Source organism: Octopus sinensis, linkage group LG5 (assembly GCF_006345805.1).
Source record: "Octopus sinensis linkage group LG5, ASM634580v1, whole genome shotgun sequence".
In the NCBI taxonomy this organism is placed as follows: Eukaryota; Metazoa; Mollusca; class Cephalopoda; order Octopoda; family Octopodidae; genus Octopus; species Octopus sinensis.
Window position 1 is genome coordinate 30,218,162 of NC_043001.1, and position 72,089 is coordinate 30,290,250.

At 37.2% G+C, this 72,089-nt stretch overlaps 1 protein-coding gene across 3 annotated transcripts; it reads left to right on the forward strand.

Moving 5' to 3' along the window:
* The first annotated feature begins 7,137 nt into the window (after window positions 1-7,137).
* LOC115212407 (protein TBATA-like) lies at window positions 7,138-46,511 on the forward strand. Of its 3 annotated transcripts, none has more exons than XM_029781301.2 (8): window positions 7,138-7,299; window positions 21,980-22,161; window positions 24,902-25,075; window positions 29,698-29,969; window positions 36,750-36,831; window positions 41,266-41,467; window positions 45,431-45,561; window positions 46,263-46,511. In XM_029781301.2, the coding sequence occupies exons 2-8, from the start codon at window positions 21,981-21,983 to the stop codon at window positions 46,340-46,342; spliced, it is 1,122 nt and encodes a 373-aa protein (XP_029637161.1). In that variant the 5' UTR covers window positions 7,138-7,299; window position 21,980; the 3' UTR covers window positions 46,343-46,511. The 3 variants fall into 3 exon arrangements, with proteins under 3 accessions (XP_029637161.1, XP_036359182.1, XP_036359181.1); XM_036503289.1 differs by lacking the exon at window positions 7,138-7,299 and adding an exon at window positions 8,430-8,515; XM_036503288.1 differs by lacking the exon at window positions 7,138-7,299 and adding an exon at window positions 11,969-12,076.
* Window positions 46,512-72,089: the final 25,578 nt, after the last annotated feature.

Consider the following 72,089-nt stretch of genomic DNA (forward strand, 5'->3'; position numbering starts at 1 on the left):
CATTTCATGGAAAAACTTTGAAAGCCAAGGGTTTTGTGTTGAAAAATACAACAAATTTATTTGGAACAGACTGGATGGAACTATTTAACTTATGGGACCTACCCGTAAATATTTTTTGTAAGAATGTGAATGGTTCTTCTGCCAGTACAAATAAGACGTCAGGGGATTTTTTAAATAATTTTTTCCTTGAGTTTTTTTTGAGGAGTTGGGTCTTTGCACTAAAACAGAGGCAAAGTTTCAAGCGACAGAAAATGCTATCAGTGTTTAAACCAAAAAGAATGGTATCTATCACAGATCACAGCATTGAAACAATCTTTCTGTGGGTGTGTTTGTTTGTGGAGTTGTTAGTTAACTTCTCCTACATCATTTTATCGATTTTGATGAAACTTGACACGTGAGTAGAACTCATGTCTGGAAACCTCATGGCTTACTCAGATTGTTGAAAAAATTGATAATTAAAAATCAGCAGCTAATTGAAAAAATCACTAGAAATTTTGAATGGTAATTTCCATAAGGAAGATATTTTTTTGCAATAACTTTTGCATTTCTCAACTGATTTGCTACGAGGATGACTATTGAGGAAAAATTTTCACTTGGGCTTTAAGGGGAGGACAAAAAGCTGCATAAAAACGATTTTTTCAATTTGATTGCAATTTTTTATTCACTCAATAACTTTTGCATTTAACATCCAATTCACTTCAAATTTGATTTGCAGTACTAATGAGTGTATGAGATGAAAAGTTTTTTCCGCAACCATTTCATCACCTCTGTTCTCCTTCAACCATTTCGTCACTATGTATGTGTGTGTCTGTGTGTACTCCCACCATCGCTTGAAAACCGATGTTGCTGTGTTTACATCCCCATTTGGAAAAACAGACCAATAGAATAAGTACTAGGCTTACAAAGAATAAATCCTGGGGTTGATTTTTTTCAACTAAAATAAGTGCTCCAGCATGACTGCAATCACATAACCAAAACAATTAAAACAATGAAAACCTATGCCATTTTAACCTCGAGCAGCACCAGGCATCTCAGCTAGTACTGAATATGCACGATTTAAGAACACCTCTGAATAACTTGTTAAAAATAAAGTCAATTTTCAACAAGCTTCTACCAGTAGGAAAAACAAACAGGAAAAACACTAAAAATACTACAAAGCATTTTAACATCGGTGACAAAGTGTTTTTCAAAATATGTAGCAATGGAAGACAAGGTTGGGAAGATGGAGTAGTAACAAAAAGAATAGGCAAAATGACATATGACGAGGGGTGAAAAATGGGAACACAAAAATCATTTAGATCAGCGAAACAATAGATATACGGAAAAAAGAAAAGTGATACCCACAGAAATGTTCTATGACACCTTTGATGTCCCAACACTACAAGAAATCGAACCTAGTCATAGCAGCACAAGGAAGAGGAAACAAATAGAATGGTTGGAAGTAGTACCTAAACAGAACAAATATTAAACTTCCTAAATTTCAAAAAGGGAGATGCGATGAAAGAAAGATAAATAAATAAAAATGATAATATTAACTTCCAACAGAAGTCAATTTCAAAGAGAGTGATGTTGTGGCAAGAGTCATTGTCACTCCTGGCAGATTGATAGAATAGACTAAGGAAACTCTTATAAAGGGTAGTGGTCAGTAATAGCTGGAAAGAGCGTTTTGATAGTCTCATGAAGTACATTGTGTGAACACATTGATTAAATCTCCTCTGGTTAATTTATCTATACCAACCTGTAGCAGGATATAAAAAAATGCGTTGTAGTAACAGGTTTTCAGTTCATGGCTTGCAGTAGATAGGAGTGTGGTAGATGGACTGAATAGTAGGGAAAAACAGTAAATTTGGGGGAATGCTGTTGGGCTCAGGAGAGGGACCTAGTTTTCTGAATGAGGAAATGAAAGACAAATGGTAGTTCTAGACTTGACAAGGACACTGAAAGAGTCAGTTGCATGCATAGTGTGCATACACAAGTTTCCACAATCTTAGTTATGTGCAAACACATTGTTTTCAGGATTCCACATATGCCAATATTAGCATAATTTGGTGGGTCTTCTCAAGCACTGTATATTATCAATCAGCTAGAGTATTTTGCTATCTCTCTCTCTCTCTAAAGCTCAACATCCAGAGATCAGCCTTTGCTGCCTCATTCCAACCCCTTGGTCTCCCTTTTCTTCATTTTTTTTTGTCTACTATAAGCAGTTGACACTTCTTGTCTACTATAAGCAGTTGACACTTCTTTATACAACTCTCCTCGTGTGTATGCTTCAATACAATCTTCTCCCTTGCTCATCATATCTAATTCCTCTTATGCCCAGTTTTTCTCTTTAAACTGTATTTTGTTGTTCATCTACACAAGCATTGCACATCTAGAAACATATGGTTGCTTCATTTCTGTTTAGTTCTCACAAGTCCTCTACATTCAGGGCTCACATTTCACTACCATCTAGCATTGCAGTTAAAGCACAGGCATCAGACAGTCTGCCTTTTACTTTGGGGGAGAAACATTTTGTCACCAACAGAGGTTTTAGTTTCTCAAACTTTCTGCAACCTTCTTTTTTTTACTCTAGCTACTAAACTTTCAGAACATTGCCCACCATTACTCATTATGTCATCTAAGGAAAAGCAACTTTTCACTATTTCTATGGATCCTCCTGTGCAAGTGAAAGCATCTATTCCCTGGACATTCTGAATGAATATTACTCCGGCACATCTACCGCATACGAAATCTGCTTTCTCTGTTCACCTGGCAATGATTCTATATTGAATATACCATATGGAATCTCTACCTATTTATCAGTTAAATTTTGTCATTCTTTTATCAAGTTAACTTATCAATGGCAGTTTAAATAAAACCTTAATAATTCTCCCTCTATCTGCCTAAGGGCATAGCATAGTGGATAAAGGTGTTGGTTAATGCAATGCAGTCACCTAGACGTTCTGAGTTCAATCCTGGGCAAAGCACTAAGGTGAACCACAACACTCCTAAAGACAGTTGCAGTATATAACAGCCAGAATGTAATGTAAACAATAATCAAGAAATAAAAACACCAACCGAAGACCCGGCAAGACTAGTCAGGCCATAACCCGTGGCCCCTACTTGGGACGTAGTCAGTCCACCTGTGCATACCTTCCTTCCTTCTTGTGACACTTGTGAAGACCTGTGAAGACCTGTTGAGGCAAGTGAAAATCAAATCAAATCAGATCAAAATAGATAAACATCAATGGAATTTGTATCTTTGTGGTACCAGTGCCGGTGGCACACAAGAAAACCATCCGAACGTGGCCGTAGCCAGTACCGCGTCGACTGGCCTCCGTGCTGTGGGCACGCAACAAACACCATCCGATCGTGGCCGTTCGCCAGCCTCATCTGGCACCTGTGTCGGTGGCACATAAAAACACCATCGAAGACCCGGCAAGACTAGTCAGGCCATAACCCGTGGCCCCTACCTGGGACGTAGTCAGTCCACCTGTGCATACCTTCCTTCTTGTGACACTTGTGAAGACCTGTTGAGGCAAGTGAAAATCAAATCAAATCAAAACAAATCAAAATAGATGAACATCAATGGAATTTGTATCTTTGTGGTACCAGTGCCGGTGGTACCAGTGCCGGTGGCACACAAGAAAATCATCCGAACGTGGCCGTAGCCAGTACCGCATAGACTGGCCTCCGTACTTTGGGGACGTAACAAACACCATCTGATCGTGGCCGTCCGCCAGCCTCATCTGGCACCTGTGTCGGTGGCACATAAAAACACCATCCGAGCGTGGCCGTCTGCCAGCCTCGTCTGGCACCTGTGTCGGTGGCACATAAAAACACCATCCGAGCGTGGCCGTTCGCCAGCCTCGTCTGGCACCTGTGTCGGTGGCACATAAAATCACCCACTACACTCTCGGAGTGGTTGGCGTTAGGAAGGGCATCCAGCTGTAGAAACACTGCCAGATCTGACTGGCCTGGTGCAGCCTTCGGGCTCCCCAGACCCCAGTTGAACCGTCCAACCCATGCTAGCATGGAAAACGGACGCTAAATGATGATGATGATGATGAAGGAAACCAGTCTGGTTAATGTAAACAGTAAGCATAACTTTTTCTTTATCTCAATGAGTGCTATATGATCTGAGGTATGAATGTATAGTGGCAGTTAATTTGATTTTGATATCCCAGGTTATACAAATTGGGATATATTCTAGATATTTTAAACTCATTTATTCTCAATATGGTTTTAAATACCTACCTTACTTGGTAACAGCAAACTAATCAAATACAAATTGTTGGTATGTTTCCTTCTTAGCTTCTTTAATCCTTGAAACACTGGTGAAAAATTATTTCCATGAATGTTATTAATTGACAAGCAGGCGGAAGCATTTCTCAGCCAATGTTTTGTGGGAACACCACGCAGTGACTGAGTTAGCATATAAATTTAGAACTTGTATTCCTAAGCATTTTACTCACATTTTTTAATTAATTTGTGAGAGTAGATGGGACAGGCCCTTCCAGACTGTGATATCAATATCACTGATGTTCAGTTTGAACATGAATGGGTTGATGAACGTAGCAAGTGAGAAATAGTAGCTAAATTTCCCTTGACTCATGTTATGTAGAAATAGCAAAGATACATTGATTAATGTGTCTTGCTAATGTGTCTGAGACATATCCCTAAAAAGACTGGATGGCCACAACTGGAATAACATTGGTGATAGTTTTGCTAGATCAGGGTTGAGCTGGAGCTAAACAACAACATAAATAGAGAAAGAATTCCAAAGAACTACAACAGTGAGCATGAAGGATTAGCTAAAAAGTTTATGGCAAGGTCTGAGAAGGTGAGACACAATAGAAATATAAAGAGGTTGGAAAGATGGATGCATTGAGCTGACTTGGTTGAAGAAGCTTCCTAATAATACGAGTAGTTGTAATAGAAAAATCAGAAAGGAATGGCATGCCAGTGAGATACGTGTTCACCCTATTAGATAATAAGCCATTGCCAATTAACTGGCTGACCTTTTGGTGGGGCCATAATCAGAGATATGGATAAAGAAATAGATTTCTAGACAGTTCAGGATGGCCAATGGTTCAACCACTGTGTCAATAATAATTGCATTCAAGAAGAGTGAGAAACAAGGAGAGTTATTCACATTGAAATATTATGATAATAATTAGGTGTAGGAAGTTAGTGAATTTATATGCAGAAGTTTATATACAGCAAATGCAGTGAAACGCATACAAACATAATACTACTATACAGAAGTATGTAAAATATACAGATATTTTAGGTAAATTTGAGGTAAATGGACTGCAAAAGTGAGGTAGACTAAGGAAAATCTGGAGGAGATTGGGGGGGAGGGTGAGAAGGGAGGACGCCCAAAACCAGGCAAATTGGTGAGATGGTGTGAGGGTGGTTGCTATGGTATTGAGGTAGATCTGGTCACCCCCATTAACTAACCTTCTCCACTGGCCCCTTTACCACAGCAACTTCCACCCTCTGATCCCATTCATTCTCCTCATTCAAAATTCCCTCCATATGCTCCTTCCAAACTCCTCCACTGTCCTTTTCACTAAAATTCAACCTTCCATCACTCCCCCTCGTGCATCTTCGTCCCTCAACATCTCTTCCATCTTTTTTCATTGATTTAATAAACCTAAACACTCTATCTGGGTTCTCATCCATCCCGCTCAACCTCTCCTCAGCCCCCTTCCTCATAGATCTCGCAACTACCCTCTTTGCATGATTCTTCATGTTCTTATACCTGGCTTTCATTTGCTGAGTCCTATTATTACATAAAGCTTTGTGCACCTCCTTCTTCCTCGCTATCACATCCCTCACCTCCTCATTCTACCACAACATAATGTGTGAAAAACATAATAGAAATTTTGAAAAAAGTTTCTATAAAACTAGTTTTTAGACATCGAGTAGCTATGGGGATCCACCAGAATAAAATAGTAATCATTGGGGTCCATAAATAAAAAATGGTCAGGAACCCCTGATCTACATTCATTCCAGGAACCCCAAAGATCCTGAATTACCTTAACTACAAAAGGCAAGTGCCTTTTCCCAGCTGTGTTTTCTGGCTTGTAAGTATGTACTCAGAGTAGGTCCATCCATCTACCCAGACCACACCATCACTCTTGTTCACCATTCAGTAAACCCCACTTCCACCCTCACTTTACTCTCAAAATGATATTACAAGGACTTGATAAGGTCTTGGCTGAAAAGAAAAGTGTTTGTTCTTAGTCCTGTTGATCTTATCATAATAATGATTTCTAACTTCTTTAGAAATCCATAAATTGGTAAGAGAGAGGAATTGCTGGCTGAATCCCTTCCAGTATATAAGGGGCCTTTGTTTTTATCAAACCCAGTGTGATAAAATAAAATTGACCCTGTGAAGGGGCTGGAGTTCAGAACACAACTAAATATTACTTAATCTAGTATTCTACTGTTTTAAATACTTAACTACCTCTTGTAATGTATTAATATTAACGATAGCTTAGATAAGGGACTATAAGTGGATAATGTGTTAAACTATCAGCTTACAAATCATTATTGGAAGTGTACTGCTCCCTTGGTCAATATACTTGATCTCTTGATAACATAATCAACCTAGCTGTGAATTAGATAACAAAAGAATTTAGTAATACAGATCTTCTGTTGTTTTTCATTAACATTAATAATGATTTCATTAACTCTTTCATATTTTACTGAGGCTAATTAAACCCCTGAGATAACCTTAAACTATTCTCTTTAAGTTTTATTCTGTATTTGTGATATCTTCTATTTTTTCTAAAGTTTCATCATGCTATTCAAAGTTTTACTGTCTATTATGAGAAGGAAGATTTACTTAGTTTACACACATTTTATTATTATTAAATTGTCACCTCAATGATAACGAATCTTTCAGGTTTGCATGGTCCCACATTCCTGTTGATTTCCCCTTTTAATCCTTCTATAATTATAACTAAAGTAGCTGAAAGAAGTAAGATCAGATTTTCATTTCAGAATAGGAATAAAACTATAATACATAGTATAACACATAACAAGTATATATCCTTAGCAACAAAAACTTCCAACAACTAGTTTGCTACACATGTTCCATTCTGTTTTTCATATCAACTGAAGCTTTTATCTCCCTCGGAGCTCAATTCTAACAACACAACTTATCTTAAATTCTGACAGTGCATGTGAATACATAAGTAACTTCAGTAACCTTGTGTTTGTTTATTCTCTGCTTGCCATTTCCTACCTGGCATAGCCCTAAATTGTTTGTCATCAGTAAGGGAATATTTAATGCTGTATAAGATAAAGGTAAATGACTTCAAAATAATTTCTTTTTTTTTCTATGTTATAATTTTAAATTTGTCCATTATTTTCATATTTTTCAAATTCAGATTTTTGCTTATCATGAATTCATTTATCTCATATTGTTTTATATTTCACCATTATCTATATTATTGTTTTATGTCTACAATCAGCATGCCTTGAGTATTGGTGGTGCAAATATAGTTGCTTGAACAAAATAACTGATTGGCATTTTTAAAGATGATCACCTGGATTTTAATGTAGGCATGCTGTTCTGAAATTTATAATTTAAGATATATGGTTCCCATTTTCAATGTTATTGGGTATTATTGAAGAAATTTTGATTGGACAGTTCAACTACATAGAACTGTTTGAAACACATAGAAGTAATTGGTTGAACATCTGTTGTCTTTTGTGTAGTTTCACCATCCTTCTTTCAGAGAATAAATCTTCATTTTCATTAAATCTATTCCAGATGTTCATATTTGTGAAACATTTTTCATTCCCATGACACTCTTGCTACTTACAGTGATGAATTACCATTACATTCAGGTTCTGAGTAGAGAAGATTGAAGTTGCTTTGTTCTCCATTTGAATGGTATTCATTAACTGCTCCATGATGATCATTCTCAACCCAACACATCTACAGTCAAAGATGGTGACACTCAAAACTATTTATTGGAGTTTATATTTTCATAGGGTTTCTCTTCTTTAACATTACCAAATATAAGTTGGGTGATCGGGTCAAAACATCCCTCTTGAAGTCTTCAAAACATATATCCTTCTGCCTTGAGAAGATAGTCAGCTTATACAAGAGAAGTTGGTTTTGTTGTTCATGTTGTCGGGGAAACTGGAATTAGTATGAGTGTCATAGAGTGGTAATAATAATAATAATAATAATAATATAATAATAATGAAATTATTGTATACAGTGCTCCGGTGCACCACAACTTGTCAAAGGTGCGTATAAAGCATATGCAGTAATGTACAAATGTCTGGAAAGTGAACAGTGTATGAGTCAGATACATGCTTGCATGTGTATGGAGGGGAGAAATCTCCCAACAAGTTGAGTCTGCAATGCAGGTTCAATTTTCAGTATCATTTCACATGCCTCTTGTATCTGTGATTTCCAGCTGTATTCTCTGCTTGCCATTTCCTACCTGGCATAGCCCTAAATTGTTTGTCATCAGTAAGGGAATATTTAATGCTGTATAAAGTAAAGGTAAATGACTTCAAAATAATTTCTCTTTTTTTTTCTGTTATAATTTTAAATTTGTCCATTCTTTTCATATTTTTCAAATTCAGATTTTTGCTTATCATAAATTCATTTATCTCACTGGCATTTTTAAAGTTGATCACCTGGATTTTAATGTAGGCATGCTGTTCTGAAATGTATAATTTAATGCTAGAGAAGTATAGACTTGACCATACTGACTTGCCTTTAATCATGTTAAGCAAAAACAATGTAATTAAAGGTGACTGAAACATTTTCATTTCAATAATTCTTGTTAAATTCTTTGATATTAACAAATGTTATTGATCTATAAACGCTATACATCACCTTTTCCAGCATACAACTAGAACTTGTTTTATTGGCCTCGGATAGAGAAAATTATCAGTTAGCTATGGTTAAATTTGAAACTAGGTCTGCATGCTGTTCTGAAAACTCTTACAAGCTGCTTGTTTCATTGTCCCAGTTTGCTTTATATTGATGAGGTAAATATATTTTGAATGAAATCTTGATATATTTTTCATTTTCCAAACTTTATAGAGATGTCGTCGTCGTTTAACATCCGCTTTCAATGCTAGCATGGGTTGGACGGTTTGACTGTGGGCTGGTGAACCAGATGGCTGCACCAGGCCCCAGTCTTGATCTGGAAGAGTTTCTACAGCTGGATGCCCTTCCTAAAGCCAACCACTTCGAGAGTGTAGTGAGTGCTTTTACATGCCACCGGCACGGGGGCCAGTCAGGTGGTACTGGCAACAACCTCGCTCGAATTTTTTTTTTTTTCACACATGCCAACGGCACAGGTGCCAGTAAGGCGATGCTGGTAATGATCCCACTCGAATGGTGCCTCCTACATGCCACAGGCACGGAAGCCAGTTAGCCACTCTGGCAATGATCTTAGCCGCTCTGGCAATGATCATATACCTAATAATATTTGTACACATGATTTCTATCATGGAAAACAGCTGAACAAAAGTCTTAAAATAGTAGTAATTTGTTTAAGAAAAAATGCTGTAACTAACATATTAAAATGAAGAGAACTGAATTCTCTGACAAAATATTTTCCCATAGTAGTACATTTGCTTTCTTTGGCCCTGTATCACACTGTTGATAATTTCTATGATTCTTTACTTTCTCTATAGTAAAATTCCTTAATCTATTATTACAATGAAGATGATGATTACTTTCTCTTTTATCAAGAGAAACAGTCCTTATTGCAAAGGTACAATTTAGTTCATTACATACAAATAAACAAAATACAAATCATAAGTTATGACACATATGCATGTGTATTGGTGGAAGTGTATATATAATATACTTTAATATATAATATAATGTAATATAATATTATATTACATTGTGTGTGTGTGTGTGTGTGTACTGACACATGTGGGTGTGTAGTAAGAAGTTTGTTTCCTAGCCAAATGGTTTCAGATTCAGTCCCACTGTATGGCACCTTGGGCAAGTGTCTTCTACTATAACCCTCGGCTATCCAGAGACTTGTGAGTGGATTTGGTTGACAGAAACTGAAAGAAGCCTATTGTATATATATATGTGTGTGTGTGTGTATATATATATATATATATATATATATATGCATATTATATGTATATGAAAATTGAACTGTTAATCCCTACAAATTCTTTTCTCCGTTTTTGTTTCTTTTTCTCTCTCTCCATTTTTTCCTTTCAAAGCTTTCTGTCAAAGATCAAACACTTTTCCATTCTATCCAAATGTCAAACTAATACACCTGCTTGTTGTTCCCTCACCTGCCTTCATCTTTGTTTTTGATGTCTGTTGTCCATGCTGGCATGGAGTGGACACTTTGACCAGAGCTGGCAAGCTGGGGAGCTGCACCAGACTTCAGTTGGATTTGGCATGGTTTCTACAGCTCAATACCTTTCCTAATGCCAACCACTTTACAAAGTGTGCTGGATGTTTTTACACAACACTTCATGGGTGCTTTTGTGTGGCACTATCATGCATGTTTTACACTATACATATATATATGGCTGAAGATTAGCACCATGCTTGAAACTTCTTAGTACTCTGAGTTTCAAGCATGGCACTAATCTTCAGCCATTGGAGTTTGAATGAGAGGATGGTTGAAGAGAGTCAATGTATATTACAAACGTTAGCCTGAAATTGGTCGAGAAAGGTCATGCAATGTCACAGTTTGATGTTGGTATTTCAGCAACAACAATTACCTGGAAATTACTGCATGGTGAACAGGAAATCAACCCTTGTAATTAGAAACCTGATTTCAGGCATTAGCAAATGGGAATCTAAACTCTCTTCCAATAGGGAAATCTTTAATGGAGCTGCCCTCCCCCCCTACAAGGATGCTTTGGTTAAGAGCAGATTTTCTGAGAAGCTCACATATGTGGACGATCCACAAACCCCCTCTCCTCACCCCAAGAGAATTAGGAAAAGGAAAATTATCTGGTCTAACCTCCCATTTAACCTAGAAGTTTCTACCAACATAGCCAGGGGCTTCCTATCGTTAACTAAGAAACATTTCCTCAAACTCTTCAATCCCCATAATGTTAAGGTGAGCTACTCCTGCTTAGACAACATTGCACACATCAACAGGCATAAAAATGCTCCACACAACCCTCAATCCCAACTTGCAACAGCTGAAATCCCATCACCTGTCCTCTAGAAGGATCCTGCCTCTCAAGGGCTGTAGTATACAGTGCCACCCTTGCACCATCCGATGGCATCATAGGCATTATATGGGTATGACAGCCAATGACTTCAAGGGATGGTACTCCCAGCACATACACTCTTTCAGATCCAGGGATAGAGAGAACTCCACTTCTCTGTCGTGCTTTCTCTGGAAACTCTATGACCTCCAAGATGAAACACCCAGCATCGAGTGGACTATTGTCAACAGGACATCACCATATTCATCTGGTGCCCCTAATTGTCAGCTCTGCCTCCATGAAAAACTGCATATCATCTACCAACCCACAGTATCCATCTACAAGAAATACGATCTATCCTGTTGCTGCCACCAAAGGTATACTCTTCTGGTAAATTTCAAGCCACTGGCCACCAACAACCTGGATATGCCTCCTTAGTACCAGCTTCCCCCGCCTGCACCAAGATCACTGTCACCAACTAACCCCCATGAACAGTACCACAAATCAACAATCTCCAACACTTCTTCATGCTTGTCTATGCACATACTCTCACCCCTTGTACATAACCACACAAGTATACGCGTGCACATGAGTGTGCATGCATGTGCATATACATCTGCACACTGTATGTGTGCATGTGTGGATATATGCACCATGCAGTCGATTTCCTTTTAACCGTGCAGTATTTTCAAAGTAATTGTTGTCACTGAAATACCAGCATCAAACTACAATACCATATGACCTTTCTCAACCAATCGCAGGCTAACATCCATAATAAGCATTGACTCTCTTCAACCATCCTCTCATTCAAACTCCAATGGCCAACGATCAGCACCGTGTTTGAAACTCAGAATACTAAAGAGTTTGAATCAAACTGTTTTGATCCATACAGGTAACTCCCAGTAAAGGTGTTGAGTACCCTTCTTTCATTTGTCTACTCACTCCTGACCCATGATGACCTAAAGTGGTGTCATTCTTTTCATGTTGCCTTCAATCATAGTGGACAGGATTTTCTGAGATTCTCGCTCTACCCTCCTGTCTAGTCCTTTAGGTCAGTTTTCATTTCTTCTTTGTGTTATCCATTTTTGTTTTGTCTTGCAGCCCCAAGGTTTTACATTTATGTATTATCATTGTTAATTGTTGTCTTTGTGAAACCTTAAGCCTTTATTCTGTTTATTGTTTTGTCCCCTATCCATCCACTAATTGTCTTGTCTCAAGCCCATTTCATTTTGCTATGTTTAGGTCCGATTCCTGGCAAATTTCTTGTAGGTGCCTTCAGAGTGGAAGAAATATTATCAATAATGGCTGAAATTGCATTTGACTATGTTTTCTATCTGCCTGTGTATTTAGAATGTGTTCATTTATTTACCATACGTTTTTTAATCATATATATATAGGTAGGTCATATTTTCCATTTGTTGTCTTTTTATTTAATCCTGAAAATATTATTTATGTAATGAATGCACTCCTTAATTTTTTTGCCTAATATATATATATATATATATATATATATAAAACTGAGAATGTATGTATGTCTGTCTGTATGCATCATTAAAACTCAAGAACTACCCAACTGATTTCATTCAAATCTTACACATGCCTTACTTAAAGTCCATGAAGTGTCATGGGCCAAAAACATTTTCAACTTCTTGCCTAATGCAAGCCTGGAACAATCTTTTATCTCTTACACTATTTCAGTATTATGTGTCAAGAGTGAAACAATATCATCTCTATTGTAATGTGAGATAATACTTTCAGTTTTAATACTGTAGACATAGTTACTCCAGTCAGTGGGAGAGAGAGAAAGAGACAGACAGAGAGAGAGAGAGAGAGAGAGAGAAATGGCAAGCAAGAGAGTGAGGGAGAGAAACAGAGCAAAGGAGATGGTAGTGATATGCCAGGGCATGCTCTCAAGATACAAGGAGATGAATGTAGATGGAATGACTGAGGATTGCCCAGAGTGTTTGTGCAAGGAGTTCACAAAAGGACAAAAGAGAAAGAGGAGATGGAAAGGGAAGAATGCAGTGGGTGGCTAACCACAGGTGTGTAGGGGGAGGCAACAGGATAGCAATTATACAGTTGGCAGGGAAAGGAGAAGAAAGAGGGATAACCAAGTGATGTTGGGTTGCAGGTTTTGGGTGGGGAAACCAGCATAATGCATGAAGAAAAGATGTAGTTTGGTTTATTGGTATGAGATGTGTGAATTATTGCTACTTGTTGGTAGAATATACATCACTTCCAGAACTCAGTTTCCTTGAGGGGAGCAGGTCTCATATTGCTAGACATCTCAATCCATTGTCATCACCTCTGGGAGGCTCAGCATCTTGAGATCAGCTGTCACTACTTCATCTCATGTCTTCCTGGGTCTTCCTCTTCCACAAGTGCCATCCACTTTAAGCAATCAGCACTTCTTTATACAGTTCTCATCATTCAAATACTTCAGGTGACCAAACTATCATGGTCATCTCTCTTGCATGCTATACCTGGTTACCCTAATGCCCAACTTCTCTCCACACATTTGTACTTGTCATACATGCACTCTGACACACTAGCTTCATTCCTCTACAGTCTGTGCATGCCATCTGCATTCAGGGCCCACATCTCATTACCATGAAGCATAGTCATTTATACACAAGCATCATACAATCTGCCTTTTGCCAACAAAGGTAATATCTCTCTGAACTTTCTCCATCCTATTCTTATTCTAGCAACAATACTTTCAGAGCATCCTCCCCCACTGCTAATTTGGTCACTTAGGTAACAGAAATTATTTACAACCTCAAGGAAACCATCTGGGCATTTGAGCAAATCTAATTCTTATGTTTATTGTTCATGCACGTCTGCCATATGCAAAGGCTTTCTCAGTTAACCTTCCTGTGATTCCACTGCACCTCTTATGTGTCCATACCTTGTACTGGATACACCAAATTGAATTTCTACCAACATCATTTCTACATATCAAACAGGACTTTAATCTCGAAGTAATTTGTCTACTTTCCTGCTCACTAGTACTTTGGTCTTTGCTAAATTAATTCTATGGCCCTTAGATTCTGGTCCCTGCTTCCACAACTGAAATTTCTTGTCTAATTCTAGTAGAGATTCATCTATAAGAATAAAGTTGTCAACACAGAGTAGCTTGACTAGAGGCTTAGGATAAGCAACAGAGGTCTGAGAACCAATCCTTGGTAAACTCCTACTTCCTCACAGTTCTTTGTTATATTCTTTGCTAATTTTCACCCTACTGACAGCATCCTTGTAAATGGCTTGCACAGATCTCACCAACCACTTATCAACTCCTAGACAAAAACATGTGTGTTACCGCAAAGAAAATACACGGTTGCCCAACCTGGGGTAAGTGCAAGAGAAGGAGAGTGAGAGAGAATGGAAGACTGCAGGATGGAGATAGTGGCAAAACGCCAGGCATACTCACAAGAAACGGGGATTAGAGTATAAATGAGATGGTTGAGTAAAGGAAGAGAGAGCTATAGATACTGGCAAGTACCAGGGCATACACTTGAGGTTCAAATGCCATGATATATGTGGCAGGATATTGTGATGAGAATGTGATTAATGAGTGCAAGTAAGTGGCAAAAGACTTGGGTATATATATATATAGAGTTGGAGGGGCTACCAGATAGTAATGATACAGAGGAACAGGAGTGTGAGGACAGAATTGGGGAATGTGAGCTAGGCAAGGAGAGCTAGGCATAGTGAATGAACGAGGAAATGCAAGAAAGAGAAGAGATGTAGTTTGGTTCGTTGTGGTGGAGTGAGGGAAAAGTTTTCTTGTTACATGTGGATGGAACACCCAGGTCAGGGGCTAGTAGATGGCAATAATAGAGTGAGACAAGGTATGTGGGTAGAATGCACAGATTGGGGGCAAACAGAGAGCAATGATACAGTGGCACAAGGCCAAGAGGACAATATTGGGTAGCGGGAGGCAATCATAGTACATGAAGTGGAAATGTGAGGAAGAGAAGGGATGTAGAGACATAGTTTGATTCGTTGTGATAGAGTGTGTGAGAAGTTTTCTTGTTAAGTGTGGGTGGGACACACAGCACTTCTAGAACTCAGTTTTGCTAATTTGGGCAGGTCATCTCACAAACTTCATATCACCAGACATCTTGGTCCATGGTCATTTCCTCCATGAGATTCAACTTCCTGAGAAGTATATATAAGACATGGGATGAGGTGGTCAAGCATGACCTTCGAACATTGGGCTTCACAGAGGCAATGACGAAAGACTGAGACATCTGGAGATATGCTGTGACTGCGAAGACCCGGTAAATAACGTGAGATCATGGCTGTTTCCTGCACCAGCTTCACATAGCAGCCCCAGCCCATCAAAAGTACCTTGGATTGCAGAACGGCCTGCTGGGCTTACCTTGGATTGTAGGGCGACCTGCTGCGCTTGAGGAAACCTACTGAGTCAAGTACATCAACATCAAAATAAAAATCAAATGGAAATTGTAGTTGTGATACCCGTGCTGGTGGCACATAAAAAGCACCATCCGAACGTGGCCGATGCCAGTGCCGCCTTGACTGGCTTCCATGCTGATGGCATATAAAAAGCACCAACTGATCGTGGCTGTTGCCAGGCTCCCCTGGCACCTATGCTGGTGGCACGTAAAAAGCACCCACTACATTCACGAAGTGGTTGGCGTTAGGAAGGGCATCCAGCTGTAGAAACACTGCCAGATCAGACTGGAGCCTGGTGCAGCCTCCTGGCTTCCCAGACCCCAGTCAAACCGTCCAAAACATGCTAGCATGGAAAACGGATGTTAAACGATGATGATGATGATGATATACATATATAACAAAAGAGAGGGGTGTATTTCCATGCAGGAAAAAATATAGGCAACTTTGTTGTTGAAAATGCACCGAAATTTGAAATTGTTTTTAAATAAATTTATTTACATATATACCAAACTAGTTTCAACAATATTTTTTGTTTATCAATAGTAAAAATCTAGAATTATGAATTAGAAATATATTTTTAAAAGTTTCAATGTTGACAAGTTTAAATGTTCATAACAGTCAATAATATAAATACTGTGGAATATATATATATATATATATATATATATATATATATATATATATATACATATTCTTTTACTCTTTTACTTGTTTCAGTCATTTGACTGCGGCCATGCTGGAGCACCGCCTTTAGTCGAGCAAATCGACCCTGGGACTTAGTCTTTGTAAGCCCAGTACTTATTCTATCGGTCTCTTTTGCCGAACCGCTAAGTAACGGGGACGTAAACACACCAGCATCGGTTGTCAAGCAATGCTTGGGGGACAAACACAGACACACAAACACATACACACACACTGATATATATATATATACATATATACGACAGGCTTCTTTCAGTTTCCATCTACCAAATCCACTCACAAGGCATTGGTCGGCCTGGGGCTATAGCAGAAGACACTTGCCCAAGATGTCATGCAGTGGGACTGAACCCGGAACCATGTGGTTGGTTAGCAAGCTACTTACCACACAGCCACTCCTGTGCCTATATATATACAGGGTGTGATGAATATATTGTCTAAATTACACGAAAATAAAAATAACACTGACATCTCATTTTAACAGGTATATTTACCAAAATTACATAAAAATATCTTGAAATACTAAAGAGTAAATATATTCAATAAAATTGCCATTGGCTTCAACCATGGCCTCCAGATGACTTTGGAATCTCCTGCAACTCTTCAGGGCAGTTTCCTTATTTAAATTGGTGAATGCTGCCATAATTTTTGCCTTCAGTTCATCTTTGGTGTTACAAGAAGTTTGGTTGGTCTCTCGCTCAACTGTGCCCCACACATAATAATCAATGGGGTTGCAGTCTAGGGAGTTAGGTGACCAGATATTATGGGTGATGGAGTTGCAGAAATTGTTTGACAGCCATGACTGGTTTTCCTGCTTATGTGGTATGATGCTGGGTCCTGTGTGGCATGGTGCAGAGACATAGGTTCTTCCAGCACTCACCCTCTTGACCCAGGGTAGCTCTACCTACTCCAGGCCTCTGTGTTAAGTCTGAGGCCGCATGGGAAGATGAACGGAGGCATAACGTCACCATCACTAGTGATCACTCTAAACACCATGATATTGACTAGATGTTAGATTTTTAATCACTCTCGGTACACCCAACACACTGAAATGTTCATATTGGAGCTTCCAGCACAAATGTCAAACAGTACAGCATGTCGTTTCCAAATTTCTGGGTGAGTGAATTGCATCATGGTGCTGTTTTTGTCACAGATGGTCCCCAACTAAACCTACTATACTGTATAGTCAACAAAATCAAGACCAAACAATGTGCATGGGTGAAATAAAAAATATAAAATGATGACAATTTACCCATCGCACCTTGTGTGTGTATATATATATATATATATACTCTTTATCTTTTATTAAACTTTTAATACTTTTGATATTTAAAAAAAAAAAAATTAATTAATTAATAAATAAAATAATATATAAATATAAAAATATTATACATACATATATATATATATTTGTATATATATATATAAAATTTATAAGTTTAAATTATTTAAATATTTTTTTATTTTTAACTTTTATATTTTTAAATTAATTTTATGTATTGGCTTATGTTTTTCACTGTTTGATTTGCCTAATAGTGGTTTTATCTCTAATATGATATAATATAATATAATATATTTATACTATAAAATTGGATTTAATCCTAAATCTAATTTTTCCCTGTAAGTTTGGATTTATTCCCTAATATTATTATATATATATATTTATTCCCTAATATTATTATATATATATATATGGCGGTGCCCCAGCATGGCCACAGCTCGTGAGCTGAAACTGGATAAAATATAAATATATAAAAATATATATATATATATATAGAATCAAAATAACCAACAAGGATATCCAAGGTAGTGTAGTACAATTGTTTCATGCTACTTCATTTTAAACACTGTAAGTATTACATCAGTTTTAAAATGCTGAGCAATCTTCAGCTTTGGCAAATGAAATAAGTATAAGAATGTGCATTGTCCATTTAATTAAAAAAATTCTATATGTGGCTGAAGATTGCTCAACATTTTAAAACTGATGTAATACTTACAGTGTTTAATAAAATGAAGTAGCATGAAACAATTGTACTACACTACCTTGGATATCCTTGTTGCTTATTTTGATTATAATCACCCCATTTGATTTATATGGATAATATGATACAAAATTCTGGTGCCTTTAACTTAAGTACCATTCATCTGAATATATATATATATAAAACAGGCTTCTCCTGATATATGCTGTAGATTTGGCCTCCGTTCATTTTAATTGATAAACTACATTCCTTATGGTTTATCAATTAATTAATTGGGCTATATGAATAAATATTGTAAATGCAAAATATAGATTAAAACTTTATTTGGTGGAATTCATGTAAAACATAGGAATTTAATCTTTAAATCTTCTCTTTAGCGAAAAAAAAGTGATATTTTTTCTTTATTTTTTCCCCTTACTGCATAAAATACAAAATTTGACTTATTTCATTTTAAAACTATCTCTATTAACAACTCCAGAAATAGAGAGAGAGAGAGAGAAAGAGTATGTGTGTGTGTGAGTATGTAGTGAGAGAGAGAGAGAGGGGGAGAGGGTGGGGACTGTAATAAAGAGAGAAACAGACATACATACAAACAGAATGTGAGAGAGTGTATGTAATTATCTCTTTTATTATGTGTTCAATTTACCATTAAGCTTAAAAACAGGTTTTCATGGCTTCTGAAAGATTGGCAGCATTACCCAGGCTTAGTCTACCGACAGCTGTTGACTTTTAGAAAACAACAACTCATAAAACTGAAGTACTATGGCAACTGACAACTTGTGTGAGGAATTATTTTAGTTTGTTTTGCTCAGAGTATTTTCTATACCAAATATTTAAGAGATTTAGAGGCAAGACAGTTAAGTGAACAGCAGTCTACTAGCTCTTGAGATCAAAAGTCCAAAACTGAAGCATAAATTTCATTTCTCCTTTGTGTGATAAGGAATGACAGCAGTATCTTTATGTTTTAAAGTTCCTTGGAGATGGGGGTTAAGATAACAAAGTAATGAGTCTTGCCAACAGGTATAGACTTTTATGGATCTCTCTACCTTTCTGTCCTATACACAACGTAGCACATTTAGGGATTAGTCTTTCGGAAGCCTGTTGGTAAAGCCATCAATTATCTTCTCCTTCTGTCTTTCTCAACTTCTTCATTTTTCAAATTCCTGTTGTTGTGAAGTACTCAAGGCTTTTTCTTCTCCTATGGTATCCAGTGATCTAAGTCTTCTTAAGTTGTCAGGAAACAATCCTTCGAACAGCTGGTCAGCAGCGACGCCTGCTGGGTTTGGCTACTCTGCATTGATAAAGGGCAAATACCCTGAAACATGTCTGCAGATGCCTGACAAGCAAGGGGAAGCAGCTGACCTCCCCTGTTCGAAGGTTATAATGGACACAGGTTCATGTGTCATATAGCTACCTAGAAGCGATGGCCCCTTGGAGCTAATCAACAGCAACTTACATCCTATATTTATGGACTGCCATATTAGCATGGCAATAACTGTTAATATCCAGTACCGCTGCTGTAGTCTCCTTTAGAGAGACTTATAATTTTTATATTTCTATTTCTAATGATCCTTGTACATCTAACAAATTCAACATTTGTCACTTTATCTCTAGTAATGTTATTATGATGAAATGATATTTTTTTTTCTTTAAGGAGAGATCATGTCTGAAACGACAATTTTTTCTTCTCCTGCTACAAAAAGTGTTACAGATTTATTCTATTTTTTAAATTTTAATAAAGTTAATAATATTCAGTTTGAATTTTAGTAAATTGGTGATAATGATTTTGTACAGAAAAAAGATCTTTTAAGTAAACTGTTTAAACAAAGCAGCTGGTAGCAACATAGTGAGAAAGAATTTGGAGAAGAGAACTAGATGCATCAAGTTAACAACTTATTTACTAACAAAGTCTGACATTATGCTCAGGTACTCTCAATTTGTTGATTACACTCAATTTGGTGGTCACTCTCTTGTGCACATGCACAGCATCTTTGGTTACTATAGAAACAGAGTTCTTCACAATCATCTATCGAACATGTGGTGTTTCTTTGCTTAATATGCTAACAGAACTTTATGGTGATGTGTTAAATATTTGCTTCTTTTTGACTAAAATACCAAAATTTTGCAAATTTTAAAGGCCTAATAACTTTTTAATTATGAATTTATAGGAAAAATAAATTTCAGCGCAGGAGTGGCCGTGTGGTAAGTAGCTTGCTTACCAACCATATGGTTCCAGGTTCATTCCCACTGTGTGGCACCTTGGGCAAGTGTCTTCTACAATAGCCTCAGGCCGACCAAAGCCTTGTGAGTGGATTTGGTTGATGGAAACTGAAAGGAGCCCGTCGTATATATGTGTGTGTGTGTGTGTGTGTGTGTGTGTGTGTGTGTGTGTGTGTGTGTGTGTGTATGTGTGTGTGTGTGTGTGTGTGTATGTTTGTGTGTCTGTGACAACCGATGCTGGTGTGTTTACGTCCCTGTAACTTAGCGGTTTGGCAAAAGAGACCGATAGAATAAGTACTAGGCTTCCAAAGAATAATCCTGGGGTTGATTTGCTCGACTAAAGGTGGTGCTCCAGCATGGCTGCAGTTAAATGACTGAAACAAGTAAAAGAGAGTAAAAGAGAGCAAATAATTTAATCCATACACCGAATTTGAAAACAGTTGGAACAAAATTGTAGACCGTGACAATAACCACAAAGATCTGATAACAGACTACAACAGGTCAGGCATATTTGAACAGATCAGGCGGAGTGTGAGGGAAACATGAACTCAGATAAATATGTGTCCTTATTGCAGAAAGGACTCCTTCCAATCTTCTCAAGTGGTGAAATGATTAAAGAAGACACTTTATTTATGAAAGATGAGGCTCCTTGTCTAAAATGACCCAAGATTTGTTGGATGAAAATGGCATTACAAAGCTTCCATGGCCAAACCAGTCACCAGATATGAACCCTATTGAAGGGACATAATGGACAGGACACTTCATAAAAAGAACAAGAAAGCATCTTCAAAGTCAGATCTCTTGAGATTGCTGCATGAACCTTGGCAAGAAATTCCACAGAGAATATTCGTCATCTGATCAGTAACATGCCTAATAGGGTCCTTGCATTGAAAAATATAAAGGGCATGTCTACTAAATATTAAATATTCTCATTATGACAATTAATAAATAATTTGAATGTATAATTTCAGATTTTTAAAAATTTTAATGATTATAAAGGTGTCTACTTCTGTCATGTCTGTTTACAGACAAAAGACCATTTCAGAGTTTTATTTTCCAAATAATATCTGTTAAACCTGTTGCCACCTTATCCTGTTGTTTTCTACTTATCCATTTTGTTAATCATGGACAAATAATACGCACAAAGGATAAAAATCAGACCAAAGAAACTTCAACAATGAATGCAGTTAGGACGGGTAGACTTTGGTAAATTGAATCATACCATGAGCAGTTAATTTGCTCGTGTGTCTAAAAAGAAATGTTTTCAACCAGTGTGTGCTGCTTATGATTATGCATCTGAAAAATAGACTACCAACAAGAGCATTGAAGATAAATTAAAAGCAACACAAAGAGTCATGGAAAGGAAAATGCTGAAGATTAACAAAAGTATTAATAATAAACTTAAATTGATGAAAAACACTTTTTTATAAACTTTACATTTTGCAGTACATTGTGTGATATAAAAAGATATTTATTTGCTTTAAATTTTTCAGAATGAATCCTTTTGTAGAGTTAAGTCTGCCAAATGTTTCTTCACCTCGTGGACTGCTACTTAACTATGATTCTTCAAGCAGACCGCCAGAATCCCGGGGAGGTTATCGCTTTGGACAGCTTAGCAAGAATTCGTTTTTTACCCGACACAACCCACATCCACAAAGAGTTAAACATATAAAAGGTAAAACTGCAATCTTTCCCTTTTCTATACAACGTAAATAAAAATAATTATTTCTTACCCACAAATATTTGAGTATGATACAGAGTTAATTATTAGACTTTTAATAAGGAATCTTCAATTAATTGATCAGCTTAAATTTAATGTGTGCATGGAATGTGAGAAGACAACTGTAGCAGGGATGCCAATTCTGGGTGTCTTTGCAACATAAAGCAGTGAAATTGTTACAAGGAATCAAAACAAGCTTATAAACTTAATTTACCATCACTCTCACTGCCTTATATAGTTTATGTCAACCCATCTCCCTTTTGTCTGTTTTGTTGTCATGGATTGATAGATTCTCTTCTTTCAAGTTGTTAGTTCTGATTCTGCTGTACTGCTCAATGCCAAAAGTACCCTCATTGAGAAGGAAGGATGCATGGGTACATGAATTTCAACCTCCGAGTATAGCCAAATCAACAGACCTCCTATAATCACCAGGAGGTGACAACCAAAATAACTGGCATTTACAGATGAGAAAAAAAATTATATTTAAAACCCTGAATAAACTGACCAACAAACTCATCCCAGACTAGTTGCACTGGAATTTTGTCAGTGACCAATTTGCAGATGGTACAATGGAAATTTTGACTCCAAATGATAATTAAGTTAACAGTTTTTGTGTGTTTTAAGTGGCTAATACATGTCTTCAATGCTGTAATTGCTTCAGTTTCAACACATAGACTCAGTTCAAATCACTTGCTAGACAGGAAGATCTCTAGTCTTCTAATTTTATATTACTCACCTTCTCTGTATAGTTGCTTAAACAAATTAAATTAACAATATAAATTACAGCATAAAAGAAGTAAATGTCAGCAAAGGTTGTACTGAAATTTTATCACTGCCATACTTGTCACATAAAGTGTAACCAAAGTCCACCCACACTACCATCACTACCTCTTATAAAAATCCTGATCACGTTTTTGGAAAGGCTATTTCAAACTAAGCTGCTGAGTGACTCTTTCGAGAGGCCATAAAATTCTTTTGTAATTGCAATGCCATTCTCTCTCCACTCCTCCTTGCCACCCATATTCTCTCTCTCTTTCTCAAATAATCTATTTACTTGTCAGCTGCATAAATCCCTGTTAAGCTTGCACATATGCTGGCTGTCATAAGTACCTCCTACTCCTCCTCTGATATTAACTATATGTTACCTGACCAATTTGCTAATTCTTTTATTTAAAAAAAACATATGATCTAAGAGGTTTTCACTCCTGGTTTCTTTTCCTGTCTATCAAATCCTTCCTCCTCAAAATGTCAAACCTTTGGAATCCTGCTTCCCTACCCATCACCCACTATCTCTTTCCCTGCAATTGTCATCTTACAGGTATTCAAACTTAGCATTATTCCTACCAATCTCAACAGTCTTAAAGGACTTGTATAGCACATGGGCACAGCTCCTTTTTGCTAATGAAACCTTTGAAAAAGGAGTGAAAATGACACAATGGTGTTCATTATCATCATTATCATAATTATTTGATATGGCCATTATTATTTGTTTATTTACTTATTAAATAGTTTTATATCTAGAGGGCACACAGCCTACTGGTTAGAATGTTGCATGCATGATCACAAGATCATGGTTTCAATTCTTGAAACAGGTGGTGTACAAAAGACTCATCCCATGTTGTTCTTTGATCACTTCAAGAGCAAACATGTGGTACACCATACACCTGCTTAAGAAACATCGATTTGATGGAGAGGGTGAATTAATGTACAGCACATACATTTAACCACTGTAGTGTGATGGCGGAAAAAGACAACAGAAAAGAAGCAAATGGGAGAAAGAAATACAGAGACCTTACCTGTTGACCTAGGCAGTATGAGCAATCACTCTCAAGAAGTAAACACGTCCTTGCATGCTGCCATCTCTCATCAAACTGCCCGCACGTGCTTCCGGCCCACGCATGCCCCGTGGCTGTTCTGCCAGCCCCTGCAGTCTTCACTTCCATCTACCTCATCTGCAATCCTCTCCACCAACACCACACAGCTCATCACAGCCCATAACACCACAAACACTACAACCACTATAAATATATAATCATTTTTGCAGGTTGTTCTGCAAGAAATTGCAGAACCATTTTTCTCAGACTACAAGAGACTACCATCATATTTCATATCTATTGGGTTGTCCGGAAAGTTTGTGCCAATTTTTAAAGGAAAGAAAAAGGTCCATAAATACTTGCCATTACATCTTTAATCAACCAAATATGAACAATTTTGTTGCACAATGTATCTCCATCTTTCCTTTAACTTGAAAATACCCTCTCCCCAGAATTGAGGTGGTTTCATGGCAAAGAATTCATCAAGGTATCTATTTACTTCATCCAAGGAATTGAAATTTTTACCATTAAGACTATTTTGCAGAGTCCTGAATAAGTGGAAATCTGAAGGAGCAATATCTGGGGAATATGGAGGGTGGGGTAACACATCCCAGCCGAGCTGCAGCAATATTTGTCTGGTTCCCAAAAATGAACTTTCTTATCTTCCATTTTAAAGGGTTACAGAATTAACACAAGTTATAGGAACATAAACCTTCTCCCACGAAAAGATAGCTTAAACTGTGCTCTAAATGGAGGTGTAGTCAAATCCTATTTTATGGACTCAACCATGTTCTAAAATAAGTCGAAAGGTAAGCTACTATAAATCGGCACAAACTTTCCAGACAACCTAATATATCTAAATGATATTTCAATCTTTACAGGTTTGCTAGATGTACCAATATGTACAGTACTTGATTGGGACATACCTCCTATTTCTACCAGAAAGGATTCAGGATATAAAAATGAATTGTCTTTTTCTTTCATACCTGACACCGAGCGATTCAAAAGACTAAGACATTTTTACAAAGAGAAAGTATTACCCAACTATGGACCATGTAAGTTGCTTCAATATTTGCGGTTGATTGTTTTGAGTTTTGAAGTAACAGCTTAATGTATTCAACATAAAAACAGACAAAATACCCAGTGTTAGTTAGTTATGAGCCTATAAGTTCTTACATCTAATCACACTAGGATCAACATTTTCTTTCTCTTTTCAGGATTAATTTAACCCTTTCGTTACTGTATTTATTTTGAGATGCTCTGTGTTTCTTTCAATTACTTTAAATAAAACAAAGAATTTAGTAAAATGAACATAAATTGTGACTAAGGTTTGGTGGAAGATTTTAATTAAAACCTTAAGAAAACAAGATATTTGTACAACAGAGCCAGAGCCGGTTCAGCCAGGTTGGTAACGAAAGGGTTAACCAACTGCTTCCAGCTTTCAAATTTATAGCTTTGTGCCTACATTAGAAACTGAGATTTTTTAGCAGTCCTAAAGTCATTCTGGTGACAGATGGGCCCTACCAAACATACTTGTCCTCATCACACTTTATGAATATAATCAAACTGAGAGACAATGTTTATAAGATGACTAATACTGAGAGCTAATATAAATAATAAAGAAGTGGTTTGCATATTATTACTCATTTTTGGTAGCTGATTAGATAAACTGGTCATAGCTGAATCACCTTTCATCACAGGTTTGCTTGATCAGGGTTGGCCTGGGGATAAACAGCTATTAATACCACATACATCACTGCTATATATATATATATATATATATATCATCATCATCATCGTTTAACATCCGTTTTCCATGCTAGCATGGGTTGGACGGTTCGACCGGGGTCTGGGAAGCCAGAAGGCTGCACTAGGCTCCAGTCTGATCTGGCAGTGTTTCTACAGCTGGATGCCCTTCCTAATGCCAACCATTTCGTGAGTGTAGTGGGTGCTTTTTACGTGCCACCAGCACAGGTATCACAACTACAATTTCCATTTGATATTTATTTTGATGTTGATGTACTTGACTCAGTAGGTCTCCTCAAGCACAGCAGGTCGCCCTACAATCCAAGGTAAGCACAGCAGGTCGTTTTGCAATCCAAGGTACTTTGGATGGGCTGGGGCTATGCAAGACTGGTGCAGGAAACAGCCATGAACTCACATTATTTGTCGGGTCTTTGCAGTCAAAGCATCTCTCCAGAGATCTCGGTCTTTTGTCATTGCCTCTGTGAGGCCCAATGTTCGAAGGTCATATATATATATACATATATATATATATTAGATTATTGATATGGAAAATGGAGTGTAATAAAAGCTTTATTTAGCTAAATAAAGCGTCTAGTTACATTCTGTTTTCTGTGTCAATCATTTAAAATATACCTGATGTGCACCTAGGAATTCCTGACATAGATCCAACAACAAAAATCACAATAACATGGATGGCACCTGGTAGCCATAAGTGGTGAATGTGCTCTGCAGGTGCATTACCTAGGACTTACCCAAAACAAAGGTTGGATACTGCATTTTCATGTCTCCTGTCTAAACTTTAATTTTCAGTTTCAAATTTAACTTATATATATATATACATATATACATACATACATACATACATATATATATATATATATATATATATATATATATATATATCCTCCCTCTTACACAGTACCTATGAAGGCCTTTTCAATCTGTATGGATGTACCTGATGTTAGACTGTATTGTGTTGACAATAATAAGACATCCTTGCCACCAAAGTTTAAATGGAAACGAGGGTTATGTAATACAAATGGAGGTAAACAATAGCAGCTGATGCAGTAGTATTTTACTTGTTGTATCTATAGCAAGATCCACTGTTTCAAAAAAAACAAAAAAACAAGAGATTTATTTCACATTATCTCAAAGGTTTATAAAATTCCTATGATATCAACAACATACAATTCTTGCTGGAAAGAATTAAGTTTCTAAAATGGGCAGAGAAATTCGAAAGACTGCTTTGGTGCAATAGTAGAATGCCTGTCGAATCTACAAGAGGTGTGGGTTCAAATCCCCCAGGGAACCAGATTTTTATCCTAAACAGTTTTCCAACTCAATATTTACATGCTATTATTTATAGCTTTATGTACTTCAAGATCCATTGTTCCAAAAATAAAAAGATTATGTGAATGTGTATGTGTGTATGCATATATACATTTTGTGTACACATGTATCTTTCACTAATATATATTAACAAATGAGGCACAAATCACTGTGAAAACTGATGAACCAATGCATTCAAATAATGCCTTGATGTTTTTACTCTGCATGAGCTGCCTAGACACTCCTTTATCATTCTCAGTTGTGAATACCTATAATTAATGACTTTATTGCCCATAAAATCATGACTTAATGACATAAATAAAACCTCTGCTGTACCCTGAAATTTATTTATGTCTTTCACACTCTTACATTAAAGACCAGCTTGATATCTTTTGTAACAATTTACACTTTATGTAGATGATAAACTGCCCTTCACTATTTCTTAACAGTCTATACACAACCTAGACATCTCTCACCAGGTCTGCTCTAAAACTACAGGGTGTCCCAAAAGTTACTGATGGATTTCAATTTTTAATGCTTCCTTAACTTTACAAATAAATTCATGAAATTTTGATACAATATAAAGGACATAATGGAAATTAGTATGCCCAAGTCAAATTTTGCAACACTACTATGTCACATACGAAAAATGACATTGCTTAAATGGCAGCCATTTTCAGCTTTGCATGCCTGTGCTCTTTCCAAAACTTGTACCATAACACCCTCAGGAGTTTCAGACCCCACCTCTCTGATTTCTCTATTGATGTTCTCCTTCAGTTGCACCAGGGTCTCCGGTTTATTGATGTAAACCCTCTCTTTCAGGTATCCTCACAAGAAAAAATCCGGGTTAGTCAAGTCTGAGGAATATGAAGGCCAGTTGACATTACCATAGCAGGAGATTATTCTCTCTCCAAAGCACTGCCATAGCAACTGCATTGTTTCTCTTGCAGTATGAGCAGTTGTCCCATTTTGCTGGAACAATATGTGCGGTCTACTTTAAATGGCTGGGTGCAAAAAGATCTCATTCATGGATACCTGAAAGAGAGGAATTACGTCAACAAACCAGAGACTCTGATGCAACTGAAGGAGAACATCAGTAAAGAAATCAGAGAAATGGGGTCTGAAAATCTTGAGGCTGTTATAGTGCAAGTTTTGGAAAGAGCACAGGCATACTAAGCCGAAAATGGTTTTATAAAGCGACGTTATTTTTCATATGTGATATAGTGGTGTTGCAAAATTTGACTTGTGCATAGTAATTTCCATTATGTCCTTTTATATTGTATCAAAATTTCATACATTTGTAAAGTTAAGGAAGCTATTAAAAATTGAAACCCATCAGTGACTTTTGGGACACCCTGTATAAAGAGAGATCATAGAAATATTCTCCAGTGGAGGTATGACATACTAACCTTCTATGAGAGTACCAAGGCACAATCACTACACATATTAAGAAAGCTGTCTTGGAGTACCACATTATCCCCACACATGAACTATATAAAATTTCACATTTCAACAAATGTTATGTCTCACAGAGTCTGATGATTTCTCATGATAACTTATCATTATCATCATTTAATGTCCATTTTCCATGCTGGCATGGGTTAGACAATTTGACAGGAACTGGCTAGGCAGAAGACTACACCAGGCTTCAGTGTCTGTTTTGGCATGGTTTTTACAGCTGGATGCCCTTCCCAACACCAACCACCCTACAGAGTGGACTGAGTACTTTTTACATGGCACCAGCACAGGCAAGATCAGTTTTGGCATGGTTTTTTACTGCTGGATGCCCTTCCAAATGCCAACTACTTTACAGTGAGGACTGGATACTTTTTATGTGGCACCAGCACTGGCAGGGTCAACAATATGTATTATGTAACCAAAACTGTATCTCAAAGTCTAAGGCTTGGAAATATAGCCCTGGTGGCTGTAGCCAGTGCCGCCCGACTGGCCTCCATGCCGGTGGCACGTAAAAAGCACCATCCAATCGTGGCCGTCTGCCAGCCTCGTCTGGCACGTAAAAAGCACCCACTACACTCACAGAGTGGTTGGCGTTAGGAAGGGCATCATGCTGTAGAAACACTGCCAGATTAGACTGGGCCTGGTGCAGCCTTCTGGCTTCCCAGACCCCAGTTGAACTGTCCAACCCATGCCAGCATGGAAAGCGGACGTTAAATGATGATGGTGATTGAATTACTGCTTATTTATCTAAGGGAGTCCTGCTGCTGTACACATAAATATCCTAGATCACATCCTAAAGTACATGAAGGATATTAGCAAATTTGCTAGAACTCTCTCAGCAATTTGTTGCTGTTTCATATGTATGCTGCTTCATCCCTGTATCCCTTCTATGGTAGCTACAAACCCTCTGAACTAGTTAGCTACACAGCCATCATACCATCTACCTACACTTTGTAATCCATGCTGTTTTACTCTCACCTCCCCAAGATGCTAAATATTTTGTTCATCCTCTATGAGCTTCAACCCTCTACATACATCAGTTAACAAATGCTCAAGCATCAACCACACCTATCTCATCTTGTATCTAATATTTCAAAATATGTTGTGCATGTTACTATATTTTAAAAATTAATTTCATTTACAGTAGCCTTAATGGAGGATTGGAACGATGAATTTCACAACTTTACAAACCAGTTAGGACTTTCAATGCAGAATACAAATGTAAAAAGTCAACTTCCTAACAAAGCAAAGAACAGAAAATCTCATTCAAGTGGTTGTATGTATTCTTCAGAAACCGGTCGTTTAATTCCACCTCCATCTAGAGCAATCTCAAAACATCGGATGCATACTGGACAAAGAGAATTATTTGCCAATCCAGCACTAGGTATAGTTGACCAACAAGAATTAGAAAACATTGTGAGTTGCCTATCTTTGAACATGTAGAATACATTATTTCTGTAAATATTCTTATAATTTGATAGGTCTAGAAGTTGTTGTTAGTCACTGGTCAGCCTTGACTGAGCAGATTTATGATGAAAGACATTCCAGTTTTGACCTCTTTATTCTTCTCTTGGACACTTTATATCAAAGGCTACATTTCTTTTTTATGATTTAGTCAAAGTAGGAAGGGGTCATGTCCAGGTCCCTTTTCAGTGCCTCTATGACCAGAAATGGCCTGAACTCTTTGTATGACCACCCTCCCTGTACTTAACTCCCTGTCCCCCTACATGGCCTTGCTTTTGTTTTTTGAGCCAATAAAAATTGAATTGAATTGAATTGATAGGAGAAATCTGGCTTTGAATCTTTACAACAAAATGTACTCCACTAAAGATACTCATGGACCTGGTTGAGGTTTTAATCAAGGCAATGGTAGGGTATCAGTTGAAGGAAATTTCACTACCATTTCTAGCAGATTGAGTGACCACACAGAGTCTCCCTTGCTGTTATCAGAGCAGGGATTTGACAGAAATGTAGAATGTCAGACTTGATGACTTTTAATATTAAGCTTCATCTCCTTTGTTCTAAGCTCAAATCACACCAGAACTAGCATTGTCTTTCAGAATGTTGGTTAAGAACATACCCATACCACTAAGGAAGGCTTACCTTGCAATTCTACAGCACTGTTCCAATGACTTATTACAAGACTCAAACAGAGAGCTTACAACTTCAACAACAACAAGAATAACAACAACAACAACGATGTTGATCACTATGGATTTAACTCCTACAAAAACTCACCACACAACCCATTCTACCTTGAGATGGAACTTTCCATACCCACCAATATAAACTTTCTCACTCATAACACCTGTGTGTTCTGAAGATGTAAATTTCCTAAATAACGTGCACTTCATATTCAAGGCTCTGATGAATCTATAGGAAGTTATTCAGGTACTCAACTAAGAGTCTGTGACATCTTATAGCAGAAATAGCTATAAGCTAATGAAGTTCATTACGTAGCATTTGGTTTTTCTAGTGACATCGCTTTGTTTATATATATATATATATCGCACGTAAAAAGCACCCACTACACTCACGGAGTGGTTGGCATTGGGAAGGGCATCCAGCTGTAGAAACACTGCCAGATCAGACTGGTGCTTGGTGCAGCCTCTAGGCTTCCCAGACCCTGGTCGAACCAGCCAACCCATGCTAGCATGGAAAACGGATGTTAAACGATGATGATAATGATGATATATATATATATATATATATATATATATATATATATATATAAAATATTATTCGAGACAAAACCACTATTTTGCAAAACAAACAAGGAAAGACTTAATTAATACATAAAATTTTAATAAATAGTCAAAAAAACCGCCACTACAATCGTTTCTTGTCTTGATCGACAATCTTCAGGTGGACTTCCAATCTTCACCTTTTCCTCCATGGCAGGTCATGTTTTCATGCTGTTGTTATCCGTAGATTTATTGCAGGAACTTTGTCATAGCAGTTGGGGTAACAGTCTTAATAAAATAGATGGAATGAGTAAAATATTTTATTAGGTACGACACATGTTTCGACCTGTTCTGAGTCTCTTCGGGTACATCTATAAACAGAGTCTAACTAGAGATTTTCTGATTCGGTTTTACATACTGCTCCATGTCCATCACCAGAGGAACATAAATTTCCAAACAGTTCTTATTCAAAGTGATAAGTTCTCAGAGAGTAGATACATTTTCCAAAATTTGAGCAGGTGGAAGTCTTCTTGCAACTGCTGCGATAATTATTAACTGGTAATTGAACGGTAAATGTGTATTTTTATATACCTTGGACTTGCCACCTCAATGTTTTTTGTCAAGAGTTTCACCTCCAGCCGTTCGTGAAACTCTTGACAAAAAACATTGAGGTGGCAAGTCCAAGGTATATAAAAATACACATTTACCGTTCAATTACCAGTTAATAATTATCGCAGCAGTTGCAAGAAGACTTCCACCTGCTCAAATTTTGGAAAATGTATCTACTCTCTGAGAACTTATCACTTTGAATAAGAACTGTTTGGAAATTTATGTTCCTCTGGTGATGGACATGGAGCAGTATGTAAAACCGAATCAGAAAATCTCTAGTTAGACTCTGTTTATAGATGTACCTGAAGAGACTCAGAACAGGTCGAAACATGTGTCGTACCTAATAAAATATTTTACTCATTCCATCTATTTTATTAAGACTGTTACCCCAACTGCTATGACAAAGTTCCTGCAATAAATCTACGGATAACAACAGCATGAAAACATGACCTGCCATGGAGGAAAAGGTGAAGATTGGAAGTCCACCTGAAGATTGTCGATCAAGACAAGAAACGATTGTAGTGGCGGTTTTTTTGACTATTTATTAAAATTTTATGTATTAATTAAGTCTTTCCTTGTTTGTTTTGCAAAATAGTGGTTTTGTCTCGAATAATATTTTATAATATTTTACTATAAAATCGATTTAATCCTAAATCTGATTTTTTCCCTGTAAATTTGGATTTATTCCCTAATATTTATTATTATTATATATATATATATATATATATATATATATATATTTAAAAAAAGGAGATGTCGAACACGAGTGGTGATATATAAAAAAGGAAATGAAGAAAATGCTGACAAATAATTGAAGTAATTTAAGTAATTTAATTAGGTGAAAGTTCTTTTTACCGGTTGCGCATTTGTTATGCTTATCAAAATATAAAAGAGAGATTAGAGTTCCTTTCTTATAGAATTTTTCCTCTTATCTGATAAGAGGAAAAATTCTATAAGAAAGGAACTCTAATCTCTCTTTTATATTTTGATAAGCATAACAAATGCGCAACCGGTAAAAAGAACTTTCACCTAATTAAATTACTTAAATTACTTCAATTATTTGTCAGCATTTTCTTCATTTTTCCTCTTATCTGATAAGAGGAAAAATTCTATAAGAAAGGAACTCTAATCTCTCTTTTATATTTTGATAAGCATAACAAATGCGCAACCGGTAAAAAGAACTTTCACCTAATTAAATTACTTAAATTACTTCAATTATTTGTCAGCATTTTCTTCATTTCCTTTTTTATATATATATATATATATATATATATATATATATATATATATATATATATACATACATATAATATTCATAGCCACTTTAGCATTGCTGTCCATACAAACAGACTCTACTGCAGTTTTTTAACCCCAAGAGGACATCTCCTCTAGCTGGTTAACGATGCACAGCTGCCGATAAACTGCAAGCAGGGGAGCAAACCCCTACCACCTTCTAGTGATGGGACCAATAGACCAGTTCTGGTTTTCGGTTATTTCTGCCACTCCTCAGTACTGGACACCTCATCTGCTAGAGATGGTAGTAGCTTGCTTCTGCTCGCAAAATATATATATTTCAAGTGAACACACAATCACTGATTTTACAACAAGCAACAAATGCTAGCAATTTATTGGATCTAGCTGTACATCATTAACCGGCTAGAGGAGACGTCCTCTTGAGATTAAAAAATCGGAATAGAGTCCGTTTAAACCGACAGCCATGTTAAAGTGGCTACGAATATTACTTGTCAGTACAACTACTGCGTTGGACTCTTAAGGAGATTTTAGAACTAGCATTTTTGCATATATATATCATCATAATCATTTAACGTCCGCTTTCCATGCTAGCATGGGTTGGACAGTTCAACCAGGGTCTGGGAAGCTAGGAGGCTGCACCAGGCTCCAGTGAGTGTAGTGGGTGCTTTTTACGTACCTCCAGCATATATATATATATATATATATATATATATATGTTGTTGTTTTTGTCTCATTTGGTCTAAAGTCGTAAGACAACCACCGTTATATTTTGTTTATCCATTACTGTTTTCAATTTCGTTTTCGTCTCTTGTATTTACATCCGTCTCTTGCGTTTACATTCTTGTCTTCTACCAAGAAATCTAATGCTTACAGCTTAGTTTTTTTCTTGGGGCTGGCCGAGTTGGAGCAAATATCAGAATTGAACAGCCGAAATTTGCTATGATGATTCGGTGTCTGACTGAAGATTGAAGGCTTCGAATGATTTGTCTGTGTTCCGTGTTCGTCCCTTCCTGTATTTCACGTTCTTTATATATAAAAACATTTATTCTTATATATATATATATTATATATATATATTATATATATATGTTGTTGTTTTTGTCTCATTTGGTCTAAAGTCGTAAGACAACCACCGTTATATTTTGTTTATCCATTACTGTTTTCAATTTCGTTTTCGTCTCTTGTATTTACATCCGTCTCTTGCGTTTACATTCTTGTCTTCTACCAAGAAATCTAATGCTTACAGCTTAGTTTTTTTCTTGGGGCTGGCCGAGTTGGAGCAAATATCAGAATTGAACAGCCGAAATTTGCTATGATGATTCGGTGTCTGACTGAAGATTGAAGGCTTCGAATGATTTGTCTGTGTTCCGTGTTCGTCCCTTCCTGTATTTCACGTTCTTTATATATAAAAACATTTATTCTTATATATATATATATATATATATATATGCATACATAAATATATATATATCCATATATGGGTACAGGACATTGCAAACCATAAACAACATGAAATACGAAAGCAAATGAGTTGATATGCAAACAATGAGAGAAACAAATGAAAAACAGGACAAGTAACATAAAGAACGACCCTTCATCAGTTGTTGGCTGTCCATCTACTCCTCATTTCGAGCATATGAAGTTAAAAGTTATGGCCAGTCATAGAGTGACCATTGGTTTCACACCTATAAAGCACTTAGCTGTATAGGCAACTCATCAAACTCAAATGGCTGAAGGTAACTTTTCTACATGAGAAAGAAATACACAACAGTCAGTTGGTTTTGTAAACAAAAAATAATTGTCCAGGCTGTGAGTGATATTTGAAGGCACTGTGGTGGGACTGTTCAATGAATGGGGAATTCCAAGTTTGAAGCTGGAAACATTTTAGATGAGGGCAATGACTGAATACTTCTTTCCTGCTTTACAATCAGCTTTGTATCTCATGTGTGGCACACCATGCACCTGTACAGACGATATTGATTTGATGGAGAAGTGAGTCCATATACAGTAGAGACATTTTGTCATTATAAACAAATCATTTGTGAAGGGTGTTCATCAAGAAATTGCAGAATCATCTTTCTGAGACTTAAGAGACCAAGGATAAAGAGAAAGACTAAATAGAATCTGTTTCCAGTCATTCAAATTGGAGTATCAGAGAATTTTATTCTTGGTCCACATTTGTCCATTTAGTCACTAGACAGGCATCTAAAAGCATCCACTTTTAAAGGTTTATGTAACATTCTAACTTTGGCACAAGGTTTCATGATTATAGAGAGAAGCATTGCTGATACAACCAACCTGTTATCTAATTAACCCTTTCGTTACTGTATTTATTTTGAGATGCTCTGTATTTCTTTCAGTTACTTTAAATATAACAAAGAATTTAGTAAAATAACTTAGTTATCATTCGGCTAGTGTTAGGAACATAAATTGTGACTAAGGTTTGGTGGAAGATTTTAATTCAAAACTTATGAAAACAAGACATTTGTACTCAGGGCCAGAGCCAGTTTCAGCCGGGTTGGTAATGAAAGGGTTAATTCCGGAATTAAAACAAAAGGTCAAGAAAACCCCAGTAGGATTTAAACACAGACTACGAAGTTGTGTATCTCAGCACAACACTCTACAGTGTCAACCATTCCACAGTACAACTGATACAAATAATAATAATAATAATAATAATAATAATAATAATAATAATAATAATAATAATAATAATAATAATAATAATAATAATAATAATAATAATAATAATAATAATAATAATAATAAAAAATAATAATAATAATAATAATAATAATAATAATAATAATAATAATAATAATTTCCTTCTAGCTCTTAGATGGGGATTTAATTTTTTTTAATTTATAAAAATGGATTTTATTGATTGAATCCTGTATTATCAATCTCAGAATATAAAAATTTCAGGAAGTGACATCATCTGCTCCTCCACAGTCATTTTCTTTCAGTTAGGTAGAAGACTAAAATTTGATAGAATAGATAATAAAGAGATCAAAGTTGCTTCTAGTTATTCTGAAAAAAAGATAGCAAGCTGGCAGAATTATTAGCACAATGTTAGTGGCATTTCATCCATTATTATGTTCTGTGTTCAAATTCCACCAAGGCTGACTCTGCTTTTTATCCCTTAGAGAGTGATGAAATAAGTCCCAGTTGAGCATTTTAGGCTGAAAGTAATCAAATTGCCTCCTCCCCTCAAAATTGCTGGCCTTGTGCCAAAATTTGAATGCAATATTTATTCTGCTAATACACAGTGGGAAGAATGATATTCAAGAACCTCAAGCTTTATATAATATAAAGTAGTTTACAACTATTATGAATTTTCTTGGCCTTAGAACCTCAAACTATTAACTTCTTTTGCTTAAACATAGGCTGTTTTAATAAAGAAGAATTAATATGGTAATGTCTGTGACAGAATGTCATCTCATTCAGGGTGGTGGGAGAGTGTTGTAATCTTTGTCATTCATACACTTAGAAACAAGGTAAAGGCTGCAGCCTTATCCATCTCTGAACTCATGAAAAATAAGAAAATAGAATATGGTGATGTGATGGTCAATTTTATTAGCCATCACTTCCATTGCTCAATTAAATCTAAATCTAAATATTAATATGCTTCTTTTTTCTCTTTAATCAGGTGTTATCTATATTATGTCAGATTCTTCAGACCAGTGATATGGATGCTATTCAAGGATGGTTAATATGTGCCAGTGATAGAGGTATAAAAATCAACTCTATTATTCAAGCTATAAAGTTATGCTATTTTAGACAGTAAATAATTCATATATATGTATATATACATGCGTATACATATTCATACACATGCTCACACATGTACATCATCATCATTAACATTATTATTATTTTACTTCCATGCTATCATGGATTGGACATGCTGACACAGTCCAAAACAGTTTCTATTCAGAATTATTGCCTTTCTAGAGGGCAATCATCATCATCATCATCATCATCATGATCATCATCAACATCTTTTAACGTCCGCTTTCCATGCTAGCATGAGTTGGACGATTTGACTGAGGTCTGGTGAACCAGATGGCTGCATCAGGCTCCAATTTGATCTGGCAGAGTTCCTACAGCTGGATGCCCTTCCTAACGCCAACCACTCCAAGAGTGTAGTGGGTGCTTTTACATGCCACAGGCACGAGGGCCAATCAGGCGGTACTGGCAACGGCCACACTCAAATGGTGTTTTTTACATGCCACCTGCACAGGAGCCAGTCCAGCATCACTGGCAACGACCTCGCTTGAATGTTTTTTCATGTAGCACCAGCACAAGTGCCAGTAAGGCAATATAAAATAAATTAAATAAATAAATGCAGTATTTGTCAGTGTATAAGATGCATTCTCACATAAGACACACTTCTGTTTTACAAGTATACTTTGTGGAAAAAACAAATTTAGTATGTTTCATCATATACTTATTGAAAGATATTTTAGAATAGTTTTGTCAGGGAAAATGTATGATTCTGTGCATGTAAATGCAATGCTGTGACAATATATAGGAATAAGTATGATACCATAAACTTCTCATATTTAAACTTTATTTTTCTGGCATTCCATCAGTTACAAGAATCAGTGTTCTGGCTGATCTGATCAAAAGAACAGCTTGTTTGTGAAATTAATGTGCAAGTTGCTGAGCCCTGCCTGGATATGTGTACCCTTAACATTGTTCTGAGGGAGATTCAGTGTGACACAGAATGTGTCAAGGCTGGTCCTTTGAATCACAGGTACACCTCATTTTTGCCAGCTGAGTGGACTGGAGCAACATGAAATAGAGTGTCTTGCTCTAGGGCACAACGCACCACTGGAAATAATACTGATGGCCTTATGATCATGAGCTGAATACCCTAACCGCTAAGCTATACACCTTATTTATTATTCTTATGGTCAGGTGAAGGCACATGGCTCAGTGGTTTGAGCATCGAGCTTATGATCGTGAGGTCGTGAGTTCGAATCCTGGACCGGGCTGCGTGTTGTGTTCTTGAGCAAGACACTTTATTTCAAGTTGCTCCAGTTCACTCAGCTGTAGAAATGAGTTGCGACGTCAAAGGTACCAAACTGTATCAACCCCTTTACCTTTCCCTTGGATGAGACTGGTTGCGTGGAGCAGGGAGACCAGTATGCATGGGCGACTGCTGGTCCTCCATAAACAACCTTGCCCGGACTTGTACCTGGGAGGGTAACTTTCTAGGTGAAATCCCATGGTCAGTCATGACCGAAGGGGGTCTCAGCAGGAGCATTCAGCAGCAGGTCAGGTACCAACTTGGGCCATGGCAACAAAGTCCACCTGCCACACATCTTGCTCCAACATCACTGCCTCAAGGTCCTGAATACATTCCAGGCCAGTGTTTGCAATCAGGTTGATGTGTGATGATGCTTTCCTCTTCTTACATAACTATGAAGTGGGTTCCACAAAACTAATTTAGATGTCTGCAGTTCAGGGTGGCACACACAGAGACCAGATAATTGCAGCCATCTTTGCATGATGTTCTCGCTAACTTTTGGCAGCTCTGCCATTCACATTTTAAACATTTACACTGTTATATATATAATACTGTACATTTCAGATAATATATATATATATACTCTTTTACTTGTTTCAGTCATTTGACTGCGGCCATGCTGGAGCACCGCCTTTAATCGTGCAACTCGACCCCGGGACTTATTCTTTTGTAAGCCCAGTACTTATTCTATCGGTCTCTTTTGCCGAACCGCTAAGTAACAGGGACATAAACACACCAGCATCGATTGTCAAGCAATGCTAGGGGGACAAACACAGACACATGAACACACACACGCATATATATATATATATATATATATATATATTATATATTTTTATATATATATATATATATATATATAATAATAAATATTAGGGAATAAATCCAAATTTACAGGGAAAAATCCTTGTTTGATTTGCAAAATAGTGGTTTTGTCTCGAATTATATTATATATATATATATATATATATATATATATACATATATACGACGGGCTTCTTTCAGTTTCCATCTACCAAATCCACTCACAAGGCTTTGGTCAGCCCGAGGCCATAGTAGAAGACACTTGCCCAAGGTGCCTTGCAGTGGGACTGAACCTGGAACCATGTGGTTGGTAAACAAGCTACTTATCACACAGCTACTCCTGCGCCTATATATATATATATATACTGGATGAGCCCAGTATATTCTCCTATATTCTGTACTGAATCCACTGAATCCAAAAGGAAAATTATTTACTTTATAGACAAGCTCTGTCATGTTTTGCTGCACTTTCACAAACTACATTATACTAGCACTATATTTCAACTTATCTTTCAGTTCAACCACATATTTGCTTATAGTTTGGTCAACAGAATTGCCATACAAGATATAAAACTTGTATTTTTGACTATGGTGTTCTGTGTGACTGCAATTGACCACTAGAGTGCTACACCACTGCTATGATTTTGTTGTCATTTACTCATTACAGACAGACGAAAATTAAACATTCCTTTCATCTTTCTTGAAGAATTTCCATTTAGATAATTAAAAAAAGTTTCTTAAAGTTGATGCAATAAATATAGGCGCAGGAGTGGCTGTGTGGTAAGCAGCTTGCTAACCAACCACATGGTTCCGGGTTCAGTCCCACTGCGTGGCATCTTGGGCAAGTGTCTTCTGCTATAGCCCCGGGCCAACCAATGCCTTGTGAGTGGATTTGGTAGACGGAAACTGAAAGAAGCCTGTCGTATATATGTATATATATATATATGTGTGTGTTTGTCCCCCTAGCATTGCTTGACAACCGATCCTGGTGTGTTTACGTCCCCGTCACTTAGCGGTTCGGCAAAAGAGACCGATAGAATAAGTACTGGGCTTACAAAGAATAAGTCCCGGGGTCGATTTGCTTGACTAAAGACGGTGCTCCAGCATGGCCGCAGTCAAATGACTGAAACAAGTAAAACAATAAAACAAACAAAAAAAAAAATAATTAATTAAATGATGTAAGACTTATATCAGGAGTGGGTTATATATCCTGGGGTAGGTATAACGAGATGATGTCACTTGAGCACATAACTATCAATGTACCATAGCAACATTTTGTAAGTCTATATTCGTAGACTATAATATTTTGGCTCATTTTCAATATTTTATTGTTTGTAACAATTATTGTACTGAGCAAACTTATGCTTATCCAGCTCTCTAGAGTACAACACTTGGTCTCCTATATGTAATACAACCACATTACACACCAGACAATTTTTTTATACATTTAAAAATAACAAAAAGTGCATCTTATACACCTACAAATAAGCTAACTCAATAGTAATTCATTTCCCCTAAGTACCATGAAATAACAGACGACACTTTACTTATAGAAAGTTGGTAAATCTAACCAGGTTCTGTTTTGTTTTATGGTTTACTCTTTTACTCTTTTACTTGTTTCAGTCATATGACTGCGGCCATGCTGGAGCACCGCCTTTAGTCGAGCAAATCGACCCCAAGACTTATTCTTTGGAAGCCTAGTACTTATTCTATCGGTCTCTTTTGCCGAACCGCTAAGTTACGGGGACGTAAACACACCAGCATCGGTTGTCAAGCGATGTTGGGGGAACAAACACAGACACACAAATACACACACACATATATATACATATATACGACAGGCTTCTTTCAGTTTCCGTCTACCAAATCCACTCACTAGGCTTTGGTTGGACCGAGGCTATAGTAGAAGACACTTGCCCAAGGTGCCAAGCAGTAGGACTGAACCCAGAACCATGTGGTTGGTAAGCAAGGTACTAACCACACAGCCACTCCTGCGCCTAATAATCAGTGCCCTGGATTTATTTTTACCTGAAGCAACCACAGATGTCACTAATAATTAACACAAGGATATTTATATTATGAAGTCATACTTTGTAATACAAATATGAATGTAAAATCGAAATAAAAGATTTGTGGGATATTGTGCTGGATTCAGTTATGGTTATGCAAACTAATATATAAAAATCTAAGTGTCTTTACTATGGACATCATGCATTGTCTAACAACAGATATAAAGCAATTGTTGGGTTCTTTGACTGGGACTGCTTCTGTATTACTTGATATTAACCATATTAAATAAATTGTTTAATTAAATTTTATGTTCCAGAGAAAAATTTGGTGAGCAACTTGATAAAAGCAGCTGTTCTTAGCCAAACAAATAACAGTGTTAATGTTCAAAATGTGAATGGCAGAGAGCATCACCAAATAACAACTCTGCCACCTATAAGAGAGAACACAGCAGTTAAAGATATAACATTTTCCAATAATATTAATCAAGAAAACAGGAAAAGATCTTCAAAAGTAGACAGGTAACCCTTTTAGTTTACTACACCTGTTTAAATGCTTCAAATAAGCATTTAAAATTTCAAGAAATATCAAATAATCTCTAAATAGTTTCTATCCAGCAAAATCTCTGACTGTGGCTAATTAAATAGCTAACAGTTCATTAGTTATCATCATCATCATTGCGAAAACCTGTTGGGGCAAGTGAAATCGAAATCGAAATCAGAATCAAAATTGAACCAATCCTATGACTGGCACCCGGCAGTTGCCAGGACCCCTGGACTGGTGGTACGTAAAAAGCACTATCCAAATCGTGGCCGATGCCAGCGCCGCCTCGACTGGCTTCCGTGCCGGTGGCACGTAAAAAGCACCATCCGAATCGTGGCCGATGCCAGTGCTGCCTCGACTGGCTTCCATGCCGGTGGCACATAAAATGCACCAATCCGACCGTGGCCATTGCCAGCCTCGCCTGTAAAAAGCACCCACTACACTCACGGAGTGGTTGGCATTAGGAAGGGCATCCAGCTGTAGAAACACTGCCAGATAAGACTGGAGCCTGATGCAGCCTTCTGGCTTCCCAGATCCCCGGTCGAACCGTGCAACCCATGCTAGCATGGAGAACGTACGTTAAACGATGATGATGATGATGATGATGATCCGTCTTCCATGCTGGCATGGGTTGGACAGTTGGGCTGAAAACTGGTAAACTGGGGAGCTACACCAGGTTCCAATCTCATTTGGCATGGTTTCTGCATCTGAATGCCCTTCCTAATGCCAACCACTCCAAGAGTGTAGTGGATGCTTCTTAAGTGCCACTTCTTACATGCCAGTTATGAAACACTAGCATTAGCCATGTCTATGATCTCACTTGGCTTGACAAGTCTTCTCAAGCACGGAATTTTGCCAAAGGTCTCAGTCACTTGTCACTGCTTCTGTGAGTCCAAAGTTTGGTGAATATTAAAATTAAAGTTAAGCAGTTTTAATTAGTATAAATTTTTTAATTAGTATAAATTAGTATAAATTTTTATTTACTAATTCCTTTCTCATTAACAGCTTACTACATGCATAAATCACCATGCACTCCTGTATATATGTTAAAGCAATCGTGCTCAAATGTTTTGTGCAAATCTCACATATTCATTATAATTACAATTTGGTATTTTATTATCTGATTTTCTTCCTCAGAGATAATAAATATCTCTGGTTTGAACATCTTGTAATACTCTGCAAGGCATACTAAAGCATATTTTCATATGCACACACACACACACACCACCACACATGCATGCATGCATGCACACACACACATGCATGCATGCACGCACACACACATGCACACACACACACAAACACACATACACATGCATGCATGCAAACACACATGCGCATGCACACATGCGCATGCACACACACACATGCATGCAAACACACACATACACACACACACATGTATGCACACACACACACATGTGCGCACACATATTTTAATATTTCATTTAGGTATGGCGATACTAACAACCTAGTGTAGAACTCAGAATACATATGCTTCAAAATGAAGTGTCACCTGTGTACAGAGTGGTAATTAGAAGTTGAGATGACAAAGAAATAAACAATGACCTTAATTAGCTTGCATCTGATTCTGCTATAAGAAGCAGTGCTCTCAGCACTCAGCCATCAGTTCACTGCATCTTATAGCAGAAACAGATGTAAGCTAATGAAGTTCATATGATAACTATTTATTCCTTTGCCATCTCAATTTCTTATATACATATGTATTATATATATTTCTTATATATATATAAGAAATAGATAAGAGAGCAGTTGCCATATTTCATTCAATATCATCTACCTCTGATGAGTGCAGAGTTACATAATCGGATTGTTACTTAACACTCTGTTGAATCCCTAGCACAAAACTGATTGGTAAAATTGGTCATAATGGATATATAATACTGTACATTTCAGATTGTGTGGTAAGTAGCTTGCTTACCAACCACATGGTTGCGGGGTCAGTCCCACTGCATGGCATCTTGGGCAAGTGTCTTCTGCTATAGCCTCAGGCCGACCAAAGCCTTGTGAGTGGATTTGATAGACGGAAACTGAAAGAAGCCTGTTGTATATATATATATATATATATATATATATATATATATATATATATATATGTATGTGTATATGTTTGTCCCTCTAGCATTGCTTGACAACCGATGCTGGTGTGTTTACGTCCCATCACTTAGCGGTTCGGCAAAAGAGACTGATAGAATAAGTACTGGGCTTACAAAGAATAAGTCCTGGGGTCGATTTGCTCGACTAAAGGCGGTGCTCCAGCATGGCCACAGTCAAATGACTGAAACAAGTAAAAGAGTAAAAGAATATATATATATATATATATATGTATATATATATATATATATGCTGGATGTGCAATGCCAGTGTACATGTACAGAAGAGTGCTAGTGTACTGAGAGAAAAGTTAGGCCTAAGCAGAATCATATGCAGTGCACAAGAGAGGAGACTGTGCTGGTTTGGTCACATGAAATGGATAGATGAGGGCAGTTACATAAACAAGGGCTAATCACTTAAGTGGAGGGAAGTTGTGGGAGAGGGAGACCCAGGAAGACATAGGACAAAGTTTTGAAGACTGATCTCAAAATTTTGAGCCTTACACAGGAAATGACAAAGGACTGAGATATGTGGCACATTGCTGTACTCAAGAAGACCAACCCACCACAGCGGTATTGGTATCCTAAGACCAAAGTGCTATGTAAAAAGCACCAGTGTTGGGTCTGGTGCCATGTAAAAAGCATTGATGTTGGTGTTACATAAAATGGAGCCAGTACACTTTGTAAAGTAATTGGCTTTTGGAGGGCCATCCAGCTGTAAAGCCCAGTAAAAGCAGATTATTGAACCTGGTGTGCAGGCCCTGGTCCTGTCAGTTCATGTCAAGCTATTCAACCCATGCCAGCATGGAAAACAAATATTAAATGATGATGATGGTGGTGGTGGTGGTGTTGGTGGTGATGATGATGGAAGGCATTAATTTAAATTAAGAATTAGGAGTTTTGTATCTTATGAGCAGAGGCAGTCTTAAACAGTTTGGTATTAAAAGGGTTAATGAATTAAAATTTTCAAAAAAATTGAATGCATTTCAGAAAATATAGTAATAAATTCTAACAGTGACCACATTCAGGGGACATTTTACTGTTTCACTGTTTTGTCATGTGTTTCATTTGACCAATAGCAGAATAGTCATCTGTCTGCCATTTTAGCTCTTTCATGGCTTTAATCTTTTTGACTCAGCTCTCTTTTTGACTGCCTAAAATCACAAGAAACATTGTGCTGGATGTAAAATCATTGGGGAATCTTAATTTCTATCAGTTTATAATATATATCTTTTATCTATTTTATTTTTTTTATTTTATCTAGTTTCAGCTCACGGGCTGTGGCCAATCTGGGGTACTGCCATTCGAAACATTCAACTTATATATATATACTATATATATAATAACATTCAACTTATATATATATTATATATATAATAACATTCAACTTATATATATATTATATATATAATAACATTCAACTTATATATATATTATATATATTATTCAACTTATATATATATTATCTCTGTTTTTTTTTGTTTTGTCATTTTCTTCTTATACACATTCAACCTAACAAGTATATTATTTAATTGACTTTGTAAAGCACAAGCATGTATATGCATTTTCTACAACACATTTAGGTAAACTTAAATTTGATTGATGTTGTAGCGCTGATAAACCATGTCCTAACTACCTTTGAATTATCGTACCAGTAAAACAGATAAAACTGAAAGAGGTTTACTTCTAATAGCATAAGGGGGAAAATGTGAAACTATACATCAGCTATTATCATCATTATGTCTGTGAACATCCTTTGATTTTCTACAAATTTATTTCTTAGTAAATGAATTAATTAACTTTAACATTCTGTTTTAATTTATGAAGGTTAATTCTTGAAAGTCCAACTGAACCTGAAGGAAAAGCAGCAGGAAACCAGAATTTTCAGAATTCAGTGTCAAATAGACCTCCAACAGACACAAAATTAAATGAAAGTGACAAATTAAAAGATCATTGCTGTATGTATAAATTATGTAATAGTAAATTTTATAAAATAATAATTTTTCATTGGTGCAGGAGTGGCTGTGTGGTAAGTAGCTTGCTTACCAACCACATGGTTCTGGGTTCAGTCCCACTGCATGGCACCGTGGGCAAGTGTCTTCTACTATAGCCTCAGGTCTACCAAAACCATGTGGGTGGATTTGGTAGACGGAAACTGAAAGAAGCCCGTCGTATATATGTATATATATGTCAAGTCTATATTTCTAACATCATCATCATCATTTAACGTCTGTTTTCAATGCTAGCATGGGTTGGACGGTTTGACCAGGCTCTGGGAAGCCAAGAGGCTGCACCAGGCTCCAGTCTGATCTGGCAGTGTTTCTACAGATGGATACCCTTCCTAATACCAACCACTCCGTGAATGTAGTGGGTGCTTTTTACGTGCCACCAGCACAGAAGCCAGTCAAGGCGGCGTTGCCATCAGCCACGTTCAGATGGTGCTTTTTATGTGCCACCGGCACAGATATCACAACAACAATTTCCATTTGATTTTTATTTTGATATTGATGAACTTGACTCAATAGGTCTCCTCAAGCACAAAGATTAAGTTTTTATCTGGTGTCCCTATGATCTAATATGTTACCTGAGTTTCCCCAACATTTAAATGAAAAATACCAGAACATATCAAAAATTAAAGCACTCTATTGTATTTTCACAGGCAATGAAGGAATGAGAAGATCAGCCGAAACATATATATCGAGAGATGAAATTTTGAACTGGAAACCCGAGGAGCAATAATTTTTTTTTTTAAATAAATTTAAAGATCTGTCAAATAAAATTTCTAGATTTATCTTCTTTTTATATTCAAAATTATCAAATTCCATTAAAGAATCCATGATCACAGAGACTGGATGCTACTGTTATTGTTACTGTCCTTGTCATTATTTTTTTTTCACTTTTATCAGCCACTAAGGGACATGCTCAATTGGTTATGGTCAAACAACTGACTAATAAATCTGTGGTATTGAGCAGAATATTTGCTGTAGCCCACCTTTTATACCAAGATAAATTATTATTATTATTATTCTATGTTTGACTTTTGCTTTACACTTGTACAAGTTGGCTCCAAGTCTCACCCAGAGACCTCAAGAGACAAGTTGGAAGTTCATGTTGGTGTTACGCCTAGGGTGCCATATGTTTGGTTTTGTACTTAGTGTTGTGCTAGTGAATGTCTAAGAAACCATAGGAAAATTATGTTTGTTTTAAAACTTGAGATTACATAGAAAGTATTTTGCGTAGGATATGAGCAGTTCCCATGATCACTATCTTTTGAATTTCTGCTATTTTGGGGTTTCCTGGTATCTGAGCTAGATAGCAATCAGCCCCTTTTGCTATCATTCTCAGGGTATCTATGACAACAGGTATTGTTTTAGTTTTCAGGTTCCACATTTTGCTGATTTCTACTTCAAGATCTTTATATTTGCTCAGTTTTTGGTAGATCTTGACAGATACGTTTATATCGATTGGGACAGTCATATCAATGAGGAGGCATGATTTTTGTCCAAAGTCTTTCAATATGGTGTCTGACCTATTTGCATCTATCTTTATCTCAACAAAAAGCAATGCAGTTAATCAAAGTATGCACCTAAATTACCAACTCAGTTTTTGCCATTTTATCAGTAGCTCATTTATGTTAGCAGTAAAGAATTCTGGAGAGCAAGAGGTAATGAAATTATGAAAGGCTGTTTTCACATTTTCTGCAAATTTGAAGTTTTTCCTTGCAAAAAGTTGTCTAATACCTGGAAAATGTGATGGTCAGTTGGTGTAAGGTCTGGTGAATATGGTGGATGACATAGTACTTCCAAGTTCAGTTCCTGTAACTTGAGTAGCATTCTTTGTGCAACATGTAGTCAAGCATTATCTTGCAAGAAAATTGACCTGTCTGTATTCACCAATCTCGGTTGTTTAATTGCAAGTTCACTCATCATTTCATGCAATTGCTTGGTGTATACATCTACTGTTATTGACTTACTAGATCTCATGAAGCTGTAGTGGATGACACCAGCACTGGACCACCAGTCAGACACCATTAGCTTTTTTTGGTGAATATTCTTTTTTGGATTGTGTTTTGACACTTTGTCTCTATCCAACCACCATGCAGAACACTTGCTATTATTGAAAAGAATCCATTTTTCATCACATGTAACAATATGATGCAAAAATGGTCTGCTTTTATGCTATGAAAGTGAAGAACAGCAAGTTTCAAGATGACATGTAATTGATGCTCGTTCAGTTCATGTGGTACTTTTCAAAACATCGACATACAGTGTACTCATTCGCCACATCTTCACTAAACACTTCACTGATGTTCCGAGCTGTCTGGAATGCATTGGTTCCATGAGAGAACTCATATTCATAAACAGCACGAATTTTTTATCTATCCATGGGTTCACAAAAATTGATTTATAAGAGAAAACTCACAATATAATCAGACACTATGAATTGTATTTTGAAAAGTGATGATGTAATTCTCCAATGTTGTAAAACAAAGAATTGTCAGGACAAAACATTAGAGTTAACGACTGTCAAACTTGGTACAAATGACAATGATTAAATACATGTCATATCCACTGTTAAAAAAAAATAGAGTTTTACAAAATTCTTCTTCTTCTAACCACTCAGTCGAAGTCGACTCTCGGTCACTCGTTGGATCAGTGACCTCCAATCAGTTCTATCCTGAGCCGTTTCTTTCAGACTGGCTATGGCCATTCCTGTGTCACTTGTGAAGGTGTCAAGCCAGCGGGTTCTTGGTTGGCCTCTTCTTCTCTTGCCACTGACCATTCCGAGCATGATGTCCTTCTCCAGGGGATTTTCTCTGCATAATATGACCAAAATATGCCAATCTATGCTTGGTGATCCTCGCTTCTAGCGACATTTTCAGCCTTATCTGCTTAAGAACTTCTCCATTGGTGAGCCTCGCTGTCCATGGAATCCGTAAAAGTCTTCTCCAACACCAAAGCTCTAGGGGTTCCTAATAGGGCCTATTAGACTCTATAAGATTGGCCTTGCATCTGTTAATGTATGTATAGACATGGACATGATTTATTTTGAGAGACTAGCAATTGCCCATACATGGTAGTCTCTCATCTTCATACTACTGATATTTATCAAAGGGAAATGCTGAGACAGCTTGGCACCAGTGCTGTCATAATCATCGCCATCAGAACACAAAGATCCAGTATGGATACTGCACGGCATCTTGCCTGACTTTCTAACTGTTCTGCCAACTCACCACTCTGGGTTATGCTGTTTTTATGAACCTTGAGAAGGTGAAAGGCAAAGTTAACTTCAGTGGAATTGAACTCAGGGTGCAGAAAATTGAAATAAATGCTGCAAGGTGATTTATCAAATATTCTAATGACTTTGCCAGTTCACCACCTTCCACTGGTATCTTCTACTATGGTTCAGAGCCAAACAATGCCTTGTAAGTGAATTTGGTATATGGAAACTGTGTGGTGGCCTATTGTGTGTGTGTGTGAATGTATAAACGTGTGTGCATGTGTGTGTCTTTGTGTTTGTATTTGTTCTTGCCCTCCATGCTTCACAACCGGTGTTGGTTTGTTTACATCCCTGTAACTTGACAGTTCAGCAGAAATGACTGATAGAATAAGTACCAGACTTAAAAATAAGTACTGGGATCATTTTGCTAAACTAAAGCCCTTTAAGGTGGTGCCCCAGCATGGCTGCAGTCCAGTGTCTAAAGCAAGTAAAAGAAAGAATGTTAAAAGTAAAATTCTATTTTAATTTAAAAAAATAGAAAATGAAAATCATTTTAAATGCTTAAACTTCTTTTTTATTAATACATCAATTTATTTATTCATTTATTGCTTTTCTTATTCTACCGTCAAAGCTTGAACATTTTCATAATTCTTGTATCATAATTCTTGTTTGAGAAATTGATGAATTTCATTGAAAGTCTATTCACATGTAAAATACGGTGAAAATTGAACATAAATCTATTAAAACCAATTTTATATTCAACTGGAACCATCTTGCAGATATTTAAAATAAAAACCATAAAATTATGCCTAAATTAATATGTAATGGTTCCCTAAATTCTCTCTGATGATGAATGTCTTTCATAAAATGTTAATTAATTACTGAATTACAACTATTTCAACGAACTACTTTAATAAAATGCATACAGTTAAAACGTGAAAAACATATCAATTTGAAGGCTGCTATATTTCACTGTGCTGACAGATGTAAGCATGATATAAAAAAATTATGCAAACACCATCTGCTTTTAAAATACAAGTGCAACATGTTTTTCTATTAAACTCAAAGTGGAAATTTCAGTGAAATGAGCAGTAAGTGACTAATTATCTTACATTTTCGTTTTAAATTATTTGCTAGAAAAATTAAATGAAATGAAATGATGTGAATTTCATGCTTTTCCTTTAAACTTTATTGACGTTACTACTGAGAATTTGTTTTAAAAAGTAAAGGGTTAAAACCAAGGTGCAAGATTGGCTTTACTCAATGATGCTTCTCAAAATAATGATTGTGGTTGCTGTTGAGAAGTCCTGGTTAGTTCTCCATCTGGGCAGAGTTACAACCGAGTAATAGCTAATTAATACTAGGCTTGTTCTGTGTATCCCATGTAATGCACAAGACATATTTCCCTGGTATCCATGTCTCATATGTGATACACATTACCAATTATTTTCAATTATCTGATAGAAATGAAGAGAGTGGAGATGATGGTGGTACCTCAAGGTGTAGAAGGGGTGAATATAGGTAAAATGATACAGAGGATTGTTCTGGATAAGTGGGCAGAGACACCCACAGAAGGAAGTTTTATAAGAATGTGAGCAGCAATGTTTAGAGATGGGATAGAAGTGACTTCTATGGTGAGCTGGCAGAATCGTTAGCACACCGGGCTAAATGCATAGCCGTATTTTGTCTGCCATTACGTTCTACGTTCAAATTCTGCTGAGGTCAACTTTGCCTTTCATCCTTTCGGGGTCGATAAATTAAATACCAGTTACGCACTGGGGTCGATGTAATCGACTTAATACCTATATATGTCCTTGTTTGTCCTCTGTGTTTAGCCCCTTGTGGGTAGTAAAGAAATAGGTATTTCGTCTGCCGTTACGTTCTAAGTTCAAATTCTGCCGAGGTCGACTTTGTCTTTCATCCTTTTGGGGTTGATAAATTAAGTACCAGTTATGCACTGGGGTCGATGTAATCGACTTAAACCCTTTGTCTGTCCTTGTTTGTCCTCTCTATGTTTAGCTCTTTGTGGGCAATAAAGAAATAAGAAGTGACTTTAGTAATTGATTGTGATAGATATGATTGGCTCATGGAAAGGTTATGTGTATATATTTATATATTGGATTGTTCAGTCCACTGCAGAATGGAGGTCTCAGCATGTTCTCTCCACCAACCACATTCTAATGTGGAGGCCATAAATTTGAGCTTGAGATTGTACTGGTTTGATGAGCCTACTCTGCCATATTGGCTCAATATGGGTTGGCAGAAGGATGCAGTTCTTATACTCATACCTCATACTTCTTATACTCATACTTCGTTAAGTCAATTACATCAACCTCAATACTTAGCTGGTACTTATTTTATAGACCCTAAAAGGGTGAAAGGCAAAGTCATCCTCAAGAGAATTTAAATTTAGAACTTAAGGATGGATGAAATACTGCTAAGCATTTTACCCATCATGTAATGATGTACCCACACTGAATCATGGTTGACTGGCAAATACACAAATCATATATGTTAAGTACATGTGGTCGATAATGTTTATTACCCTAGCACTACTTCTATTTTATATTTGAACTTATTTTTACATATGCATTGTCCAGGCATACCAGCACATAGTTTTCACACTATATGCATATAAGTTGCGGACTGGTGGCCTATTCACCTCTGATTCGGTTCAGGTACATGATGTTAATAAGCCACCAAAATGATAATAATAAGATAATAATGAAATTATTGTATACAGTGCTCAGGTGCACCACAACTTGTCAAAAGTGCGTATAAAGCATATGCAGTAATGTACAAATGTCTGGAAAGTGAACAGTGTATGAGTCAGATACATGCTTGCGTGTGTATGGAGGGGAGAAAATCAGGTGTAGTGTTGGTGAATCTCAGGAAGCATGGAAGTTTTGAAGGATGCAGTGCTCCGGCAACTAGCAACTGATGCCAGCAGTTTGTTCCATGCTTCAGCAACTCTAAGCATGAAAAAATGTTTCCAAAAGTCATGAAACATCGATGTCTATCACTCCTAAATAAGATTTGGGGCAAGTTGTCTTACCTGTCCATGACTTTCAAGTGTTTTAACACTCAGTGCTTTGAGAGAGTAATCTTCACCACACCATATTGCAGCCTACTGGCAAATACATGGGGCATATCATTCACACATAGTAGTGTGTGAATAATATTCTTAAGGTCACCTTTTGCTCGCTTGTGGCCAATTTAATGCTTTACCACTCATTCATTCTTAGCTCAATCTTAATTCGGTTTTTTGCACTATGATGGACCAGTGGTAAGCTACATTTTGAAATAAAATGATCGAAATTTGGTTCAGCAGAAAAAAGTTATGATAAAAAATGTAGGGCCTAATATTTACTTTGATTTGTAATTTCTCAGTTATTTAAAAGAAAAACTATATTTTAATTATATCCTGTTAAAAGATCTCGATGAGTAGAATCTTCTGGTGAAGATCTCATTAAAAGATATTAGATAAAAAAAAAAGTATGTAGCTTTAAGTAGCCAACATATTGGTATGTAATGCCTAATATTGACTTTGACTCAAAATATTTTAAATATGTAAAAAGTAAACTCTACTTTAATTACACCCTTTTAAAAGATCTAAATGAGTAGAATCTTCTGGTGAAGACCTTGTTAAAAGATATTAGATAGAAAAAAGTTGTGTAGCCTTAAGTAACCAAAAAATTGGTAAGTAATGCCTAAGATGAACTTTAACTCAACATATGTCAGCAATTTGAAAAGCAAACTACACCTTATTTGAGTTCAAATGAAAGATGTCCACCAGCTGTATCTTTTCTTACTAACTCCATAAAAGTATATTAAAGAGAAAAAAGTTATGCAGCCTTCAATAATTGTCATTTGTAAATATTTGTCTTACTTGCAATTACAAAGATATTTAAATGACAACTTTTCAATAAAAGGCAAACAGAAAATCCAGTCTATAATTGTTTTGTTTTTTAGTTGTCCTGCTCTCCTAATTCCTTTGGCTCCTCATTGCTCATAACTAGTGCTTTATATATTTTATTATTGCTCTCTTTTTTATTTCTTTTACTTGTTTCAGTCATTTGACTGTGGCAATGCTGGAACACCACCTTTAGTCAAGCAAATCAACCCCAGGACTTATTCTTTGTAAGCCTAGTACTTAATCTATCGGTCACTTTTGCCGAATCACTAAGTTACGGGGATGTAAACACACCAGCATTGGTTGTCAAGCGATGTTGGGGGGACAAACACAAACACACAAATATATACACACACAGACATATATATATACGATGGGCTTCTTTCAGTTTCTGTCTATTAAATCCACTCACAAGGCTTTGGTCGGCCCAAGGCTATAGTAGAAGACACTTGCCCAAGGTGCCATGCAGTGGGACTGAACCCAGAACCATGTGGTTCGTAAGCAAGCTACTCACCACACAGCCACTCCTACACCTATTAAAAAATTTATTCTAAATAGGCAGATTTCATAATATTCATTTTAGAATTTTTAACAAAAATGAATAGGCATCAATAAGAAATGAAATAATATGACAAAGAAGGCTAAATTTATTATTAGAATAAAAATTATTAATTTTTCTGCATCACCTGTAAAAAACAGGGGACTAGAATGAAAAATTCAAGCAAGGGATAACAATATTCTTAAGTATTTAATAAACACATAAAATTACAGGTCAAGAAGCCTGAAATAAGAGGAAAGAGTTTAAAATATTGCTGCTAAAATAAAATTTGAATGGGTTGCCAGTTAAATAAAATATTCATATAAGCCAAGCTATTCAATACTGATCAATTATCTTTCACCCAAATTATTTTACTATTGCTAAGCTTAACTGCAAATAAATTTTAAATTATTTTAATTTAAAGTGATAACTGCCATAGTAAAGTAAAGTGATAACTGCCATAGTATTTTGTAACATTAATAATTAAAATTTTTTTATCTATAATTTTTTACAAATTTTTTACTATGGTAAAATTTAAGCCTATTTAAGTAATCAAATGTATACTTTGTTTTATTTTTGGCAAAATTATTTTATTTACTTTTAAAATATTAATTTTTAGTTAGTTAACTGTTTGTCAGTTCATTTTACTGTTAGGTAAATCTAAGTTTCTCTCAAATAAATGCAGATATCATAGAGTTAATCATGGGAGACCTCCTTCGGTCATGAATGACCATGAGATTGCACCTAGAAAGTTACCCTCCCAGGTACAAGTCCGGGCAAGGTTGTTTATGGAAGGCCAGCCGTCGCCCATGCATACCAGCCTCCCCTCTCCACACTACTGATGTCATCCCAGGGAAAGGCAAAGGCCGATACGGCTTGGCACCTGTGACATCACAACTCATTTCTACAGCTGAATAAACTGGAGCAACGTGAAATAAAATGTCTTGCTCAAGAACACAACATGCAGCCCGATCCAGGAATCGAACTCACAACCTCACAATCGTAAGCTTGACACTCTAACCACTGAGCCATGCGCTTTCACAGAGTTAATCATACTGAAAGAAAATAAAGATCATCTTTATCACACTGTATTAATAATACATAAGAGCACTCAGAGAGTGCAAACCTCCACCAAGGGAACATCAACATCTTCTCAATGATTAACCAGGAATGATTAAAATGAGAATATCTGAAATAAACTCACCTGCTCTCACAAACGAGAATACTAAAAATGAACCCAACCATTCTCAAAAATTAAGTAAAAAAATAAAAATAGGAAAAATAATCCAGGATCCTTGTCTGGTACTGGATCGATCCGAAAATAAAATCAGTTTGTGCCAGTCACAAGGCCAAACATCCTAAAAGTCTCATTCGAATCCATCCAGTGGTTCTTGAGATATCTTGTCCACAGTCAAAAAAACAAACACAACTGCAAACAATACCTCTGCCTTTGCTAAGGTGGAGGAAATAAACAAAAATGAATCTGTTTCAACAAGCAAAGTTGCTAGTTCTAAAATCTCTATAAGAGATGTAAGTAGTAACTCTACTGATATGTAATGGCTGTTACCACCCCAAAGTGGTTGTTCTGCATAGAACAATGTTACTACTCTTTTTAACCCCTGGAGGACACCTCTAGCTGGTTAATGACACAATATCTGTGTCCAATATAGTGCAAACAAGGGAGCAAACAACTCTCACCTAGTAATGACAATTTTTATTTGATATATAAAAGGGCACCATTCAAGTGGGATCGTTACCAGCGTCACTTTACTGGCACTTGTGCCCGTGCTAGTAGGGTTCCAAGAGCACCATCTGAGCATGATCGTTGCCAGAGCAACCAACTAGCTCCGTGCCAGTGGCATGTAAAAGGGCACCATTCAAGCGTGATCATTACCAACGTCACCTTACTGGCACCTGTGCCGGTGGCATGTGTAAAAAGATTCGAGCGAGGTCATTGCCAGTACTGCCTGACTGGCCCCGTGCTGGTGGCACATAAAATGCACCCACTACACTTTCAGAGTGGTTGGCATTAAGAAGGGCATCCAGCTGTAGAAACCCTGCCAGATCAAGACTGGAGCCTGGTGCGGCCGTCTGGTTCGCCAGCCCTCAGTCAAAATCGTCCAACCCATGCTAGCATGGAAAGCGGACGTTAAACGATGATGATGATGATGACAGGAATTTATGATAAAGTATCAGATTATTTATATCAAATTTTATATTTAGCTGCAGTATTTTAAGCTCTTTTCTTTTATTTTAGGCTCTTGTTCTGTATTTTATTTTACCTCTTGTTCTGTATTTTTCTATGTTTATTAAATACTTAAGAATATTGTTATTCCTTGCTCGCATTTTTCGTTCTAATATGTTAAGTATGTGTAAATGGACTTCTTTCAGTTTCCATGTACTAAATAATTTCACTAAGCTTTGGTTGGCTTGGGGATATAGAAGACACTTGTTGAAGATACCATGCAGTCAGACTGAAGCCAGAATCATGCAGCTGGGAAACAAACCTCTTACCACACAGTCACACCTGTACAACACATCCACAGCCACACCTGTACAACTTTCTGAATTTGGCTGTTTGTAATGTTTTTACAAGAAAATTTAATCAAATTGCGATGAAACAAATTTAACCCTTTCGTTACCAACCCGGCTCAAACCGGCTTTGGCTCTGAGTACAAATGTCTTGTTTTCATAAGTTTTGAATTAAAATCTTCCACCAAACCTTTGTCACAATTTATGTTCCTAGCACTAGCTGAATGATAACTAAGTTATTTTACTAAATTTTTTGTTATATTTAAAGTAATTGAAAGAAACACAGAGCCTCTCAAAATAAATACAGTAACAGAAAGGTTAACTAGCCCTTGCAATAACAATGATAACTTGAAGGGACATGTCAAGGTGATGATTAAAACGAAGAGCCTGCAGTTGTGAATATGGTTGATAATTATGTTGATTTGCAACAAATTATACTTAGTAAAATATATTCCATGCAGAAGGAAAGTTATGGAATTCAATTTCATAATTCCATATATCTTTTAAAAATGTGTGTAATGGTAATATGAAACTTATAGAATCATCATCTTCATCATCATCGTTTAATGTCTGCTTTCCATGCTAGCATGGGTTGGTCAATTTGACTGAGGTCTGGTGAACCAGATGGCTACACCAGGCTCCAATCTGATCTGGCAGAGTTTATACAGCTGGATGCCCTTCCTAACGCCAACCACTCCGAGAGTGTAGTGGGTGCTTTTACGTGCCACCTGCATGAGGGCCAGTCAGGCGGTACTTGCAACAGCCTCACTCAAATGGTGCTTTTTATGTGCCACCTGCACAGGAGCCAGTCCAGCAGCACTGGCAACGACCTCGCTTGAATGTTTTTTCATGTGCCACCACCACAAGTGCCAGTAAGGCGACGCTGGTAACCATCACGCTCAAATGGTGCTTTTTACATGCCCACCAGCATGGAAGCCAGACAGCTGTTCTGGCAATGATCCTGCTCAGATGGAGCTGTTAACGCTCCACTGTCACAAATGCCAGTCATTGAATTTGGTTCAATTTCGATTTCACTTGCCCGAACAGGTCTTCACAAGCAGAGTTTAGTGTCCAATGAAGGGAGGTTGGCATGGGTGCCAAGCAGAGTTTAGTGTCCCATGAAGGGAGGTTGGCATGGGTGCCATGATATATCTTTTTAAAATGTGTGTAATGGTAATATGAAACTTATAGAATAAACTACTTCAATAAATGATTTTGTTGTATCACAAGAGGGTTGTTATGCTAATAATATACATATGCCTTACTCTGTTTTATCTCTATAATTATCACTTGTCAATTGGTTAACATGTAACCAACTAACTAATCGATTGTTTGATTAATCTTTCAGTCAATTAATTAGCTAAATGATTAGTCAAACAGTTGATTACTTAATTGGTTAAATGTTAGCTAGTTGACTAATAATGATTAAAGAAATGAATAGAATCAGTGTTTGTGTTTACTATTGGCATAATTATCCACCTGAGATATGAAAATATGTTTCAACACAAGAATTCATATCAAGAATCTTGAAAGCCATTTACAAAAACAAAATAATAAATTATTCATTTTTCAGAATCATGAAGCAAATTGTTCTGTTTCTTGGAATTTTTCTCCAAATAAATTTAGCAACATCTTGTAAGTATCATGAAAATGCTTTTTCTATATCTATTATATAAAATCCATTCTGTCTGTCTGTGCGTGTGTCTTCTAGGATCTCGGGCATCCTCCATCCGATTGCGCTCAAATTTGATATGTAGATACCGACAGTATCAGGGTGTGTATAACTCTTGAAAAAAATTACAAAAATCAATTCCAGGTGAGAATGCGATTGATAAAGCCGAGGAAACGTGCATTTGTACATGCAAGTACATCAGCTGTTGCGATCGATTTTCCATCTAGATTTACCTCCAGCTAACCCATTTGCATGCATCGTTTTTGTCTTGCTTTTCTTCCATCAACATGTACATAATTGCACCTTCCATTTTTTGTTGTTTTTGTACTGCTTAAAGGCACGTTTCTTTCCTGCCAAGCTTACTTGTTTAAACCATGTTTGTGTTCTCCTCATCAACAGCCTTATCATTACTGGTACTTTAAACTCTTCAGTTGCATATTTGTGTGAATAAAATCGTTTTTCTTTGGAATAGAAAAAAAGTCTATATTTCTTCTTTTGCTGGTGTCTCAAATTTAGGTTAAATCAATGTTTCTCAAAGGGGAGGCCTATGGGACGGTCGGACAAGTTGTTTTGAGAAAATTTGGTTTCAGTGCTTGACAACTCAGCACTGTCTATTGGACGGGGTTGGGGGCGTTTTGCTCTCTGTATATATTACCTCAGAAAATTTTGCTCTACAGTAAATATTTTATTTTACTATAAATGATTTTACTTCAAAATATTTTACATTCAAATGAAATAAAACATTAGAACAATGATAAAAATGTTTTTATTGTTAAAATTCAATTTAATTTTTACTATTCTTATATTGGCTTTAATATCTAATGTATATACCTTTGCTCAACCAATGCAAATACCAATTTGGTTTCACAGAATTTTTTGAATTTGTAGTACTACTCTTCTCATTTATAAATTTATACTCTATCAACTCTACTATTTTCTAATATTAATTGCCTTTTGAGATTGAAATATAGTAACAATATCGTTTAAATTCTACACACCATCTATTCTTTCTTTCTGCATTCTTAGCTAAAATCTATAATCTGTAGGCTTTCCTAACTTAAATAGTGTAATATATTCTCAGACACTGCGTAAAAGTTTGTAAATTGACCATACAGATCATCATCATCTTCACCTTCATTTGACATCCACTTTTCCATGCTTGCAATATCAGAGGGAATTTTTTGAGGCAGATATTCTATGGCCAGATGCCCTTCCTGTTTCCAACCCTCACCTGCTTCCACGTGAGGCAATATTTTCCTGTAGTCAGACATGTTTTTCATGGAAAACAGGAAACAAACAACAACAATAAGGATGCTTGTTTACAACTATCAAGTGATATTAAGACACACACACACACACACATACATACACACATACACACATATATATATACTATATATATATATGTGTGTGTGTGTGTGCACATTAGGCTCAGATGTGGCTTTATGGTAAGAAGCTTGCTTCCCAACTACATGGTTTTGGGGTTCAGTCCCTTGCATAGTATCTTAGGCAAATGTCTTCTTCTGTAGCCTCAGGCCAACCAAAGCCTTGTAAGTGGATTTAGTAGACGGAAACTGAAAGAAGCCCATCGTATATGTGTGTGTGTGTGTGTGCGTGTATGAGTATGTGTGTGTGTGTGTGTATGGGTGTGTGTGTGTGTGTGTGTGTGTGTGTATGTGTGTGTGTGTGTATGTGTGTGTATGGGTGTATCTTTGTGTCTGTGTTTGTCTCCCACCCACTTCACAACTGGTGTCAGAGTGTTTATGTCCCTGTAACTTAGTTGTTTGGCAAAACAGACCAATAGAATAAGTACTTTGGTCGGCCCGAGGCTATAGTAGAAGACGCTTACCCAAGGTGCCACACAGTGGGACTGAATCTATAACTGACACATTATAAAACATTTTAGTTGCATTCAGTATTATCTGTAATGGAGTAAAATAAAAACTAGTACTCAATAGACCAGTGGTTCATAACCAGGTAGTCATGACCCCTGAGTGGGTCATTTGGGGTTTCTCGGGGGTGGGGGAGGGGTCACAGAGGATTTGGGAGAAAGCGATTCCTTAGACTAATGTAGATTTGTTATACTGCTCTCTCCTTCGTCCTTTCCCTCTCAACTGTGTCATTATTCTGCTATTCTTCATCCCTTTCCACACTGTCGGTCATCTCCTACACTCTTCCTACATCCCCCAATTCATCCGTATGATTAATCACCCATACCCTTTATCCATCATTCACTACATCCACTAATCAACCCTACCCAATCTACGCAGTCATCACCTGCTCTTCTTTACCTTCCCTCTAAATTTATTTATCATCCTTCAAGATTTGTTCACCTTTCATTATGTTCAAAAACACACACACACATACACACCTTATCTATCCCCTACCTCTAATCCATCTCTCACCCTCCCCATACACTCATGCAACAGTCTACCCACCAACACTCCTTGTTCTTCTATCTCCACTGATTTCTGCCTGAAACTTTTAAAGGCACACCTTGACTTCTCATCATAACTATTTTTATCTCACTCTAGCTCCAAATGGTCAGTCTCACTTTCTCTTCTATAATGCAAGTCCCCATGTAGCTAACTCTGCTAAACTAAGAAACCTGTTCTGTTCTGGCCCCCTCTCTCATAATTTAACCCTTATATACTACCATAAAGCTGCATCTTTCTCTACTGTAGTCCCACTCAGCTGAAGGGCATCTTGTTTTACAAGCTGCATAACAATCTCACTAATACTGAGGTCACAAAAAAAGTACACTCAATAAAGTGGCTGGCATGCATAAGCACATCCGGCTGTAGAAACCATGCCAAAGCAGACACTGGAGCATGATCATCATCATCATCCTCATCGCTTAACGTCTGCTTTCTATGCTAGCATAGGTTGGACGATTTAACTGAGGACGAGTGAACCAGATGGCTACACCAGGCTCCAATCTTGATTTGGCAGAGTTTCTACAGCTGGATGCCCTTCCTAATGCCAACCACAGTCTTCAAATCTGTTGGATCCTGACAAACCATTCAGCCTATGCCAGCATGGAATATGGACTTTAAAAGATGATGAAGATGATATATGAGTGAGAGTGTGTATGTGTGCGTTTGTGAGTGTATAAATGTTTGCTTGTGTATACACACAAATAAACACACTCAAAAATGTTTCCTTTTTCATATTATTGATTAACATATATTTACTTTCCAGATAAGTGGCCATCATACATTTCTGCAAATATGCCAGTTCTTTTGTCGAATACTGTTCAAGAGACAAACAAATACCCAAACGAGGCTTCTGGGAAATTAGTAACTAAATTAGTACCAACAACACAAATTCAACAACCAGAAAATATACAGCAATCTTCACTGTCACAAATGACATCCATTAATCCATTTAAACAAACAAAACCTATAAATCCTCTGATGGCAAAATTCTTGAGAACACGTGATGTATATGCACCAGAAAGACAATACAGAGAGGTGAAGAGAATTGAAGTGATTCCAGAAGCTGAAAATAAAGTAATTTTACCATTATCACCAATATCAATGAAGAATAACATAGAAAGAATATTTCCAAGTTTAAAAACAAAAAATTGGATAAAAACAGATAGGAAAATTGGACAAGTTGAAAAAAAGATTTTGAAAGAACTTTACAGAACATTGAGGAAGAAGCAAATGTCACTTAATAGAATGCCTGTGACAACGGAGAGAATGAAAACTGATAGTGAGAAACCATTGGATCTAGCAATAAAAGAAGTAGTAGAAAGCATGTTGAAGAAAAATGTTATGCAAGAAAAAATGTTAGGATTGAAACCAAGAATAACAAAAGAAATGATAGAAAATTATTCACAAGAAAAAGAGCCAAAAAATTCAAACAGGGAAATATTTGTGAAAGACACAATTCTAAAACTATTACCAAGTCTAATAAAGAATATCTCTTACAAAAGAATGCAAGAAATTGAAAGAAAAAATAGACATGAAGGAAGGCAGAGAAGGGATGCAAGAATATTGTTAACAGGAACAAAACAAGGGATATTTCAAGAGGCAGATCCTAGGTTATCAAGAATAGGACTAGAGAAGTCACCTAAACCAGTGGTAGGAGTTTTGCCAGGAATTGCAAAAGTTATGACACCTGGCCAAGAACAAAATGTCTTAACTAGAACAAATCATAGAAACTCACCTGTCATAGTGTATCCTGCAAATGTACAAAGGATCTTGCCAAGAATGAATTACCAAAAGTTACCAGGATTATTACAAATATACCAGCCAAATATATTAGTAAGGAACAAGGAGAATGTAGTATCCAGACCATCCTATGCAATGTTCCCAGTAATGGCTCCAAATGTATTAGCTGCATCAGTACCAGCTGTTATTCAAAGAACACCAGACAATGCAGGAACTCATGGACTTTTACAAGATGTAAGGCAAGATATGTATAATGAAAACATTAATAGAATGCCAAAAATGTTACAAAATGGTGTAACAGGAATGATACAAAATGAGGCGCCAGTAATGGTACAAAGCTTGGTACCAGAGAAGGTTCATGTTGTAATGCCAGGAACACTTCAAAGTAATGCGGCAGGAATGCTGCAAAACGGTATGCCAGGAATGCTACAAAATGGTATGTCAGGAACACTGCAAAACAGTATGCCAATGATGCTACAAAATAGTAGGCCAGGAAAGCTGCAACATGGTATGCCAGTAATGCTGCAAAATGGTAGGCCAGGAATTGCACAAAATGGTATGCCAGGAATGCTACAAAATGGTATGTCAGGAACACTGCAAAACAGTATGCCAATGATACTACAAAATAGTATGCCAGGAAAGCTGCAACATGGTATGCCAGTAATGCTGCAAAATGGTAGGCCAGGAATTGCACAAAATGGTATGCCAGGAATGCTACAAAATGGTATGCCAGGAACACTGCAAAATAGTATGCCAATGATGCTACAAAATAGTATACCAGGAAAGCTGCAAAATGGTATGCCAGTAATGCTGCAAAATGGTAGGCCAGGAATTGCACAAAATGGTATGCCAGGAATGCTACAAAATGGTATGTCAGGAACACTGCAAAACAGTATGCCAATGATACTACAAAATAGTATGCCAGGAAAGCTGCAACATGGTATGCCAGTAATGCTGCAAAATGGTAGGCCAGGAATTGCACAAAATGGTATGCCAGGAATGCTACAAAATGGTATGCCAGGAACACTGCAAAATAGTATGCCAATGATGCTACAAAATAGTATACCAGGAAAGCTGCAAAATGGTATGCCAGTAATGCTGCAAAATGGTAAGCCAGGAATTGCACAAAATGGTATGCCAGGAATGCTGCAAAATGGTATGCCAGGAATGCTGCAAAATGGTAGGCCAGGAATTGCACAAAATGGTATGCCAGTAATGCTGCAAAATGGTAGGCCAGGAATTGCACAAAATGGTATGCCAGGAATGGCACAAAATGGTATGCCAATAATGCTGCAAAATGGTATGCCAGGAATGGCACAAAATGGTATGCCAGGAATGCTGCAAAATGGTATGCCAGTAATGCTGCAAAATAGTATGCCAGGAATGCTGCAAAATGGTAGGCCAGGAATTGTACAAGGTGTAATGCAAAAATCTCAAGAAATCATATCACCAGGAATGGTGCAAGTTATGATACCTGGAAGTATGCAAAATGTGATACCTGAAATAAGAGCAAGAAAAATGCAACATGTAATAAGCGGAGAAGATAAAAAAATGATATCAAAAACTGTTCAAGATACAGCAAATACATATGCCAATTCAAGGCAACAAAATGATGAAAAAATGTTAAAAAATGACAACAAACAAGAAATATTTAAAAAGAATTCTATAAATAATTTGACAAATGAGGAGAAAAAACAGTCAATAGAAAATTGGCAAATATCAAGAACATTACATGCACCATATCTAGAATTGAATAAAAACCCACATAATATGTATGGGAATATATTTGAAACAAAGGAATTTAAAATTCAAGGAATCCCAGTTAGGCCATCATCAGGAAGCTTGCAACAAATGTTACCACAAATTTCCCATAGACTGCAAGTGCTATCTGGATCTGTGCAACAACCACCATTAACTATTCAAAAGATGAGGGTTCAATTAGAACCATATAAATCTGAAAGGAATCAATATATGTTACCGGGAACTGTAGAAAGAATGGTTGAAGGAACAGTGCAAAAGATGTTACCTAGGGTTGTTGGAGAAATTTTAACAGGAAATGCACAAAGGATATTGCCAGAGAAAGGGCAATTGATGTTACATGGAACAGGACAAGAGATACTCACTGCAAAAGGACAAAGGATACAACATGGAACTGGACAGGGCATGTTACTTGGAACTGGGCAAAGGATTCTACCTGGATTTGGGCAAGGAATATTACCTGGAACTTGGCAACAGATGTTACCTGGAACTAAGCAACTGATGTTACCTGGAATTGGACAACATAGGTTAAGTGTAACATGGCAAAGAATATTGCCTGGAACTGGGCAAAGGATGTTGCCTGGAACTGGACAAGGAGTGATACTTGGAACTGAGCAAGGGGTGTTACCTGGAACTGGACAAGGAGTGATACTTAGAACTGGGCAAGGGGTGTTACCCAGAACTGGACAAGGGGTGTTACCTGGAACTGGACAAGAAACGATACTTGGAACTGGGCAAGGAATGTTACATGGAACTGGACAAGGAGTGATACTTGGAACTAGGCAAGAAGTGTTACCTGGAACCGGACAAGAAACGATACTTAGAACTGGGCAAGGAATGTTACATGGAACTGGACAAGGAGTGATACTTGGAACTGGGCAAGGGGTGTTACCTGGAACTGGACAAGGAGTGATACTTGGAACTGGGCAAGGAGTGTTACCTGGAACTGGACAAGGAGTGATACTTAGAACTGGGCAAGGAATGTTACATGGAACTGGACAAGGAGTGATACTTGGAACTGGGCAAGGGGTGTTACTTGGAACTGGACAAGGAGTGATACTTGGAGCTGGGCAAGGGGTGTTACCTGGAACTGGACAAGGAGTGATACTTAGAACTGGGCAAGGAATGTTACATGGAACTGGACAAGGAGTGATACTTGGAACTGGGCAAGGGGTGTTACCTGGAACTGGACAAGGAGTGATACTTGGAACTGGGCAAGGGGTGTTACCTGAAACTAGACAAGGAATGATACTTAGAACTGGACAAGGGGTGTTACCTGGAACTGGACAAGAAACAATACTTGGAACTGGGCAAGAAATGTTACATGGAGCTGGACAAGGAGTGATACTTGGAACTGAGCAAAGGATGATACCTGGAACTGGACAAAGTACAATACAAGGTACATTACTTGGAACTGGACAACAGATGTTACCTAGAACTGTACAAATGATGTTGCCAACAACTAAGCAAGTTTTGTTACCTGCATTTCGACAAAGGATATTACTAGGAACTGGGCAAGGAATATTAACTGGAAGTGAACAAGGGATGTCACATGGATCAGAAAAAGGTGTGTTACTAGGAACTGGACAGAGGATGTTACCAGCTACTATGCAAGGCATGCTACCTGGAACTGCAAAAGGTATTTTATCAAGAACTGGGCAAGTGATGTTACCAACTTCTAAACCAGGGATACTTTTCAGAACTGGGCAAGTGATGTTACCTGGAAGTGAGCAAGTGATGTTGCCATCTACTGAGCAAGAGTTGTTACTTGAAACTAGGCAAGGGATAATGCCTGGAATTAAGCAAGAGATATTACCTGGAACTGTAGAAAGAATATTATCAGAAACTCAACAAGGGATGTTACCAATAACTCACCAATGGATATCACCAACAAATGAACAGGGAATGTTATTTGGAATTGGTCAAGGAATGTTCCCTGGAAATGAGCAAGTGATTTTACCTGGAACTACTGAAGGAATATTATCAGACACTGAGCAAAGAATAGTACCTAACACTGGGCAAGGGATATTACCTGCTGGGAAAGTGAAGTTACTTGCAATGAGGCAAGGCATGTTACCTGCAACTAGGCAAGAGATGTTACCTGGAATTAAGCAATGGATGTTGCCGGGAACTCAGCAAGGGATGATACATGCAGTTCCACAAAAAACATTACCTGTTATTGTGCAAGTAATATTACCTGGAACTGGACAACAGATGTTACAGGGAACTCAGCAAAAGATATTGCCTGTAACTGAGCAATGGATGTTACCTGTATTTAAGCAAGGGGTATTACCTGGAACAGGTCAAGGTATGTTACTTGGAACTGGGCAAGGGATACTACCTGGAACTGAACAGGCAATGCTACCAGGAAGAAGACAGGGTATCTTTGTACAGGGGAACTTACCAGAAAGTGCACAAAGGATCTTACCTAAAAATGAGCAAGTAATTTTACCTGCAACTGAACAAGGATCACTACCTGGAAATGTAATATGGATGTTACCTAGGAATTGGCTAGGGATGTTAAATGCAACTGGGAAAGGAACTTCATCTGGAATTGTGCAAGAAGCATTACCAGGAATGAAACAAAAATTCCTTCTTGGATATAGGCAAGGTATGTTACCTGGAACTGGACAAGAGACATTTGCAGGATATTTGCAAAAGGCCTTAGTTAAAAATGGACAAAATGTGTCACCTGTAACTGGACAACAGATATTACCAGAAAATGTACAAGAAAGGTTAAATGGTACCAGACATAGAATTTTACCAGTAGAGCAAATCATTTTGCCTGGAGGTATAAAGGAAATATTACCTGTAGCAAGGCAAGAGTATTTTCCTGAAACTGTGCCCAGTTTGTTACCTGTAGCTGAGCAAGGGGTAGTAGAAGGAAATGTGCAAACAATATTAACTAGCAATAGTCAAAGCTGGTTCCCAAATAATTTGCAAGGAAACATACCTAAAAATATGCAAGTTGTGGTACCTGGAAATGTACAAGGGACAATATTAGGAACAGTGAAAGAAATACCACCTCCAGCTAAGCCAGTGATGATACCAGGAACTCTTAAAGAGATCTACCCTGGTAATTGCCATTGGACTGTACCTAAAATTGGACAAGGGGTGTTACCAGAAAATGGTCAATGGATCTTTCCTGGAAATAGACAAGTAGTGGTACCTGGAACTAGACAAGGGATGTTACTTAAAACTGGACAAGGGGTCTTACCACAAGTTGAGCATAGACTATTAAATGAAAATATGCAGAGGGATTTAACTGGAAATATTAATGGCATCTTACTTAGAAATAGGCAAAATGTGTTACTTATACCTGTGCAAGGGATTTTACCAAGAAATCATCAAGGGATTTCACCTGAAACTGGATATATGATTTCATCAGACAATGTTCAAAATAACTTCATTGGAACTAAGCAGATGTATCCTGAATTTGTTCATAGCTTAGGTAACAATCAGCAAGAGAGTTTAGCTGTAATTGAGCATGAAGAGTTGCCTAGACCCCTCCAATGGACCCTAGCAGAAAATTGGCAAGGGATGTTACCTGGAGCTGTTAAAGGGACCTTTCCAGAAACTTTGCAACTGACCTTACCACAAAACAAACAGGGGATCTTACCTGGAACTGGGAAAGAGATGTTAGCTGTGACTGGGCAGAGGGTGCTACCAGGCACTAATCAAAGGATCTTAGTTGGAATTAGAAAAGATATATCACTTGGAAGTGGGCAAAGGATGTTGCCAGCAAATAGGCAAAGTATCTTACTCCCAACTGTTCAAGGAGTGTCACCTGCAAACTGGTATGTGATTTTACCTGGGACTGGACAATCAATGGTATCAGGGACTAGGGAAAGGATATTACCAGGAACAGGATATGGAATTTTACCAAAAAATGTGCAAAGGATCTCACTTAATCCTGGGAAGGTGATCTTTACGGGAGGTAGGCAAAGTGTGTCGCCAGAAGCTATTCAAGGAGCTTTACTAGGAAACAGACAAATGATATTACCAAAAAATGGTCAAAGGGTGTTATCTGGAATTGATCAAGGGATATTACTTGCAAATGGACAACAAAAGTTTGGTGGACATGGGCAACAAATTTCCTCAGGAAATATACAAGGGAATTTGCTGAGAACTGTACCAGTGATGTTACCTGGAACTGTTCAAAATGCAGAACAATATACAACATCACGAATGATGCCAGATATGAGAGGATTAGTAATAATTCCAACGTTATCACAAGGAATAAATCCTAAAATGTGGCAAAGAACAGTGCCAAACAGGCTAAATTTGGGAATAGTACAAAACTCACTAAGTACCACGCAAACACTTTTACCTGAAATATCAGTAAGGAAAATGTATGGAACATTTACCCAAGCAAAGAATGGAATACCACTAAGAGCAAAACACACAAAACTACAAAACAAATTCAAATCAATACCAGTTAACCCCCAGACGGGTTTAATGACTTTTCTGGAAACTGGAAATAATAGACAGATTTGGAAACCATCTTCAAACCAACATCATGTAGCAGAGATTGAATTAAAACAGGAAGCAGCTGGCTCTAAACCACAAAAACGTAAGTTGAGTTTTCATACATATGTACATATACATACATACATACACAAGCACACATGCATGCATGCAGACACACACATACACATACACACACACACACATACACACACGCACACACACACATCAGGTGTATGCAGTTGATGTATCATACCCCATGTATTATACCCAGCAGTATCTGTTGCAGGGATGAATTTTCACACACCCGGTCTGATGTTTATTGTATTTTTAACACAGTATTTCCTGATGTGATGTTATCTTGGAACAAATACTGCAGTAACTAGCCTATCAAGTGTACATACTTGGAAGGAGGAGAAGAAGAAGAAGAAAAGTTTGATACACAGCTGATTCTCTCTCTCTCTCTCACACACACACACACACACCCTCCCTCTCTCACACACACACACACCCTCTCTCTCTCTTTCTCGAGAAGAGGGGAGGGGGGATGGAGGAGGGGAGGGGAGGGAAGAAGGTAAGGAGGAAGAACAGTAGGAGGAAAAAGAAGAAGAGGAGAAAGGAAGAAGAAATAGAGGAGAAGGAAGAGGAGGAAAAAGAAAAGGAGGAAGAAAAGGGGGATGAAGAAGAGGAGTAGGAGGAAGGAGAAATAGAGGAGGAGGAAAAGAGGAGTAGGAGGAACAAGAAGAGAAAGAGGAGGAAGAAGAAAAAGAAGAAGAGGAGGAAGGAGAGAAGGGGATGAAGAAGAAGAGTAGGAAGAAGAATAAATAGAGAAGGAAAAGGAGGAAGAAGAAATAGAGGAGAGGGAGAGGAAGAAGAGAAGGAGGAAGAAGAGAAGGAGGTAGAAGAGGAGTAGGAGGAATAAGAAATAGAGGGTGGAAGAGGAGGAGGGGGAGGTGGAAGATAAGGAAGAGAATGAAGAAGAAAAAGAAGAAAAGAAGGAGGAAGTAGAGGGGAGGAGGAGTAGGAAGAAATGGAGGAGTATGAGGAAGAAGAGGAGGAAAAAGAAAGGGGAGGAGGAGAGGAGAAGAAGAGGCAGAGGAGGGGAAGAGGAGGGGATTGAGGAGGAGAGGTGAGGAGGAGGAAGCAGCAGAAGAGAAGGTGGAAGAGGAAGAGGAGGAGGAGTCGGGAAAAGAAGATGAAGAGGAGGAAGAGGAGGAGTCGGGGAAAGAAGATGAAGAGGAGGAGGAGGAAGGAGGATAAGAAGAAGAAAAGGCAAAGCTGAGGAGGAGGAGAGGGGAGAAAGGAAGGAGGGTAGGAGAGGGAGGGCAGGAAGAAGAAGAATAGGAGGAGGAGGAGGAGGAGGAGGATATGTATTAGCACACAAAGAACAAAAATTTACTGAGCATATGAGACAGGTATGAAATGGGCATCAGATACAAATGCCATGGATATGAGCTAAAAACTACAGAGTAAACTTAAATTTTGTATCTTGAAGTATAAAAACTGGTAATTCACATCAAAATAAATGAATACTGCTTTATTTATCAATAATAAATCTCTGAACGAGATGTAAACAGTAACCGCTCGACAACGTAAAGTATAATAGCCATCTCAATATGGCTAACCACTAAGGGTGGGTGTTACTGTAGCTTTTAGCCCCAGGAGATCATCGTCTCCAGCTGGCTTTAGGCACACTATCTGTGCCCTTATGGTATTTGCAAAGGGAGGTCATCCCTCTCTCGTAAGCCTAAGTGATATGCACGGATTGCAGTTTCGAGGTATTTGCCTCTTGTCAACGCACGGTAATCACCGGTTTACAGTAACACCCACCCTTAGTGGTTAGCCATATTGGGATGGCTATTATACTTTATGCTTTATTTATTAAATATCTATAAAACTGAAATGCCAAAAAGTTGTTTGATTTCTTGGTTATTTGTCTCATTTTGGGATGGGAACAGTTTAAGGGGCGGTAGACGGGGTCGGATTAGTCTCAAAATTTACATGGGTGGGTGGGTTAAATAGGGTGGGCAATGGTGTGAGGAGGGTTGCAAGTCGCTCAGGGCTACCGTTTGGTTGCCATCACCACCAAAACCCAAGCAAAGCATGGGTCAAAATAGCTAGTCTTAATATATAAAACAAAGTTTGTGTGTGTGTATGTGTTTCTTATGGATTCAAAAACTGGGTTACCAATTTGGCGGTGTTTAGCTAAGGCAGGCAACTCTTTATATCTTAGAGCATAATGAGAAAATGTTTAAAATACATGGAGTTTTACCTGGGAATGAAATTTCGAAGATATACTGTCAACTTTATTAGTAGTTTTTAGTAGACAATCTTTTAATGTGAAATATGTTTGCGCTTTGTTTAGCCCAGATGTAGCAGACATATCACATTGTTTACCACAGACACACTGGGTGTGTGTGTGTGTGTGTGTGTGTGTGTGTGTGTGTGTGTGTGTGTGTGTGTGTGTTTTGTTGTGGTGAAAAAAATACTTTTTCTCAGAATATTTTGCACAATAATTTTTTGAGAAATCTGGACAGCTTTCTTACTGCAAACTATTCAACTTCAAATTTGAATTGTTCATTCTTGGAAGTCAAGTAGACTGAGATGTACATAAATTGTTATCATATAGAGTGGAAGTTCAGTACAAAGATTTGAACTCATTATCTTGTGGTTAGTAATCCATTACCTTAAATTTGAAGCCATAAAGTCTTTAAACATTACTTTACTGGGTTCAGTCTTTCAACTGTCACCATGATCGGGTATCACCTTCAAAATTTAATTAATCATACTGACCTCAGTACATATTTCAATCTGGCATTTATTTTATAGATTCTCTGCTTGATGAACTGCTAGCTTTGAGGCATGATGGGACACAATATGCGATTTACCAACAAATGTAAACACACACATATTAGATGCAAGAATGATTGTGTGTTTGAGAAGTTTGCTTCCCAACCACATGGTTCCATGTCCAGTCCCTTTGCATGGTACCTTGGGCAAGTGTTTTCTACTATAGCCATAGGCCAACCACAGACTTGTGACTGAATTTGGTAGACAGAAACTGCAGCATTATTCATCAGAAAATGACTGAAAAACATGTTTATACAGAAGAGTTGTTTGCTTCATACTCCTTGTGTGCTGATACTGCCCATAAGAAAGGAACAAATAATTCAACGTGGTTGTAGGTCATAACACCCAGGCAATGCCAAGGTGCATTGCTAGTCAATTAATAAATCATTGGGAAGAAGTAGTTTCTTTCATAAGTACAAGGTTTCATATGCATATTAAAGAGCAGGAACAAGATGCAGTGCACCTGAGCACCGTATACAATAATTTCATTATTATTATTAAGATGTTAATGATGCTCATTTCTTTCTTAAAGGCATTAGAAATAAAACATCATCATTTTATGTCTGTTTTCCATTCTGGAATGAGACATTAGTGATGCAACAAAGAACTGAAGCTGCCTTGTAGACTGAGCCAATCAGAAGTTTACATCAACTCTTGTTTGAATGCATCCATATCCTGAGATTTTAAAAATAAGCTTTGCTACTACAATCTACAGATTGTATATAATTAGAATTTGTTTTCTTTATTCCATTAGCTGCTAACTCAACAGACCAGAATATTACTGAAGAGGTGAAGGCTTCAGTCTCAGTCACCAGTATTACATCATATTCTTGGATAATATATATTATTCTGCTTGCCTTAAATCTCCTGACTGGAATGTAGATATATATATATATACACATATGTATATCATACTTTAAGATAAAGCATTAGAAAAAGTGAGTATCCAGCCACAAAATACTTGCTAAATGAACTTATTAAACCTTCTTAATAACCTATTTGCTTCATCTGTGGGAGAGTCGCAATTGGTTGTATTGACAGGGCTGACTGCCTTCTAGTTTAAAAGTTTATATCCATTTTGCCACTTATGCAGCCCCATGTCCCTGACAACGATTTTTAACTCTTCTTGGTCCAATGCACCTAAGCGTAAAACTGGCAATATGTGAAAATATATCGGAATGTTATTTGGCAATAGAAGTAGTGAACAATCAGCAAATGTGTCAGCTTGTATGTCTTGCAAACAACTTGCACATGCAAGTGCTACCAGTCAAAAACTCCACATACCGGAAGCCAGCAACTGTATGGGGTCATCAGGAGAGAATGCGCACCGTTTCGGGGCCTACTTCTCAACGGCATCA

Excerpts from the sequence above, each read along its gene's own strand:
- LOC115212407 (XM_029781301.2), top strand. The coding sequence starts at position 21,981 with ATGAATCCTTTTGTAGAGTTAAGTCTGCCAAATGTTTCTTCACCTCGT. Across the intron at positions 25,076-29,697 it reads ATTACCCAACTATGGACCAT|TAGCCTTAATGGAGGATTGG; the intron begins GTAAGTTGCTTC and ends TTTCATTTACAG. Across the intron at positions 29,970-36,749 it reads AACAAGAATTAGAAAACATT|GTGTTATCTATATTATGTCA; the intron begins GTGAGTTGCCTA and ends CTCTTTAATCAG.